This window comes from Micromesistius poutassou (assembly GCF_964030765.1).
Source record: "Micromesistius poutassou genome assembly, contig: SCAFFOLD_2282, whole genome shotgun sequence".
NCBI lineage: Eukaryota > Metazoa > Chordata > Actinopteri > Gadiformes > Gadidae > Micromesistius > Micromesistius poutassou.
The window spans coordinates 1-60000 of NW_028179485.1; the positions used below are offsets into that span (position 1 = coordinate 1).

At 46.9% G+C, this 60000-nt stretch overlaps 1 protein-coding gene and 2 long non-coding RNA genes across 4 annotated transcripts; 1 reads left to right on the forward strand and 2 right to left on the reverse strand.

The window, feature by feature from the left end:
* Positions 1-4096: 4096 nt before the first annotated feature.
* Positions 4097-5780, reverse strand: LOC311372800. The gene is made up of 3 exons (XR_014642073.1): positions 5664-5780; positions 5309-5373; positions 4097-4154 (listed from the first exon to the last, which is right to left on the reverse strand). It is a non-coding gene; the product is annotated as an uncharacterized lncRNA (long non-coding RNA).
* A 19263-nt stretch (positions 5781-25043) lies between these two features.
* LOC311372796 (uncharacterized protein) lies at positions 25044-40131 on the forward strand. Of its 2 annotated transcripts, none has more exons than XM_084489752.1 (6): positions 25044-25087; positions 32565-32702; positions 35441-35512; positions 36174-36476; positions 37991-38281; positions 39561-40131. In XM_084489752.1, exons 1-6 carry the CDS (start codon positions 25072-25074, stop codon positions 40115-40117), a joined length of 1377 nt encoding a protein of 458 aa, XP_084345878.1. In that variant the 5' UTR covers positions 25044-25071; the 3' UTR covers positions 40118-40131. The 2 variants fall into 2 exon arrangements, with proteins under 2 accessions (XP_084345878.1, XP_084345877.1); XM_084489751.1 differs by lacking the exon at positions 25044-25087 and adding an exon at positions 26658-26704.
* Positions 40132-52898: 12767 nt separating this feature from the next.
* On the reverse strand, positions 52899-54737 carry LOC311372798. The gene is made up of 4 exons (XR_014642071.1): positions 54410-54737; positions 54121-54225; positions 53766-53830; positions 52899-53148 (listed from the first exon to the last, which is right to left on the reverse strand). It is a non-coding gene; the product is annotated as an uncharacterized lncRNA (long non-coding RNA).
* Positions 54738-60000: the final 5263 nt, after the last annotated feature.

Below are 60000 nucleotides of genomic sequence, written 5' to 3' on the forward strand. Positions count from 1 at the left end.
GGGGGGAGGATGGAGGTGAGGGTATAGGGGAGGGGGAGGATAGGGGAGGGGGAGGTGAGGGTATAGGGGAGGGGGGAGGTTAGGGTATAGGGGAGGGGGAGGTTAGGGGAGGGGGGAGGTGAGGGTATAGAGGAGGGGGGAGGTTACCTTACCTTATTAGGGTAACAGGCGTGTGTATAATAAAAATGACCACACAAGCCACACAGCCAGGTCGTTTTAAATGATTTTATATCATAAAACATCAGTATACATTTCAACAACTGCGCACAGAGAAACAATTCTGGGATGTGAATCAAAAAAAACAACGGTTCATCGTGAGACCATCTGACCCTAACTCTGTCCCTAACACTGAACCATGAGGAACCCTTGAGAAACAAGGAACCCTTGACAACCCGTGACTTAAGTCACGTCCTGCGAGGTGGAGCAGTCCCATCGTAGTCCTCGTCTCGCTCCTGGTGGGTCGTCAGCTTCATCTGTTCACAACACAAACACACATTAAAAGAGTGATGTTACGTCACCAGGTGTGAGTGTGACCAGCTGTTACGTTTTAGTTGTGTTTTAGTGTCCACCTTGATGTACGCTGGATAAACTACAGTAGTAGCAGCTGATGTGACCGTAATTACCTCAAATCACAGCTTTGGCTAAAATTCACAGAATGAAAAATCTGAAGGAAAAACTAATTAACACGCTCTACGATCGTTAATTTAAAAAGATTGAATAATTAAAAAGAACCTCCAGGTGTCAAGTGTTTGGTGATGGTTACCCTCCGGTCCCCAGCCTCCGGTCCAGCCTGGTGCCCCATTCCTGGTCCAGGGGGATCTGGATACCCACCGGTCCCCAGCCTCCGGTCCAGCCTGGTACCCCATTCCTGGTCCAGGGGATCTAGTTAGCTGCTGGTCCCCAGCCTCTAGTAGTCTACCCTGGTGCCCCAGGCCTGGTCTAGGGGATCTAGTTACCCTACAGTCTAATTAAGTGCTTTGAGTGTGAGAAAAGCTCTATACAAATCCAATGTAGTATTATTATTATTATTATACATCACCCTGGTGCCCCACACCTGGTCCAGCGGGATCTGGTCTCCAGCCTCTGGTCTCCTATGCCTGGTCTTGGGGATCTGGTCACCTGCTGGTCCTCTGCCTCTGGTCCAGGAGATCCTGTGAAGTCAGACAGCAGCTTTATAGACACGTGCACATAGCGGTCTTGAATCTAACTACCAACCCCCCCCCCACAGAAGCCCCTTACCTTGAGCTGGAACGACGATGGAGATCTTGGGGTGCTTTGGTCGTCTCGTTGCAAAATACAGCCAACAGACTTACCTTGAGCAGATCTAGTAGTTTACATGTGATACTTTGAAACATCAGAATTTGTTCTTTATTATTTTTGTAACTCAATGCGTGTGTGTGTGTGTGTGTGTAATGTAAAATGGGAACAGACTGAATAATATATGTTTTATATGAACACTGTCTAATAAAGGTGTAATGTAAAATGGGAACAGACTGAATAATATATGTTTTATATGAACACTGTCTAATATAGGTGTAATGTAAAATGGGAACAGACTGAATAATATATGTTTTATATGAACACTGTCTAATATAGGTGTAATGTAAAATGGGAACAGACTGAACAGCGACATCTAGTGGCGAGGAACGGGACCGCACGCAAAGCGCGATTAAAACGGGGAATTTAAAACGCACACACGTTCTGTTTGTACGAATAAAACGCATGATCATACTATATGTTGTAATAATCTGAGGTGTATTGATCAACAGAAGACACAGGTGGAGTTAAAGGTGTTGATTTAATGGCTTGTCTTACCACCCCGGTAACACAGGGCGTCCGTCCCCCAAAAGAGTCCCCGACTTTAGTTCCGCAGTCGAGCAGCAAAACTGTACCTGTTGTAACTAACAATCAACTAATGTCTGTCTGTCTGTCTAATTATATACTAATTATAAAGAGTATTTACTATAACTTTATAAGACTAATTATAAAGAGTATTTACTATAACTTCATAAGACTAATTATAAAGAGTATTTACTATAACTTTATAAGACTAATTATGAAGAGTATTTACTATAACTTTATAAGACTAATTATAAAGGGTATTTACTATAACTTTATAAGACTAATTATAAAGAGTATTTACTACAACTTTATAAGACTAATTATAAAGAGTATTTACTATAACTTTATAAGACTAATTATAAAGAGTATTCACTATAACTTTATAAGACTAATTATAAAGAGTATTTACTGTAACTTTATAAGACTAATTATAAAGAGTAATGAAGCTTTAATAGAAGAGTTCTCAACAGCTTTATTATTTGTTCCTATAACTATATCAGCCTCATTATAACGGGAAATTATGTTACGATGTTACGATGCCTAGCAATTATGTTATGTTAATTACACGTTAGTAGAACCACACACACACACACACACACACACACACACACACACACACACACACACACACACACACACACACACACACACACACACACACACACACACACACACACACACACACACACACACACACACACACACACACACACACCGTGTCCGTGGGGGCGGGGCCAGGAGAGGACGCGTTGTTGAGGAAACTAACGACAGGGTTTTACGACAGTACTCGCGTACTCGCGTACTTGGAATTGGAACAGTGCTTGGGCTACCACTGATGACGTTTATCGAGAACGCAAGTACACGAGAACGGGAATTGAGAAACGGCTTCTCTCTCCCCACGCTCCAAATGAGAAACTGGGAGTTAGAGGAAGACATTTTCTCCTCTTCCGTCTGAGGAGGAGCAGAAGGAGGAGGAGGAGGAGAGGGGTACATTAGATCCACTCTGAGGAGGAGGAGGAGGAGGAGAGGGGTACATTAGATCCACTCTGAGGAGGAGGAGGAGGAGGAGAGGGGTACATTAGATACACTCTGAGGAGGAGGAGGAGGAGGAGAGGGGTACATTAGATACACTCTGAGGAGGAGGAGGAGGAGGAGAGGGGTACATTAGATACACTCTGAGGATGGGCAGCAGGCTCACCCCCCCCCCCCCCCCCCCCCCGGCCAGCTCTGCTCCTCTCTGAGGACCTAGGAGAGCACCACGACAGCGGGAAACGTTGATTGATTCATCCGTTAGTGTAGCTGACTGGAGATCAGTGAGATTCATGTTTATCTTTCTGTCACACTCCAACAGTTCAATAAAGACGTCGTGACGTGGTCTCAACACGTGGGCGGGGCCTAAAGGAGAGAGCGCTTTATGCGTTGACTGCTTCCAGTGTCGTGTTGCTCAGACTACAGACTGATGTGCTTCTTGTTTAGTGGACAACACAGAACATGAGGAGCTTTAAAAAAGAAAAAGTCCACGTACTAAACCACCGGTCTTAACAGCGCTCTGAATAATCCTGAGTGGATTATTCCCCTGAGTGGTCGGCCCGTTAACAGAGCGGACTCAGCGCCCACATCTTCCTCAGCTGTTCCATGACGTCGTCTGTCCCGGGAAACGCTGGCAGCCCCCCCTGGAGCATCTCCGTGGACACGCCCCCCGCCCCCCTGGGGGAGACAGGGTCAGAGGTCAGAGGTCAGAGGTTAGGGTCAGAGTCAGGGTTAGGGTCAGGGGAAGGGGGAGGATAGGGGAAGGGGGAGGTTAGGGTATAGGGGAGGTTAGGGAGGAGGTGAGGGTAGAGGGGGGAGGTAAGGGGGGAGGATGGAGGTGAGGGTAGAGGGGAGGGGGAGGATAGGGGAGGGGGGAGGTGAGGGTATAGAGGAGGGGGGAGGTTACCTTACCTTATTAGGGTAACAGGCGTGTGTATAATAAAAATGACCACACAAGCCACACAGCCAGGTCGTTTTAAATGATTTTATATCATAAAACAACATCAGTAGACATTTCAACAACTGTGCGCACAGTGAAACAATTCTGGGATGTGAATCAAAAAGAACAACGGTTCATCGTGAGACCATCTGACCCTAACTCTGTCCCTAACACTGAACCATGAGGAACCCATGAAGGAACCAAGGAACCCTCCAAGGAACCAAGGAACCCTTGAGGAACAAGGAACCCTTGACAACCCGTGACTTAAGTCACGTCCTGCGAGGTAGACGTTGAATCCGAAGTCTCCACCGTCCAGCTCTGATGAGGCGCCGTCGGTGGGTCACTGAAATGTTGAAGAGGAAAAACACTAATCGTTAGCCTCGTAGCATGAGCTATGTTGTTAGCCATAGGCCAACGATGTCCATTACGCTACGAGGCTACCGATGTCCATTACGCTATGAAGCTAACGATATCAATCATGCTAGGAGGCTAACGATGTCCAGCTAGGAGGCTAACGATGTCCAGCTAGGAGGCTAACGATGTCCAGCTAGGAGGCTAACGATGTCCAGCTAGGAGGCTACCGATGTCATGCTAGGAGGCTAACGATGTCATGCTAGGAGGCTACCGATGTCATGCTAGGAGGCTACCGATGTCCAGCTAGGAGGCTAACGATGTCCAGCTAGGAGGCTAACGATGTCCAGCTAGGAGGCTAACGATGTCCAGCTAGGAGGCTAACGATGTCCAGCTAGGAGGCTACCGATGTCATGCTAGGAGGCTAACGATGTCATGCTAGGAGGCTACCGATGTCATGCTAGGAGGCTACCGATGTCCAGCTAGGAGGCTAACGATGTCCAGCTAGGAGGCTAACGATGTCCAGCTAGGAGGCTAACGATGTCCAGCTAGGAGGCTAACGATGTCATGCTAGGAGGCTAACGATGTCATGCTAGGAGGCTAACGATGTCCAGCTAGGAGGCTACCGATGTCCAGCTAGGAGGCTAACGATGTCCAGCTAGGAGGCTAATGATGTCCAGCTAGGAGGCTAATGATGTCCAGCTAGGAGGCTAACGATGTCCAGCTAGGAGGCTAACGATGTCCAGCTAGGAGGCTAACCAGATTCCGGGTCTCCCTCCAGATAGGTGGCTCCTCCATCAGCTCTCCTCAGCCAAGGGTTCCTCATCATTTTGTCCATGATTTTTTTAGTTAATACCATGTGTGTTGAAATTGTAAATAATTAGACTTGAAGAAAATACTTTTGTTTGGAGAATTCTAAACTGTTAGTAGTTTATTATTCTTTGGACACCTCGTTTAAATAATTCTGAATCAAAGCGCTGTCTTGAATGTAGAATATAGACATAGAAGATAAATTTCATGTTTTAAACTTCAACATGAAACATGCACACTTGGGAATTTGTAATTCAGGACTATAGTAAAACATTGTGTGAATTTAACAGCATAGCTCTGGTGGTGAAACGATGTAAAAAAAATGTTGGTATTAACCTTCCAAAGACTTGAGCAGTCCCATCGTAGTCCTCGTCTCGCTCCTGGTGGGTCGTCAGCTTCATCTGTTCACAATACAAACACACATTAAAAGGGTGATGTTACGTCACCAGGTGTGAGTGTGACCAGCTGTTACGTTTTAGTTGTGTTTTAGTGTCCACCTTGATGTACGCTGGATAAACTACAGTAGTAGCAGCTGATGTGACCGTAATTACCTCAAATCACAGCTTCGGCTAAAATTCACAGAATGAAAAATCTGAAGGAAAAACTAATTAACACGCTCTACGATCGTTAATTTAAAAAGATTGAATAATTAAAAAGAACCTCCAGGTGTCAAGTGTTTGGTGATGGTTACCCTCCGGTCCCCAGTCTCCGGTCCAGCCTGGTGCCCCATTCCTGGTCCAGGGGGATCTGGATACCCTCTGGTCCACAGCCTCCGGTCCAGCCTGGTGCCCCATTCCTGGTCCAGGGAGATCTAGTTAGCTGCTGGTCCCCAGCCTCTAGTAGTCTACCCTGGTGCCCCAGGCCTGGTCTAGGGGATCTAGTTACCCTACAGTCTAATTAAGTGCTTAGAGTGTGAGAAAAGCGCTATACAAATCCAATGTAGTATTATTATTATTATACATCACCCTGGTGCCCCATACCTGGTCCAGCGGGATCTGGTCTCCAGCCTCTGGTCTCCTATGCCTGGTCTTGGGGATCTGGTCACCTGCTGGTCCCCTGCCTCTGGTCCAGGAGATCCTGTGAAGTGAGACAGCATCTTTATAGACACGTGCACATAGCGGTCTTGAATCTAACTACCAACCCCCCCCCCCCCCCCCCCCCCCACAGAAGCCCCTTACCTTGAGCTGGAACGACGATGGAGATCTTGGGGTGCTTTGGTCGTCTCGTTGCAAAATACAGCCAACAGACTTACCTTGAGCAGATCTAGTAGTTTGTTGCTGTTGGTTCATGTACAAATAATTGACTATACATTTCATATTCCCCCCATTAAGCAAATAAATCCCACCCATAAACAAGGCTGACAACCGTACAAAAATAAACTGTTCTCATGCCTTTTGTCTACTTCCTTACTACTCTCTAAAACATTGCATGCACATCGCATGAGCGTCGCCTTACTGATCAGGGTGTGAACCGAGTGACCAGAGATGCATGCTGGGATACTGTGCCATCTGACGCCTGCAGTTCTGTAGACGTTCCCCCTCAGGAGAAACCCAAGTTTTCAAAAGGCTGTCGTGACATCAGTTACATGACCTGGAACGTCCGTCAAGACCGTGACAGGGACTCCCCGAGGAGAAACGCCAAAGGGTAGGCTGTGAGGCTCCCCCTCTCGGCGACTAGAATACAACCCAGCTCTTACAGGAGAGAATCATGGAGCACATTTCAACGTTCCTCTTCATAGACCTTGAAGCCCCAGTGAGGCTTTCTTCACCTCCTCTTCTGATGAAGAGCACAACTGCAGCTCGACAGGGACGCGAGTTGGGATGTTTCCAAGATGGTTTCTGATTCAAGGGGGACCCGTCTCCCAGGTCCAACTAGCCTCGTCGTTACAATTCAGCCCGAGAAAGACTTGGATCTCAGGGCAGGAGTACAGGAGAACCAGAGGGCTAGCAGTCCATCATGTTGAGGTTAGGTAGGGAAGCCACGTCGCAGACTGGTTCATCTTCCATCTTCAGTCAGTTGGTTGGTTTCTCATCCGATTCTGTCCATTCGGAATGCCGTTAGTCCATCATCCATTGTACCAAGTAGCCATTGTCGCTTCCCATTGTTTGCATGATTCAGTCACACTGCAGTCCAAGCTGCATGACACTCAAGTCATCCTGTCCAGTGTGTAGAAGGGTCGAATTGAGATCCAGATGCTAGATCGCTCCAGGCTCTTGCTGTATTGAACACCCACTTTGTTATCCTCTTTGATTTAGGCCACAGACTTGAGTCATCCAGAAACGTCCGACCAAAAGACACTCAAGGGTGTTGCAGGAAGAGTAGCGTCCTCCTATAGCTGAAAATTAAAATGTTCAGGTAATACAAGCCAAGTAGAAGTAGATTTCCCCTCACACATGTAGTGCCCAGTACCAGGTTAAAGATTGCCCCTCTCACACTTAGTGCCCCATGCCAGGGCAACGATTGCCCCTCTCACACTTAGTGCCTCATGCCAGGGCAACGATTGCCCCTCTCACACTTAGTGCCCCATGCAACGTTAAAGATTGCCCCTCTCATATTTAGTGCCCCATGCCAGGGCAAGGATTGCCCCTCTCACACATAGTGCCCCTCTCACACTTAGTGCCCCATGCCAGGTTAAAAATTGCCCCTCACATGACGTAGTGCCCCATGCCATGCAAAGATTGCCCTTCACACACTTAGTACCCCATGACATTGGGGTAAAAAAGATTGGACAGTACCAGGTTAAAGATCACACCTCTTTATTTTCAGTTATTAGATTGTGTATATACACAAACAATGACAATACTCAAAGGAATACAAAGCCAAACGAGAGAGGAGAGACCAGTGGAGGGTTTGTAGGTCTTTGAGAGAGGAGAGACCAGCGGAGGTTTTGACGGAGAGACCAGTGGAGGTTTTGTAGGTCTTTGAGAGAGGAGAGACCAGTGGTGGGTTTGTAGGTCTTTGAGAGGAGAGACCAGTGGTGGGTTTGTAGGTCTTTGAGAGAGGAGAGACCAGTGGAGGTTTTGTAGGTCTTTGAGAGAGGAGAGACCAGTGGTGGGTTTGTAGGTCTTTGAGAGGAGAGACCAGTGGTGGGTTTGTAGGTCTTTGAGAGGAGAGACCAGTGGTGGGTTTGTAGGTCTTTGAGAGAGGAGAGACCAGTGGAGGTTTTGTAGGTCTTTGAGAGAGGAGAGACCAGTGGGGGGTTTGTAGGTCTAGAGAGAGGAGAGACCAGCGGTGGTTTTGTAGGTCTTTGATAGAGGAGAGACCAGCGGTGGGTCAGACCAGTGGTGGGGGGGCTGGTGGGTCAGACCAGTGGTGGGGGGGCTGGTGGGTCAGACCAGTGGTGGGGGGGCTGGGGCTTGGGCTTCAAGGCGTACGGAGGGAAACGTTGGAACGTGCTCCGTGGTTCTCAGGTGCAGGAACCAGGTTGGGTTCTAGTTGCTGAGAGGGACAGCCCTCACATCTCGCCCCCCGGTGTGTCTCCTTGAGGAGTCCCTGTCTCCATCCTGAAGGACGTTCCAGTTCATGTAACTGACGTGACGACGGCCTCTTAAACACTCGGGTTCCCCTGAGGGGGAAGTGGACGGAAAAAGTATCTTCTAGGGGCGAATGAGAGGCATGAGAACGGGGGGTGGGAAGAGAGAGAGAGAGAGAGAGAGAGAGAGAGAGAGAGAGAGAGAGAGACTACGAGGGGCGGGGCAGGGCCTACGAGGGGTGGGGCCTACGAGGGGCGGGGCCTACGAGGGGCGGGGCCTGAGAACCGGTTCAAACTAAACGCTGTCAGCATTAAAGCATTAAAAGAAAATGTGACTTACAGTTGGCAGTTTCTTCTTCTTCATGGTTCGATCGTTATACTCACAGAATCAGTTTCTTCTTCTTGAGCTGTGAAGGAGGGCAACGAGATTAGTTTTACAGCTTGCTGTGTGTGTGTGTGTGTGTGTGTGTGTGTGTGTCTTCTGATTGCCAATTGCATTGTTTTTAGCTCGTACACAACTGCTATCCAGACCGTTTTAAACAACACATCAAACCTGGTTTCACTGAACCCACCGTAACACATCATCTTAAACGTGTCCTCTAACAATCAAACAGACTCACGGCGTTGCCTCTCTGGTGCTTCCCGGTGGACGCTGACTGAGTGCATTCAGACGGCGCACGTGTCCGCCATTCCTCCTCCACAGGTGAGTCTGACAGGAAGTGACGTCACCGGAAGTGGCTCCACCGGAAGTGACATCATCGCAAAACCTTAAACGGACTAAGTAACGAATTGGTACATTGGCTAATTTAAACTGTCAAACTAATTATCCACATCCCCGTTTTACCTGTAATTATGTAACTAACTTATTACTTACTAGCTTAATTATTCCACGGCTCTTGGAATAATGTGTGTGTGTGTGTGTGTGTGCCAACAAGACAGTTTATATTACCACAAACACTCCAGTATATATATATATATATATATATATCTTTTTTTTTATTCTCTTTTTTTATTCTCATTTTCATTTAAATAAATAAATACAAAATCGGCGCTGTGTAACTGTACAATCAGGAGTTGACTTACACACTACACACAAAATATATTTATATTTTAACAATAAACGGTATAAGTAAGTACGTAACTATTTTTACCAACAAGTCCCCCCCCCCGTGTGTGTTTAATTCTAGATAATGAGTTTGTGTGTAGTTAGTGCGTGTAGCTCGGGTTGTGTTTGTAAGTGTCATTGTGGTATGAATCTTTGCTCTTCCAGAAATGCGGTTCATAACCCCTGACAGATCACAAGACCCACGCAGAACCGGGGGTTTACTCACAGTCGGGGACAAGGGGAACTTCAGGGAGGAGATTGCGACGGTAGCCATCGCACTGAGAGTGTGAACCTCCTCAAAAATCTCTCACGGGGCGCAAGTGTGTGGTCGTGTAGCATAACCGCGTGAAGTTCCTCTAGTGGCCGCCAGATGGCGCCAGGGTACCGCTGGTACAGCCACAATAACTTAAAATAATAATAATAATACATTCGGTTTATATATTATATATTTGATGTAGTGCTCTTCCATGTACTCAAAGACGCTTTACGGAGTGAACAAAAAAAATAATGATTAAATATAATCTAAATAATAAATAATACTAATTTAATAAGAACGTATATTAGTAGATAAGAAGTGATAAGAAGTTCCTCTAGTCGCCGCCAGATGGCGCCAGGGTACCGCTGGGTAGAAAACAGCCACAATAACTTAAAACTAATAATGATAATACATTCGGTTTATATATGATATATTTTATGTTGCGTATGTAGCGTTTTTCCATGTACTCAAAGACGCTTTACAGAGTGAACACAAATAATAATAATAATAATAATAATAATAATAATCATAATAAATAAATAATAATTGAATAAGAACGTAGTTAGAAGTTAAGAAGTGACGTGCCATATCTCGTTCACACTTCAACCGTCTCATGGGGTGAGCCTTATTCATACATTCAACTAAATGTATATATATATATATATATATATATATATATATATATAGGCTATAGGGGAGACTCCGGACTTCTTTACGCGCAACTTTGGAATCAATGCCAGCGGCGGAATGTCAAAATCTGTGCGTCAGAACCGCTACTCAATCGCTGCCTTTTTTTGAGGCAGAGAGAGAGAGAGGGAGGGAGGGAGGGAGAGAGAGAGAGAGAGAGAGGGAGGGAGGGAGGGAGAGAGAGAGAGAGGGAGGGAGGGAGGGAGGGAGAACGAGAGAGAGAGGGAGAGACAGAGAGAGAACGAGAGAGAGAGAGATTTTTTAATTTTTTATTTTAGACACACACAGACAGACAGAGAGAGAGATATAGACACACAGACAGACAGGGAGAGATAGGGAGAGAGAGAGTGAGAGAGCGACACACAGACAGACAGAGAGAGAGAGGGAGAGATATAGACACACAGACAGACAGGGAGAGAGAGGGAGAGAGAGAGTGAGAGAGCGACACACAGACAGACAGAGCGAGAGAGTCATACAGACAGAGAGAGAGACAACGAGACAAACAGAGAGACTGACAGACAGAGAGAGAGTGAGAGAGAGAGAGAGAGACACACACAGACAGAGAGAAAGAGAGACACATCGACAAACATAGAGAGAGAGAGACACACACACACAGACAGACAGAGATAGAGAGAGGGAGAGATAGAGGGACAACAAGACCGACAGACAGACAGAGAGAGAGAGACAACGAGACAGACAGACAGAGAGCAAGAGAGAGACATACAAAGATAGAGAGAAACGAGAGAGAGAGAGAAAGAGAGAGACACAGACAGACAGAGAGAGAGACAGACAGAGAGAGAGTGAGAGAGAGACACACACACACAGACAGACAGAGAGAGAAAGAGAGACACATAGACAAATATAGAGAGAGACAACAAGAGAGAGAGAGAGAGTAATATTGTGCAAAGTATTTTTCAGGAAGTGAAAGCCAAGTCACAAGCCCAAACCAAAGTCACACGACGTGGAGTCACTTCTCTCTCTCTGGAGACAGAGAGCAACACCTTTTAAACCGAGAGGTCTGGGAGAAACATTAGACGGTGAGTACAGAGAATAGAACAAATAATGTGATTATGTTTGAACTTGTTTTCTGGGAATGGCCTCTGCTAACAATGTGTGTGGGGGGGGGGGGGGGGTCTCCAACTGACTGTGTTTGGGTGGGGTCTCAGAGTGACTGTACGTTTGGGTGAGGTCTCCAACTGACTGTGTTTGGGTGGGGTCTCAGAGTGACTGTACGTTTGGGTGAGGTCTCCAACTGACTGTGTTTGGGTGGGGTCTCAGAGTGACTGTACGTTTGGGTGAGGTCTCCAACTGACTGTGTTTGGGTGGGGTCTCAGAGTGACTGTACGTTTGGGTGAGGTCTCCAACTGACTGTGTTTCAGCTCTAATCTAAACATGAGACGAGGACCTCCTTTCAGAGGGCTATCAGGAGGTGTAATGAGTGACACATGGGTTTCTCTCAGAATGTGGTCCTTCGTTGACTCTGCTTTCTTCCCGTACTGATTTCAGTCATGTAGTTAAGATAATGCTTATACCGTTTAAACTCCAGTAAATGTATCCCAGACCACCTAGGTGGCGTGTAGCATGGACCTTTGCTCCATAAAGTAGACTGATATGGACCAATCAATAACACGTGTAAAGATAAAAGTAGGTTATATGAATCCGAATCGACGTGCTATCATTCTATGAACTGGTTTGTGTGTGTTCATAATGTGTGTTAGAATGAATCAAAGTAAAACAACATGACATATCTGTGTAGTCTTTATATATGTCACCCTGAGCAGCTGTCTATGATGACGTTAGCAGAACAGACAGTCACCAATGGTCCACTGTCTCTGTCTCTCTCCGGACCCTGGACTAGAATGACAGGGTGTGTTTCCCCTTTATGTTCGCTGCTCGGCTCCACTGTGTTTGGGGAAGATTATTAGACTTCCCAAAACTTACTTCTCTCTTTCTGGAGACAAAGATCAACACCTTTTAAACTAAACGGCCAGACAATAAGAAAATGTTACCTGTAAACCTTCCAAGGCGCGGGCTTCAACCAGTAGAAACAGAGTGTGAAGTGTGTGTGTATGTATGTGTGTGTGTGTGTGTGTGTGTGTGTGTGTGTGTGTGTGTGTGTGTGTGTGTGTGTGTGTGTGTGTGTGTGTGTGTGTGTGTGTGTGTGTGTGTGACAGACAGAGAGAGAGACAACGAGACAGACAGACAGACACACACACACACACACACAAACAAAGATATAGCGTCAACGAGAGAGAGAGAGAGAGAGAGAGACACACACACACACACAGACAAAGATAGAGAGAGACACCGAGAGAGAGAGGGAGAGACATCGAGAGAGAGAGAGAGAGACACACACACACACACAGACACACACACACAGAGAGAGAGAGAGAGAGAGAGAGAGAGAGAGAGAGAGAGAGAGAGAGAGAGAGAGGGACAACGAGACAGACAGACAGACAGAGAGAGAGAGAGAGAGACAGACAAAGTTAGAGAGAAATGAAAGAGAGAGACACACAGACAGACAGAGAGAGAAAGAGAGACACATAGACAAAGATAGAGAGAGACAACAAGAGAGAGTAATATTGTGCAATGTGTCTGTGTAACGCTTATCAATCTTACTATAGAGAAAACAACGTTAATGTTTCAATATATTGTTCTTTTCTGAGCCGTGTGGTGAATTCAACTTTACGTTTACCATTCAGGTGATTAATTTGTGTCAATGTGATCTAAAGTGAAGAGAAGGACGAGACAGAAGTCCTTTGACTGATCTTATATTTAAATCACAAGTTAAAAAACCTAATGTGTTAAATGAGTCACTTCCAAGGCGGGGACACACACAGACAGACAGAGAGAGAGATAACGAGACAGACAGACAGACAGCCAGAGAGAGAGAGAGACACACACACACACACACACACACAGACAAAGATAGAGAGAGACACAGAGAGAGAGAGAGGGAGAGACATCGAGAGAGAGAGACACACACACACAGCCTCACGAACGCATCACTCTGAGTGAGAGAGAGAGTGTGAGTGAGAGGGGGAGAGAGGGGGAGGGAAGGAAGGAAGGAAGGAAGGGAGGGAGGAAGGAAGGAAGGAGAGACGGGGGAGGGAGAAAGGGAGGGAGGGGGGAGGGAGCAAAGGAGAGAGTGAGGGGGGCGAGAGGGAGGGAAAGAGGGAGGGAGGGGGAGAGAGCGATAAAATGGGGGAGAGAAAGTGAGAAAAGGGGGGAGAAAATGGAGAAAGGGGAGAGAAAAAGGGAGGGAAAATGGAGAGAAAGTGGGAGAGAGAGAGGGAGACAAAATGAAAATGGAGAGAAAGGGGGAGAGAGAGAGAGACTCTCTCACCTGTCCCTGAGTCAGTCTGATTGGACGCTGGGGCTGGGGGAGGCGGCACACCTGCTGCTCGTTAACCAATCAGTGGTCAGCAGGTTAACGGACGCTCACTCTGAGCCACAGTGTCGTCCAAAATCACAGGGAGAGGGTCGGGCTCACAGAGGGAACGTTGCGTCGGGAATCGAACCCGGAACCTCTGAGACACCACAGACACTACAATGTCCCGCCCCCACTTATGACCGGAGACTACACTCTCTCTCCTTCTCTCCCTCTCTCCTGAGGGAGGGAGGGAGAGGGAGAGAGAGAGAGAGAGGGGGAGGGGGGGGGGGGAGAGAGAGAGGGAGGGGGGGGTCTTAAGTGTGCTCTGTCTTAAGCCTCGCCGCCGCGCGTTGGGGTTAGCCTCGCCGCGCGGTGGCTAGCGGCCGTGTTTGGGTTAGCCTCGCGGCGCGGTGGCTAGCGGCCGTGTTTGGGTTAGCCTCGCGGCGCGGTGGCTAGCGGCCGTGTTTGGGTTAGCCTCGTGGTGGCTGGCGGCCATGTTTGGGTTAGCCTCGTGGTGGCTAGCGGCCGTGTTTGGGTTAGCCTCACGGTGGCTAGCGGCCATGTTTGGGTTAGCCTCACGGTAGCTAGCGGCCGTGTTTGGGTTAGCCTCACGGTGGCTAGCGGCCGTGTTTGGGTTAGCCTCGCGGCGCGGTGGCAAGCGGCCGTGTTTGGGTTAGCCTCGCGGCGCAGTGGCTAGCGGCCGTGTTTGGGTTAGCCTCGTGGCGCAGTGGCTAGCGGCCGTGTTAGGGTTAGCCTCGCGGCGCGGTGACTAGCAGCCGTGTTTGGGTTAGCCTCGCGGCGCGGTGGCTAGTGGCCGTATTTGGGTTAGCCTCGCGGCGTGGTGGCTAGCAGCCGTGTTTGGGTTAGCCTCGCGGCGCGGTGACTAGCAGCCGTGTTTGGGTTAGCCTCGCGGCGCGGTGACTAGTGGCCGTGTTTGGGTTAGCCTCGCGGCGCGGTGGCTAGCGGCCGTGTTTGGGTTAGCCTCGCCGCGCGGTGGCTAGCGGCCGTGTTTGGGTTAGCTTTGCGATGCGGTGGCTAACAGCCGTGTTTGGGTTAGCTTCGCTGCGCGGTGGCTAGCAGCCGTGTCTGCTAGCCAGCCTCGCGGCGTGGTGGCTAGCAGCCGTATTTGGGTTAGCCTCGCGGCGCGGTGACTAGCAGCCGTGTTGGGGTTAGCCTCGCCGCACGGTGGCTAGCGGCCGTGTTTGGGTTAGCCTCGCGGCGCGGTGACTAGTGGCCGTGTTTGGGTTAGCCTCGCGGCGCGGTGGCTAGCGGCCGTGTTTGGGTTAGCCTCGCCGCGCGGTGGTTAGCGGCCGTGTTTGGGTTAGCTTTGCGATGCGGTGGCTAACAGCCGTGTTTGGGTTAGCTTCGCTGCGCGGTGGCTAGCAAACGTGTCTGGGTTAGCCTTGCGGTGGCTAGCGGCTGTATTTGGGTTAGCCTTGCAACACGGTGGCTAGCAGCCGTGTTCAAGTTAGCCTCAGGGCGCGGTGGCTAGCGGCCGTGTTTGGGTTAGCCTTGCGGCGTGGTGGCTAGCGGCCGTGTTTGGGTTAGCCTCGTGGTGGCTAGTGGCCGTGTTTGGGTTAGCCTCACGGTGGCTAGTGGCCATGTTTGGGTTAGCCTCGCGGCGCGGTGGCAAGCGGCCGTGTTTGGGTTAGCCTCACGGTGGCTAGTGGCCGTGTTTGGGTTAGCCTCACGGTAGCTAGCGGCCGTGTTTGGGTTAGCCTCACGGTGGCTAGCGGCCGTGTTTGGGTTAGCCTCGCGGCGCGGTGGCAAGCGGCCGCGTTTGGGTTAGCCTCGCGGCGCAGTGGCTAGCGGCCGTGTTTGGGTTAGCCTCACGGTGGCTAGTGGCCGTGTTTGGGTTAGCCTCACGGTAGCTAGCGGCCGTGTTTGGGTTAGCCTCACGGTGGCTAGCGGCCGTGTTTGGGTTAGCCTCGCGGCGCGGTGGCAAGCGGCCGTGTTTGGGTTAGCCTCGCGGCGCAGTGGCTAGCGGCCGTGTTTGGGTTAGCCTCGTGGCGCAGTGGCTAGCGGCCGTGTTAGGGTTAGCCTCGCGGCGCGGTGACTAGCAGCCGTGTTTGGGTTAGCCTCGCGGCGCGGTGGCTAGTGGCCGTATTTGGGTTAGCCTCGCGGCGTGGTGGCTAGCAGCCGTATTTGGGTTAGCCTCGCGGCGCGGTGACTAGCAGCCGTGTTGGGGTTAGCCTCGCCGCACGGTGGCTAGCGGCCGTGTTTGGGTTAGCCTCGCGGCGCGGTGACTAGTGGCCGTGTTTGGGTTAGCCTCGCGGCGCGGTGGCTAGCGGCCGTGTTTGGGTTAGCCTCGCCGCGCGGTGGCTAGCGGCCGTGTTTGGGTTAGCTTTGCGATGCGGTGGCTAACAGCCGTGTTTGGGTTAGCTTCGCTGCGCGGTGGCTAGCAGCCGTGTCTGCTAGCCAGCCTCGCGGCGTGGTGGCTAGCAGCCGTATTTGGGTTAGCCTCGCCGCGCGGTGACTAGCAGCCGTGTTGGGGTTAGCCTCGCCGCGCGGTGGTTAGCGGCCGTGTTTGGGTTAGCTTTGCGATGCGGTGGCTAACAGCCGTGTTTGGGTTAGCTTCGCTGCGCGGTGGCTAGCAAACGTGTCTGGGTTAGCCTTGCGGTGGCTAGCGGCTGTTTTTGGGTTAGCCTTGCAACACGGTGGCTAGCAGCCGTGTTCAAGTTAGCCTCAGGGCGCGGTGGCTAGCGGCCGTGTTTGGGTTAGCCTTGCGGCGTGGTGGCTAGCGGCCGTGTTTGGGTTAGCCTCGTGGTGGCTAGTGGCCGTGTTTGGGTTAGCCTCACGGTGGCTAGTGGCCATGTTTGGGTTAGCCTCGCGGCGCGGTGGCAAGCGGCGTGTTTGGGTTAGCCTCACGGTGGCTAGTGGCCGTGTTTGGGTTAGCCTCGCGGCGCAGTGGCTAGCGGCCGTGTTTGGGTTAGCCTCGTGGCGCAGTGGCTAGCGGCCGTGTTAGGGTTAGCCTCGCGGCGCGGTGACTAGCAGCCGTGTTTGGGTTAGCCTCGCGGCGCGGTGGCTAGTGGCCGTATTTGGGTTAGCCTCGCCGCGCGGTGGTTAGCGGCCGTGTTTGGGTTAGCTTTGCGATGCGGTGGCTAACAGCCGTGTTTGGGTTAGCTTCGCTGCGCGGTGGCTAGCAAACGTGTCTGGGTTAGCCTTGCGGTGGCTAGCGGCTGTTTTTGGGTTAGCCTTGCAACACGGTGGCTAGCAGCCGTGTTCAAGTTAGCCTCAGGGCGCGGTGGCTAGCGGCCGTGTTTGGGTTAGCCTTGCGGCGTGGTGGCTAGCGGCCGTGTTTGGGTTAGCCTCGCGGCGCGGTGACTAGCAGCCGTGTTTGGGTTAGCCTCGCGGCGCGGTGGCTAGTGGCCGTATTTGGGTTAGCCTCGCGGCGCGGTGGCTAGCGGCCGTGTTTGGGTTAGCTTTGCGATGCGGTGGCTAACAGCCGTGTTTGGGTTAGCTTCGCTGCGCGGTGGCTAGCAGCCGTGTCTGGGTTAGCCTTGCGGTGGCTAGCGGCTGTTTTTGGGTTAGCCTTGCAACACGGTGGCTAGCAGCCGTGTTCAAGTTAGCCTCACGGCGCGGTGGCTAGCGGCCGTGTTTGGGTTAGCCTCGTGGTGGCTAGTGGCCGTGTTTGGGTTAGCCTCGCGGCGCGGTGGCTAGTGGCCTTGTTTGGGTTAGCCTCGCGGCGCGGTGGTTAGCGGCCGTGTTTGGGTTAGCTTTGCGATGCGGTGGCTAACAGCCGTGTTTGGGTTAGCTTCGCTGCGCGGTGGCTAGCAGCCGTGTCTGGGTTAGCATTGCGGTGGCTAGTGGCTGTTTTTGGGTTAGCCTTGCAACACGGTGGCTAGCAGCCGTGTTCAAGTTAGCCTCACGGCGCGGTGGCTAGCGGCCGTGTTTGGGTTAGCCTCACGGCACGGTGGATAGCGGCCGTGGTTGGGTTAGCCTCGCGGCGCGGTGGTTAGCGGCCGTGTTTGGGTTAGCTTTGCGATGCGGTGGCTAACAGCCGTGTTTGGGTTAGCCTCGTGGTGGCTAATGGCCATGTTTGGGTTAGCCTCACGGCACGGTGGCTAGCGGCCGTGTTTGGGTTAGCCTCACGGTGGCTAGTGGCCATGTTTGGGTTAGCCTCGCGGCGCGGTGGCAAGCGGCCGTGTTTGGGTTAGCCTCACGGCGCGGTGGATAGCGGCCGTGTTTGGGTTAGCCTCACAGTGCGGTGGCTAGCGGCCGTGTTTTGGTTAGCCTCGCGGCGCAGTGACAAGCGGCCGTGTTTGGGTTAGCCTCACGGCGCGAAGGCAAGCGGCCGTGTTTGGGTTAGCCTCGCGGTGGCTAGCGGACGTGTTTGGGTTAGCCTCATTGGCGCGGTGGCTAGCGGACGTGTTTGGGTTAGCCTCGCAGCGCGGTGGCTAGCGGCCGTGTTTGGGTTAGCCTCGCGGCGCAGTGACAAGCGGCCGTGTTTGGGTTAGCCTCACGGCGCGAAGGCAAGCGGCCGTGTTTGGGTTAGCCTCGCGGTGGCTAGCGGACGTGTTTGGGTTAGCCTCATTGGCGCGGTGGCTAGCGGACGTGTTTGGGTTAGCCTCGCAGCGCGGTGGCTAGCGGCCGTGTTTGGGTTAGCTTTGCGATGCGGTGGCTAACAGCCGTGTTTGGGTTAGCCTCGCGGTGCGGTGGCTAGCGGCCGTGTTTGGGTTAGCCTTGCAACACGGTGGCTAGCGGCCGTGTTTGGGTTAGCCTCGCGGCGTGGTGGCTGGCGGCCGTGTTTGGGTTAGCCTCACTGTGTTTGTGTTAGCCTCACGGCGCGGTGGCTAGTGACCGTGTTTGGGTTAGCCTCACGGCGCGGTAGCTAGTGGCCGTGTTTGGGTTAGCCTCGCGGCGCGGTGGCAAGCGGCCGTGTTTGGGTTAGCCTCGCGGTGCGGTGGCTAGCGACCGTGTTTGGGTTAGCCTCGCGGTGCGGTGGCTAGCGGCCGTGTTTGGGTTAGCCTCGCGGTGCGGTGGCTAGCGGCCGTGTTTGTGTTAGCCTCGCGGTGCGGTGGCTAGCGGCCGTGTTTGGGTTAGCCTTGCAACACGGTGGCTAGCGGCCGTGTTTGGGTTAGCCTCGCGGTGCGGTGGCTAGCGGCCGTGTTTGTGTTAGCCTCACGGCGCGGTGGCTAGCGACCGTGTTTGGGTTAGCCTCGCGGTGCGGTGGCTAGCGGCTGTGTTTGGGTTAGCCTTGCAACACGGTGGCTAGCGGCCGTGTTTGGGTTAGCCTCGCGGCGTGGTGGCTGGCGGCCGTGTTTGGGTTAGCCTCGCGGCGTGGTGGCTAGCGGCCGTGTTTGGGTTAGCTTTGTGGTAGCTAGCGGACGTGTTTGGGTTAGCCTCATTGGCGCGGTGGCTAGCGGACGTGTTTGGGTTAGCCTCATTGGCGCGGTGGCTAGCGGACGTGTTTGGGTTAGCCTCGCGGCGCAGTGGCAAGCGGCCGTGTTTGGGTTAGCCTCGCGGAGCGGTGGCTAGCGGCCGTGTTTGGGTTAGCTTCGCTGCGCGGTGGCTAGCGGCCGTGTTTGTGTTAGCCTCACGGCGCGGTGGCTAGCGACCGTGTTTGGGTTAGCCTCGCGGTGCGGTGGCTAGCGGCTGTGTTTGGGTTAGCCTTGCAACACGGTGGCTAGCGGCCGTGTTTAGGTTAGCCTCGCGGCGTGGTGGCTGGCGGCCGTGTTTGGGTTAGCCTCGCGGCGTGGTGGCTAGAGGCTGTGTTCGGGTTAGCCTCGCGGCGTGGTGGCTAGCGGCCGTGTTTGGGTTAGCTTTGTGGTAGCTAGCGGACGTGTTTGGGTTAGCCTCATTGGCGCGGTGGCTAGCGGACGTGTTTGGGTTAGCCTCGCGGCGCGGTGGCAAGCGGCCGTGTTTGGGTTAGCCTCGCGGTGCGGTGGCTAGCGACCGTGTTTGGGTTAGCCTCGCGGCGCAGTGGCAAGCGGCCGTGTTTGGGTTAGCCTCGCGGAGCGGTGGCTAGCGGCCGTGTTTGGGTTAGCTTCGCTGCGCGGTGGCTAGCGGCCGTGTTTGTGTTAGCCTCACGGCGCGGTCGCTAGCGACCGTGTTTGGGTTAGCCTCGCGGTGCGGTGGCAAGCGGCCGTGTTTGGGTTAGCCTCGCGGTGCGGTGGCTAGCGGCCGTGTTTGGGTTAGCCTCGCGGTGCGGTGGCTAGCGGCCGTGTTTGGGTTAGCCTCACTGTGTTTGTGTTAGCCTCACGGCGCGGTGGCTAGTGACCGTGTTTGGGTTAGCCTCACGGCGTGGTAGCTAGTGGCCGTGTTTGGGTTAGCCTCGCGGCGTGGTGGCAAGCGGCCGTGTTTGGGTTAGCCTCGCGGTGCGGTGGCTAGCGACCGTGTTTGGGTTAGCCTTGCGGTGCGGTGGCTAGCGGCCGTGTTTGGGTTAGCCTTGCAACACGGTGGCTAGCGGCCGTGTTTGGGTTAGCCTCGCGGTGTGGTGGCTGGCGGCCCTGTTTGGGTTAGCCTCACTGTGTTTGTGTTAGCCTCACGGCGCGTTGGCTAGTGACCGTGTTTGGGTTAGCCTCACGGTGCGGTAGCTAGTGGCCGTGTTTGGGTTAGCCTCACGGCGCGGTAGCTAGTGGCCTTGTTTGGGTTAGCCTCGCGGCGCGGTGGCAAGCGGCCGTGTTTGGGTTAGCCTCGCGGTGCGGTGGCTAGCGACCGTGTTTGGGTTAGCCTCGCGGTGCGGTGGCTAGCGGCCGTGTTTGGGTTAGCCTTGCAACACGGTGGCTAGCGGCCGTGTTTGGGTTAGCCTCGCGGCGTGGTGGCTGGCGGCCGTGTTTGGGTTAGCCTCACTGTGTTTGTGTTAGCCTCACGGCGCGGTGGCTAGTGACCGTGTTTGGGTTAGCCTCACGGCGCGGTAGCTAGTGGCCGTGTTTGGGTTAGCCTCGCGGCGCGGTGGCTAGCAGCCGTGTTTGGGTTAGCATCACGGTGGCTAGCAGCCGTGTTTGGGTTAGCATCACAGTGGCTAACCCAAAGTGTGGAACCGTGTTTGTGACACAATATGTCTATCACAATGTGTGATAGACATGACTAGAATAGACATAGATAGAATGTATGTCTATCTAAATGTCTATCACAATACGATCATTTATTGTATTGCCCAGGCCTACTACAGACACAGAAACGGCACGTTTGTGGAGAGCTCATTGTGGGACTGGCTCTCAGTGGCTGTAATTCTGCACCAAGGCTGAATTTCGGGAATGAGTCTTCAAATACTGCATTAGGGGCCACTAACACCGATATAAAAGCACCCATAAAGTAGCATGAGACCTTTAGTGCCCCACTTGTGCTTCACTCAAAAAGAGTAGAACAGTGTAATATGACTACATGATTAATATGACTACATGATTAATATGACTACTTGATTAATATGACTGCATGATTAATATGACTACATGTTAATATGACTACATGATTAATATGACTACATGTTTAATATGACATGATTAATATGACTACATGATTAATATGACTACATGTTTAATATGACATGATTAATATGACTACATGATTAATATGACTACATGTCTAATATGACTACATGATTAATATGACAACATGTTTAATATGACTACATGTCTAATATGACTACATGATTAATATGACTACATGATTAATGACTACATGATTAATATGACTACATGTTTAATATGACTACATGATTAATATGACTACATGATTAATATGACTACATGTTTAATATGACTACATGATTAATATGACTACATGTTAATATGACTACATGATTAATATGACTACATGATTAATATGACTATATGATTAATACGACTACATGATTAATGACTACATGATTAATATGACTACATGATTAATATGACTACATGTCTAATATGACTACATGATTAATATGACTACATGTCTAATATGACTACATGATTAATATGACTACATGTCTAATATGACTACATGATTAATATGACTACATGTCTAATATGACTACATGATTAATATGACTACATGTCTAATATGACTACATGTTTAATATGACTACATGTCTAATATGACTACATGATTAATATGACTACATGATTAATATGACTACATGTTTAATATGACTACATGATTAATATGACTACATGTTTAATATGACTACATGTTAATATGACTACATGATTAATATGACTACATGTTAATATGACTACATGATTAATATGACTACATGTTAATATGACTACATGATTAATATGACTACATGTTAATATGACTACATGATTAATATGACTACATGTTAATATGACTACATGATTAATATGACTACATGTTTAATATGACATGATTAATATGACTAAATGTTTAATATGACTACATGATTAATATGACATGATTAATATGACTACATGTCTAATATGACTACATGTTAATATGACTACATGTTAATATGACTACATGTTAATATGTGTGATGTCAAGAGAAAGCGCATTTTGGTTACAAAAAGCTGAGCTGAAAGAAGGGAAGATGCAGCGAACGGACGCGTTGTGTGTCCGTGTGTCTCTGCCCATCTACAACAGTGATACGGTACGAGTTTGTCCTCAAACGACGGACTGAACAGTATTTGTACAACTGCACTTCAACAAAACAGGCCGTGGATTATGAAATCATTTGTAACAGCCCGACAGCTCGAACCACGTCCGCCCGTCTGTGTGAACAAAGGGTCGCCGGTGATGTGTCGAGCTCTACCTTCACACGGGGCTCGTTTGAACCGCGAACCAGGCGGGAGAAAGTGAACCTAGTCGTGAAGGGGACGCTACAAAGTACAGAGTAGTGCGACGGGAGTCGGCGAGAGAAACACACATTCCCTTCAACTGCTCTCTAGTCTGAACCCAACATGGATTAAACAAACCCGACACGACCAGCGGGGGACGTTAGGGGGAACCAAACACATAACCGACACGGAGCGTTCAGAGCGGAGGGCGGACTGGTTCAGACCGCGGTGGGAACCAGCAGAGGTCCGCTGGGAGCTCACCCCCGACTCGCTCGTCCGTCCTCACTGGGTCGCGGCGTCGGCCGCCTGTAATGCACGGACTCGATTGGCTGAGGGGCATCACGTGGGAGGGCTTAACGCGCATGCCGATTGGTCGGTGCGTTTCCCGACCGTCACCGTAAAGACGGGAGAAGCTGCGGGCGGTGCAGAGAGACGCGCCCCGGCAGGGTTCACATCATAACCCGCTGTAGGTCCGGGTCCGTACGGGGTCACACCGCGGGGAGAGAGGCGCGGAGGTTGTGTTGTTTTACTCACCTTGTTGCTGTCGGTCAGACTGTGTGTGTCCCAAAACGTGTTGTGTTGTTCTCCTGAGGGAGAGAACTGCTTCCTCCTCGTCGGGTTTCTGTGATCCTTAAGTTTCGTTTTCCTGAACAACAACACGTCCTCTCCTGGCCCCGCCCCCACGGACACACACGTGTGTGTGTGTGTGTGTGTGTGTGTGTGTGTGTGTGTGTGTGTGTGTGTGTGTGTGTGTGTGTGTGTGTGTGTGTGAGAGAGAGATGCAGACAAAGATAGAGAGAGACAACAAGAGAGAGACAGAGAGAGAGACCAGAGACACACACACACACACACACACACACACACACACACACACACACACACACACACACACACACACACACACACACACACACACACACAAAGAGAGGGTTAGAGGTTAGAGAGAGGGAGAGAGAGACTAAATGAGACAGACAGAGAGAGGGAGAGAGAGACAGATAAACAGACAGACAGAAAGAGTGGGGGAGAGAGAGAGAGACAAAGATAGTGAGAGAGAGAGAGACATGCACACAGACAGACAGAGAAAGAGAGAGAGACACACAGATAAGAGAGAGAGAGACACACAGACAGAGAGAGACTGACAGATAAACAGACAGACAGAGGGAGAGAGAGAGAGAGACAGAGGGGGGGGGGGGGGGGGCTACGAAACCTTTGCTTTCCCTGAAAACACGTGACACACGTTGGCTAACAGAGGGGGCGGTTCCTGTGAGGTATCCGAGGCTGTGATTGGCTGTCTGGCCCGCCCGTCCTGCTGCTGTACTGTAACTTCCTCATTTTAAAGTCTTCTTCCTCATTTGACCTCCTGTCTTCTCAGTGAGCAGCCGTTAACTCAATCTCTCTCTAAATCCACTCTGAATCCCTTTTCCTTGATATACTTCTTTTAGGAACACTTTATCCTCCCTTTCTTCTCTTTCATTTATACTTTTATAACTTTATACTGTATGGGGCAGAACACATCACAGAAAAGATAAGGTAGGTTTATTATTAATATGATGTGATATTGTGCAATGTGTCTGTGTAACGCTTATCAATCTTACTATAGAGAAAACAACGTTAATGTTTCAATATGTTGTTCTTTTCTGAGCCGTGTGGTAAATTCAACTTTACGTTTAACATTCAGATGATTAATTTGTGTCAATGTGATCTAAAGTGAAGAGAAGGACGAGACAGAAGTACCTTGACTGTCCTTATATTTAAATCACAAGTTAAAAAACCTAATGTGTTAAATGAGTCACTTCCAAGGCGCGGGCTTCAACCAGTAGAAACTCTTTATTTAAACCACTTTTGTCAGTAGCACTCTTTGTGTGTGTGTGTGTATGTGTATGTGTATGTGTATGTGTGTGTGTGTGTGTGTGTGCGCGTGTGTGTGGCCGTCCGTCTGAAACAACCCAAATATATTAAATGCATCTTAGACCAATCCTTCAGATTTGATGATAGGCTACTATAATATAAAGCTAAATAGGCAATAGAAGTCTGAGTATAGTTGTGTCATTGACTCAAGACAAGCGAGTCATCAGTTAAAGACACCTTGTGCGCACAAGGGGCCCTATCTTGCGCCCGGCGCAATTGACTTTCTACACCGACACGTTGCTAGTTTGCACCCGGCGTAAAGCTGACTTTCCCCCGCAGCAACCAGGCGCCACTACACTTGCACCTGGAGAGGCGTGTTGGCCAAAAGCAGGGGCGTGTTCCGGCGCAAATGATACTTGGTGCTATTTTAGTGATCTAAACAAAGATAGTAATAAAGTGTATAACTATATCAGACAGGAGAAGGATAGGACGTCTTCACTGCAGAAATGTCACGTTCGCTACTCAAATATAATCCACAGAAAGAATATGGAGTTGTGTTTGTGTCCAGGTCTCCAGTCTGCTATGGATGAGGAGAGAGAGGAGGTGGGTCCTACCTCTAAGACCACTCCGGGTAACATGGCCGCCACAAGAGGTAAGAAGAGGATCTCTCTGTCTGTGACTGTTCTCAGAGCTCAGCGGTGATATATCATGACTCCATCATTAGTCTGAGTAAAACTTCTCAAGGTCGTGGCTAAAGCACGTTGACAAACTAAGAGAGGTCGAGAAAACCAAAGTTTGAAAGATAAAGACTGTATTATAACTTGTAACACCTGAGTTTGTTTGGAATCAGGCTTCATGTTATGTTTCCATTATGTGTGGATTCCTCCTTAAGGCTTTGGGGGGGGGGGGGGGGGGGTAGAGAGTCTTTGGTTGCGGTCGGGGGATGGGGTCAGAGCGACAGGATGTCTCATAGGACGTTGCGGTCAGCTGATTTTGCGCAGTTCTCCAGTGTGCGCGTGCAAAATTTTTTTTTTACATATTTTGTAGCAAACTCTTCACGGACCCCCTGGCAATGCGCCGTGTACCCCACTTTGAGAACCACTGGCCTACACAATCACCACCAACGGAGTCGTTCATTTGGATCTTTGTATTTATGCCTGCTATTTGATTTTAAAACAGGCCGAAGACAAATTGATATTGACTACAACATCGTAAATGTAATATTGCCTTTTGCATTCAGTTTCAGAGCTAAAAAGGATCCGTAGAGGATTTGTGCAGAATGTCGAAATAGCAACTTTGAAAGGTCTGCTGGATGACCTTTTGGCGGAGGAAGTGTTGAGTACCGACGACAAGGACACTGTGTTGGAGGGCCAGACGACCAGAGCCGACCGGGCTCGGTGTCTGATCGACATGCTGATCAGGAAAGGGGAGAGTGCAAGTCAGGTGATGATTGATCATATGTTGGAGAGGGACAAGCTACTATGCATCAACCTGGGTCTGATCCTCCCTCCCAGCCCTGCTGATTGTGTGGGTGAGTTGTAACTAGGAATGGGTTTTCTCAATAAGCCCTGCCCACTTTATTCTGACAAGGGCCTAACACGAACCAGAGCAACGCTTCTTTATCCTTTCATCTCCTGGGATCCAACCATTAATTATTGTCGTTTCAGGACATTTGTTTAGACTGCATATCCAAAGCCATTCTCCCTACTTTGTTGAAAAGTGTTAAATAATTATAATTTAAATACCCGAACAGCACAGCAGCAGTCAAATTTGATTTGATGCCTTTGATGTTACAGTAATGTTGCAATGAATTGACTGTTTCAGAATTGACTGCTGAATTGAATATATCTGCACCTCAAACTGATCTGACCTGAGGAGAATAAATGGTGGCTTCAGTCTTGAGGAATGAAGAAAGATTTTTTAAACACTAAAGTCACAACATTGTATTCACTGCATTGGTTTTATTTCAAACTTTGACACATCGCGTGACCCCCACCCCAGTTCCCAATTAAATGAACATAGATAGTGAAAGAGTGTGTATGTGATCTAGACATATCAAGTGTTTATGTGATCTGAACAAAGTATATCAGACAGGAGAAGGATAGGACGTCTTCACTATAGAAATGTCACGTTCACTACTCAAATACAATCCACAGAAACAATATGGAGTTGTGTTTGTGTCCAGGTCTCCAGTCTGCTATGGATGAGGAGAGAGATGAGGGGGGTCCTACCTCTAAGACCACTCTGGGTAACATGGCCGCCACAAGAGGTAAGAAGAGGATCTCTCTGTCTGTGACTGTTCTCAGAGCTCAGCGGTGATATATCATGACTCCATCATTAGTCTGAGTAAAACTTCTCAAGGTCGTGGATAAAGCACGTTGACAAACTAAGAGAGGTCGAGAAAACCAAAGTTTGAAAGATAAAGACATTATTATAACTTGTAACACCTGAGTTTGTTTGAAATCAGGCTTCATGTTATGTTTCCATTATGTGTGGATTCCTCCTAAATGCACTGGCCAATCAAAACACCCTATGCATCGGGCGTAGAACTTTGACACCTCGCGTGTCCCCCACCCCAGTTCCCCATTAAGTCTGGCTTTACACGACAACCATCTGAACACAAACCGCAAAAGTGGTGTTGTGTTCCCACTTTTCATTCCGCGGTTAGACGAGAGTCTTTGGGTCGAAATCTGCGTGCATACTGTCGAGTGTTACAACCTATAATGGGTTCTTATAGTATGAGGGCTGTAGGAGAAGGGTAGGGTATAGGGTATACTATATATATAAGTATAGGGTACCCCCTATAGGGGGTACCCTATACTGGTTTCCCTTCGGCCCCGGGGCTTAACCCGTGCTGGCCGTCCTGGTACATGTTAGAGATCCTCTGCTAAGCTCGGTGGAGGAAGACTCTGGTCTAGGTGTCCAACACAGGTCACTCGTTTAAGCCCCTACGAGGTTAAGCTAAATTTAGGCTATACGCGTTTCGATCGAACTCTGGGGTGTCTCTTACCACCTCAGTCCCTGTGGGCCACGAAGCGGGGAACAAGTCTGAACCTCTTTATATTGCCTCACTCTCCGGACCAGTCGCCATCAACCCTGTTTGTGTCATGCACCACTCAGCTATCGTGCGGAGGCTGGGAGAGCTACGGGCTGTCCGTCGGGCCCCTACCGGGGAGCCGGATCAATCACCAAGGAACTGATTTAATTGCCTACTACAAAACGTAGTGAGGTAGTTTTATTTAGATTTTAAAAACTTGTTTACACAATGACAGAAAATAATTGTCAAGAGTAAGGGGGCTTAAATGTTAACGGAGTCTAATATATAATACCGTTTTACACTCTGTTACAGAAAATTACTATTTCATTAAAAGAGTCTAAATACTCCATCACCATTAGGGGTTTTCTTAAGAGGTCTACACGCTCTTTCCTCCGCATGTCTATTAGAGTCAACAATTGAGTCTGTTTAGACTGCGTGGGCAGTGTTTCAATAAACCATGCAAGTAGAAAACTAGATATAAGAGAAGTATTTCCCGCCTTGGCAGCTTGGTACTGCGTGGGGACTATCTCAGTAACCCAAAAGAGAAAAGAGAAGTATTTCCCACCTTTGCAGCTTGGTACTGCGTGGGGGCTATCTCAGTAAACCAGACACCAGATAAAATAAGAGGGGGGATCCTTGTAGCTCAAGTTCTCCGTAGAGGCTGCTTCGATAAGCTAGCAGGGGGAGAAAAAGCAGGAGAGGAAGAAGCAGTCCTCGGGGTCCGATAGAGTCAACGAGTGACTCCATCAGACCCTTGATATTTGCTTGACGAAATTGCTAGACAATTTTCATCATACATTCCCTATTCACACAATCCCTTGCTTCAGTTTAACATAATTCCCACATTTCCTTGTTCAAGTTTAATATCGTTTTGGTAGTTGGCCATCACTTTGATTCAGGGAGCCTGAGGTCTGAACTTCAAGTCCTGTATTCAAATCAGGATTTGCAGGGTGACAGGGGAAAGCTGTGTGATTTCTTGGTGTTCCTTAAATACATGGAGTCGGACAGTGCAATGCCTCAGCTTTACAAACTGTTTTCATTAGTGGCAACAATTAGAGCTACATAGCTTCCTTCTGCAGGTGTAGAAGGAAGCTTCTCCTGTTTAAAGCGGATCAAGTCCTACACCAGTAACACAATGGGCCAAGGCCATTTAAGCAGCCTAGCTCTACTGGCCATTGAGAGGACACTGGTCAAGTCAGTGGAAAAGACAGTTGGTATGACAGAGCATTTCCTTGAAAAGGAACAGAGATACATTACATACATTAAATACTCTATATATATATATAGAGTATTTAATGTATGCACACAAGAGTCTCCTCTGTATCAGAGTGAGCAGTGATCATAGCGTCAGTCTTTTAACAGTTTCATGCCCTGGCAGGAACGCTACGTCATTCTACAGAGAGCAGATGTACTCGTTAGTGAGAGAGTAAAGGAAGTGAGATGATGAGGCATTGAACCAGACGTCAGTGTGATCTTAGGACCAGTCGATGCTGGGAAGGGCCAAAAGAAATGGATGAAGTAAAGCTACATAGGAATGTTTCATTACACTCCCCACTTTGATTATTTATAATCACAAAATATTAACTGATTATAAAATATATAAAGGCCTTATCACCAAAAGTACAAATGACAAAAAGTCGGATTGCACATTTTCCCACAAGCAGTAAGTCCATCAATCAGAAATGAACTGTCGTAACAATTGTTCATGTATTCAGAGTATATTGAGTATATAGTGTGTATATAGAGGAAAAGTGTATATTGAGAAAAAAAGAAAAAACTCAAATGGTCCATATAGAAGAATGATGCTATTTCAAACAAGGTGCAAGTCAGACATGATACAGGTTGTATTATGATTTTATTATCGTGTCATCAGGAATCCCTAAGAAATTTTAAATTGCCCCTTGGGGACAAATAAAGTGCTTTGAAGCTGAAGAAATAGGGCTCCATTCCCTCCTCTTCCTCACTAACCTCGGAGTGTGAGTGAGTGAGTGAGTGAGTGAGTGAGTGAGTGAGTGAGTGAGTGTGTTAAATCCTGTTAGACACTGGGGACAATGTTGGTTTCCTCTTGACAATTTAAGACCACAGACAGCATGTGTGTGTGTGTGTGTGTGTGTGTGGTTGGGGGAGAACAGGAAGTATTTTTCAGGAAATGAAAGCCAAGTTTAAAGCCCAAACCAAAGTCACACGACTTCTCTCTCTCTGGAGACAGAGAGCAACACCTTTTAAACCGAGAGGTCTGGGAGAAACATTAGAAGGTGAGCACAGAGAATAGAAAAGATTATGTGATTATGTTTGAACTTGTTTTCTGGGAATTCCTTCTGCTAACAATGTGGGGGGGGGGGGGGGGTCTCCAACTGACTGTGTTTGGGTGGGGTCTCAGAGTGACTGTACGTTTGGGTGAGGTCTCCAACTGACTGTGTTTGGGTGGGGTCTCAGAGTGACTGTACGTTTGGGTGAGGTCTCCAACTGACTGTGTTTGGGTGGGGTCTCAGAGTGACTGTACGTTTGGGTGAGGTCTCCAACTGACTGTGTTTGGGTGGGGTCTCAGAGTGACTGTACGTTTGGGTGAGGTCTCCTACTGACTTTGTTTTAGCTCTTAAAAAACATGACATATCCTTGTAGTCTTTATATATGTAACCCTGAGCAGCTGTCTATGATGACGTTAGCAGAACAGACAGTCACCAATGGTCCACTGTCTCTGTCTCTCTCCGGACCCTGGACTAGAATGACAGGGTGTGTTTCCCCTTTATGTTCGCTGCTCGGCTCCACTGTGGAGGGGGAAGATTATTAGACTTCCCAAAACTGTGTGTGTGTGTGTGTGTGTGTGTGTGTGTGTGTGTGTGTGTGTGTGTGTGTGTGTGTGTGTGTGTGTGTGTGTGTGTGTGTGTGTGTGTGTGTGTGTGTGTGTGTGTGTGTGTGTGTACCTTGTTTATTAGAGCTCTGTCTATATCAGACAGCATTAGTATTTTGTTGGTTTTCTTGGTTGTTTTGGGCATTGGAACTAAGGCTCATTGGGCTTCATGAGCCTTAGTTCTGTTAACAGCGCTGATAAGAAACAGGGACATTTCTAGTTGGAGGGGGGGGCGTATGTAACAGATTTCATGTTAACCCTAGTATGTTGGATGTTTCCCAAGTCCACAAGAACACAAGTACAGACCAGACCGCTGATTGAGGAAGGGCTTGTTTCTAAAGCTGGGAGCCTCATGGCTGTTATGAAACATCCGTGGTTAGGGAGGGATGTTTTTTCAGGAAACGAGAGTTCCACACAACGTGGAGTTACTTCTCCCTTTTTGGAGACAAAGATCAACACCTAAACACCTAAAACTAAACAGACAATAACAATGAGAAAATTGTGCTTAATTTATTAGTAGTTAGTACAGCATTTATTTGTTCATCTATTTCACAGCTGTTAGCTGGCAGCTAGAGTTGCCATGTTGGATGAAGGGAGGACGTCTGTCAGACCCTGTACTGTATAAAGTTATATTGAGGTTTGAGTACAGGCTTGATTAGTTGATAGTCGTTTCTTCGTCCCTTTTCAGTCTGAGTTTAAATAAGACCTTTTAGTTTTGTAAATATTGGCTAGGGTGAGAAGTATCACTGAATGAGGTTTTGATATCCGGTCAGAACGAGGGGCGTGTTTAAAGCTCTATCACTGTAAGGACCTTAATGAGGGGCGTGTTTAGCTAGAGCTTCAAACACGCCCCTCATTAAGGTTCTTACAGTGATAGAGCTTTAAACACGCCCCTCATTAAGGTCCTTACAGTGATAGAGCTTTAAACACGCCCCTCATTAAGGTCCTTACAGTGATAGAGCTTTAAACACGCCCCTCATTAAGGTCCTTACAGTGATAGAACTTTAAACACGCCCCTCATTAAGGTCCTTACAGTGATAGAGCTTTAAACACGCCCCTCATTAAGGTTCTTACAGTGATAGAGCTTTAAACACGCCCCTCATTAAGGTTCTTACAGTGATAGAGCTTTAAACACGCCCCTCATTAAGGTTCTGACTGAAAATTAAAACCTAATCCAGTGATATTTCTCAACCTAATCAATATTTTGCCAGAGTTACCAGATAACTGCTGTGAAATAGAATTGGTGAGTTGCTTTTATTCATTAAGCCCAAAGTCCATGCAAGATAATCTCCTGACATTCAGCTTGTGTGTGTGTGTGTGTGTGTGTGTGTGTGTGTGTGTGTGTGTGTGTGTGTGTGTGTGTGTGTGTGTGTGTGTGTGTGTGTCTTTCAAAAAATAAACTAACTTTTGAGAATGATGATGGAGTTTGTGAAAGAGAAGGACCATCACGTGTCCACTAGACTACCTTCTAGTGTACAGCTTGACTACTCCTAGACATGTCCACTACCTTCTAGTGTACAGCTTGACCACTCCTAGACATGTCCACTACCTTCTAGTGTACAGCTTGACCACTCCTAGACATGTCCACTACCTTCTAGTGTACAGCTTGACCACTGCTAGACATGTCCACTACCTTCTAGTGTACAGCTTGACCACTCCTAGACATGTCCACTACCTTCTAGTGTACAGCTTGACCACTGCTAGACATGTCCACTACCTTCTAGTGTACAGCTTGACCACTCCTAGACATGTCCACTACCTTCTAGTGTACAGCTTGACCACTCCTAGACATGTCCACTACCTTCTAGTGTACAGCTTGACCACTCCTAGACATGTCCACTACCTTCTAGTGTACAGCTTGACTGAGCTTCCCTGATATGTCTATTATGCTACCTGCTGTATTCTCCCTCTGTATGTTTTATCTTTGTGATATACGTTATATATTTACACTTTATGTTTTATCTTTATGTGATATATTGTATGTTTGCATTATATATGTTGTATCTTTGAATTGTATTGTGTGTGTGTGTGTGTGTGTGTGTGTGTGTGTGTGTGTGTGTGTGTGTGTGTGTGTGTGTGTGTGTGTGTGTGTGTGTGTGTGTGTGTGTGTGTGTGTGTAAAATGAAGGCATCTGATAAGAGTAAGAGAAATAAGAGAAATATCAAAACCTTACCTGATACTGATGGTATTAGATGCAAGCTGATTGGTCAGAATTAAAACATGTGACATTGTTTTTTCCAGCTGATGAAGCAGAGCTGATGCTTGAGGGAAGAAGTGGTGGAAGCTGTCAGAGAGAAACCATGGAAACCATCTCTGGACTCACTATGGACCCTGAGGACACGTCTTTGGACCTGAAAGAGACCAGGAAGAGAAGATGTGGTAGGTGCCCTTTTTAAAGAATTAAAAATAAATAAACCAGTATGTCACACCCTGCCTCGGGTGAAGGTAATGTACCCTTAATAAACCAGTGTCAGATAAGTGCATACAGCGGAGGTCAAAAGCCAAACATCTGAAAATAGTAAAATAAAACATTCAAAACCAATTCCACAATCAAATAATTAAATCAATTCAAATAATCAATAATCAAATATTCTCTATAATAAATCAAGCATATTCTAAATCAAAAACCGGTACTTCAAATAATCGATGTCAATAAATCAAATAATCCATTAGCAAAATAAATGCAAATTAAACTCAATTACTGAATGCATTCAACCATAATTTACAACATAATAGAATAATCACCTCAGTTGATATTTAGCATCTCGTGCAGAGCTGAGCACCCTGCACAACCCAGACAACCTCTTCTGGCAACAGCATACAGCAGACTGTCAGAAGGACAGCCGCTCACCCCTTTTATACCCCATGGCCCCTCCCACTAGACAGGCCCAATTAACAGGGGGATTATAATACTGTGGCATTTTGCTAATCAACCATAAATAAACTCATCGAAATACAGCATGCATGTTAAAGTTCATTTCATCTTTTAGATCAGTGATTTTCACTAGTGCATTTAGGCTTGTCGCTCCTTAATGTCCAATGTCAATGTCCAGTGTCCTCCTTTGACACAAGGGAAAATGGTTTGGCCCAAATCGGGCCAATCAGTGGCAGCAGGTGTTTCCTGACACCATATTTAAAGCCCTCAGCCCCACCCTGACTCTTTTAGTCTGCAGTACAGAACCATGGTGAGAGGACAGACAGGGACAGTGGTCAAACTGTCACACAGTAAAACAAATATTTCTATCTACATCTCAAGATTTAAATTTAGCAAACGTTTGTAGCCTAAAAGACCAACCTGATGAACGCATAGACAGATTTATTGCAGGAAGCTGAGAGGATCAGACTGTCCTGATGATCTCTCTCACTACCTTCACCTCCGTTGTGTCAACAGCCAAATCTGCCTTCTTCCAACCAAAATAAACTCCTCCGCCTCCAACCACAGGAAACTGTTTTCCATCTTCCCTTCCCTCCTCACCCCTCCCCCCCTTCCTTCCTCCATCAAAGCTGATGACTTTCTAACCGTCTTTACCCAAAAGGTGAAGGACATCAGCTCCTCTTTTACCCCTGCCGCCATTCTCCCTCCCCCTATCCCCACCTCTGTTTTTACCCACTTTATCCCTCTCTCCTCTGGTGATGTCAACAGAATAGTTACGTCTAACCACAACGCCACATGCCCCCTTGACTCTATCCCCCCCCTCACTCCTCCAGGTCGTCTCGAGTGACGTCCTGCCATTCCTCACCACCTTCATCAACTCCTCCCTCACTTCAGGCCTTATTCCAGCCTTTCCCTGAAAACAGCCTTTCCCTGTATGCCTTTTAAGAAAAGACGTGACAGCATGGAAACAGAGAATTACAGAGTTTAGTTTGGACTAGTTAGGGAAAGGAGCTATAACAGATAATACAATAGACTGTGAGGATAACACACACCCAGGAATTATAATCATCTCTTCAGACATTTCCTGAAGGTTAATGCGCCAAAAAAATAAACAAAAATATGATTGTTCACAAGTCCCAAATCTCGAGTTTTGGGACTTGTCTTTTGAGGACGATTTAGAACACACTTAAGCAGAACAAGTACTGTCTTTTGCATACTTGTTATTAGACGAGTCTCAAGGCGAGTCTCAAGTCACTGTGTGGGCAAATTAACTGCGACTTGACTCCAAGTCTCTAACTCAAGTCCCCATCTCTGGTAAACGCTTGTGTATGAACTGTATCTATGTTCATGTATGTATCTGTCTTTATGTATGTATGTATTTATGTTTATGTGTATATCTATGTTCATGTGTGTGTGTGTGTGTGTGTGTGTGTGTGTGTGTATGTTTATGTCTGCATGTATAGTATGTATGTGTGTATTCTTATGTATGTAAGTATTTATGTTTGTATGTATGTATATAAGTATGTTACTGTGTGTGTTTGTGTGTGTATATATGTTTCTGCATGTATCTAAGTATGTATGTGTGTATTTGTGTGTGTATGTTTTACTGCAGGGGTCCCCAACATTTGTAATGTCCTGCCAATAATAAAAAAAAACATTGTGTGCCAATCGTTTTTTAAATGCATATATGTAAAGGCTGCTCATTTAACTGAAGTGATATCAAGGGCTTATGGAATTTAAAAAAATACATTAAGTTTATAATTACTATGAACATATCTAAAATGATCCCAGAATACATATCCTCATATTTTCTGCGCGAGCCGTTGTTAATGACCCTGGTGACACGCAGGCCACATGTTGCCCCCCCCCCCCCTCTGTATGATTACCTTTGTATTACTGTATGTATTACTTTATGACTGTATGTGTTACTGTATTACTGTATGTATTACTGTAGGTGTGTCTATATTTTAATAATGAGGGAATAATAACATGTATGCTAGAGACCAGTACTTGTTGTGCTTAAGTGTGTTCTAAACTCAACATCAGAGCCACAGTACCAGTCATCACTTACTGAGGTGTTCTCAGTAGAGGTCTTGAGGTGTTTCTTCAAGACGAGGAGGGATTCTGCAGACCGTAGAGAGACTGTCTGGACTGTGAATGATAGCCATGCAGTATGAATATATCTCTGTGTACATTAATCTGTGTGTGTGTGTGTGTGTGTGTGTGTCCTACTCTTTAACAGCTCTAAAGTCGTGCAGCATTGTCATTCTGATCTTCGGACTGCTGAGTATTCTCCTAATCTCCCTGCGCTTCAGTGAGTTTAAATCATATCTTCCTGAATATGATGGACAAGAGATCAGAATACTGTTCTACAAATACTTTGTAGGACAGGCTATAACGGCATTAAAGGTTATGTAATACCAAACTTGACAAAATGATTAGGATGGCATACAAGAAATAGCAAGAATTGCAAGAAATTTTGAAGCTGATTTTAACTAACCCTCATATATTAAACCAGCATATATTAAATATATTAAACCTGCATATATAAAAAAAAAAAAAAGCTGATCCACATGCCTAGTCCTGGGGTTATGCACGGGGTGTCACGTGGGCCCATTACTCATGTCTTACTCTGTATGCGCACTACTAGCATCTACATAGCGTCTTTTTCTGTGTTTGCTTTCATTAGTTTCAATTGGAGCTGGTTAGCGGTTTTGCATCCTCCTCCACAAGCACCACCCCCGACTCGTTAATCTCTGAGCGGGAGTGTCTTCCCAAACCTGGGAAATCTTTGTAGATACTGCTGTGTTATTCAATCATTTAGGAAAAGGCAGGTGAGAAAACTGGGTCAGAATCTTCTGGGTCGCCCTCTAGTGGACAGGTATTAGGAGAGAGTGAAGGGAGTGTCTGATGGTGCATCTCTGGATACGTGTTGGAAACGTTCACTCCTCTCCTCCTGGTTTCTTCTGGTTCAGTGATGCCCACGGAGGAGGAGGTGGCCCCCAGCATCATAGATTTACACTCCTCTACCCTGCGATTGCCCGTGGGCCAAGTGGCCCGCTTCACCTGCGATGCCAGCGGCACGCCGGAGCCCACCGTCGAGTGGCTCCACAACGGCAGGCCCCTGGAGAGGAACGGCACAGATGACCAATCAGAGGCCTGGGTGGAGAGGGGGTTCCTCTTCGTCAGAGGGGTGAGGTATGGCGTGAACATGGTCTGCTGCAGGGCGAGCAACAGCGCTGGCACGGCCAATCACACCGCTGAGCTGCTTGTCTTTGGTAAGATCTGGATCCAAGAAGAGATGTTTGTTGTTGATGTATTCATAACGTTGTTGTTGAGGTGTGTATATATATATATATTCATAAATGTATGCGTATATATGTGTATATATACACATATGCAAATTATATATATATATATATATAAATATATACATGTGTGTGTGTCTGTGTGTGTGTCTATATGAGGAGCTCTTTTCCAAAACGCGATGAACGCAAATCACTATATTTCCTTGTCAAAAATGTACAGCAAGATGCAGTTGGTTTCCAAACCGCAACAAGCGCCAAACCTATTTTTTGCCTTCACCTTGTGGGACCTTGGGGAGCAGAGAGTGGTCCCGAGTGTGGAGGTCTTGTGGCCCCCCCAGGGCAGTGGGACGACCTCGTGTGTGAGGCCGAAAGGGTTCACCTTGTCGGACTAGGGGGAGCAGAGAGTGGCCCCGAGTGTGGAGGTCTTTATTCCATGCATTTGGATTTATTTGATTTATATTCATTTATAGAATGAGATGAGTCCCTGATATCGTATATTGCATGTTCTCTTGTTTAAAAAAAATAATACATAAACCATCAATGGATTAACAGCGTTTTGAATTTTCTTTTATGGATTAATAGCGTTTTGAAAAAAATAACAACTTTGAATTTATAATCAACAATATTGTTTGATTTAAAAGTCATTGTTCAACATATTCAGACTGAGTGAACAAACAATTTTAACAGGATGAATTGAATATTAACAAAATATGTGGGTCTAGGTAAAAAATGTCATTTTCCTGAAAGATATTCAAATGGATTCATAGCGTTTTGGAAAAGAGCTCATGTATATATGAGTACTTTTCTTTATAGTCACTTGTGTCATCCCCTGCTTTACCCAAAACGTAGTGGAACCAAAACCGTGATATGAACCGAACTGTGAATTCTGTGAACCGTTTCCCTTGTTTTGTTGATGTCATGACGTGGAAGAGGTGTTTTTAAGTCCATTGATGTTAAGCTTCTAGCGGAAGCAGACAACCAGCCATGTATGTTGTCCAATTGAACCTAGCCTCAAACCACAGACCCATTCTCAATAACGAAACAAACTATAACTCAGACGTGCAAACTTAATGGACAAGTGGAAGGATCGTGAAATAGGACAGGAATCTGAACTACAAATCCTACAATTACTGAATAAATTGTACTTGCACTGCCATTAGACACTTATGTAAGTATATTAGTATGTTTGTTTACGTATGTGTACGTATGTTTTTGTATGTGTACATATTTATACGTATGTTTACTTATGTGTACGTATGTTTATGTATGTGTACATATTTATACGTATGTTTACTTATGTGTACGCATGTTTATGTATCTTTACATATTATACTTATTTTTAAGTATAAAATCTGGGTCTGAATCTTATTGGTCGCCCTCTGGTGGACAGGTATTAGGAGAGAGTGAAGGGAGTGTCTGATGGTGCATCTCTAGATACGTGTTGTAAACGTTCACTCCTCTCCTCCTGGTTTCTTCTGGTTCAGTGATGCCAGTGATGACCAGCATCATAGATGTACACTCCTCTACCCTGCGATTGCCCGTGGGCCAAACGGCCCGCTTCACCTGCGATGCCGGCGGCACGCCGGAGCCCACCGTCGAGTGGCTCCACAACGGCAGGCCCCTGGAGAGGGACGGCACAGACGACCAATCAGAGGCCTGGGTGGAGAGGGGGTTCCTCTTCGTCAGAGGGGTGAGGTATGGCGTGAACACGGTCTGCTGCATGGCAAGCAACAGCGCTGGCACGGCCAATCACACCGCTGAGCTGCTTGTCTTTGGTAAGATCTGGATCCAAGGAGAGATGTTTGTTGTTGATGTATTTATAACGTTGTTGTTGAGGTGTGTATATATTTAAGCAATAGATCACGACAGGCTGTGTCGTTCATTATACCACAGTGAAGGGGGTCGCCGTCCCTCCGCTGCGTGTCGGGACAGACAACGCCCCTTAACTGTGGTATAATGACCGTATACCACTGACTGAAGTGATCTATTGCTTTTATAAAACGGTTACGCAAGTATGGCGAAATGAAAGTCATAGACACCCTCAATTTTGAAAAAGCTAGAAAGTCGGAAAAGCATTTTTTTTAACGAATACAAAAAAGTAGTCCCTCCTGGCTGCCGGCAAAGTGTACGGCGGTTGCTATGCAACACACTGTAGCGTCCTTCAGAGAGAAGGCTAGAGACGGTAGCTCGGTTCGCCGGCAATTTAGCCTACTGTCGAGTTCACTCACCGTGTGCCTATTGCTTTACAACATTTCCACCCTCTCCAGCAATCAACATGTTTTTTAGGCTTCAGTGAACTATGCTATTGCTTTTATATATAAATAAACAACAGTTCAAGTTAGGCGCGGAGTGATACTGAACTCTGTAAACTGAACGGGCGTCATAGCTGTGTGTATACGCTCAATATACAACAGTTGGGAACCAATCAGATCGCTTGATTTAAGCCACCCGTTTTATAAATATATATATATTGTGGCATCCCGCCACTTACACCTCGGCCCAGGCGGGTCCAAGGTGTAGTGGTGGACGGCGTATACCGCCGCCACCCACTGGTCGGCAGCAGAGAGCAGAGCGTCTCTCTCTCCAATCAGCGCGATTGGAGACACCTGGTGAGGGAGAGACAAGTACCTGGGGCCCATCTTAAAAGGGAGCCCAGGAACAGACAGCGGGAGGCCAGAGGGACTAGAGGCTCACGGAGACCCTAGAAGTACTGCATTGTGTTGTATTGGCGGTTGGGAACCAATCAGATCGCTTGATTTAAGCCACCCATTTTATAAATATATATATATATATATATATATATATATATATTCATAAATGTATGTGTATATATATACACGTATACAAAATTATATATATATGTGTATGTATATATATATATATATATATATATATTGAGCAATATATATATTGAGCCCCCGTCGGGTCGCGGGGGCTCAAGCATGAATCAGCATTTTTTAAATTTTCCAATGAAAATGAATGGGGGGATTTTGGGCGAATAACCAGGAATATCTCGGGAATTATGAATAATATCATGTCTTGTTCTCCCGTCAGATGCCTGTGAACTCACACTGGACCCAAACACAGCCCACAGACTCCTCTCTCTGTCTGAGGACAACAGAAAGGTGACGTGGGTCAGAGAGGACCAGTCGTATCCGGATCACTCAGAGAGATTTGACCACTGGTACCAGGTGTTGTGTAGAGAGGCTCTGACTGGCCGCTGTTACTGGGAGGTAGAGTGGAAAGGAGTTGTTCGTATAGGAGTGACATACAGAGGAATCACAAGGAGAGGAGTGGGTGATGACAGCAGGCTTGGAAGGAACAACAAGTCCTGGAGTCTTCGTTGTCATGATGATCGTTACTCTGCCCGGTACAACGGTAGTTACACAGCCATACGTCTCCCCCCCGCTGGCTCTACCAGAGTAGGAGTGTATCTGGACCGGCCTGCTGGCACTCTGTCCTTCTACAGAGTGTCCCGAGGTGTAGGAGGGTCCTCAGACACACTGACACACATCCACACCTTCAGGTCCACCTTCACCCAGGAGGACCTCCTCCCTGGGTTTAGGGTAGTGTGGGGGGAGGGTAACTCAGCGTCTCTGTGTCGGTTGTAGAAAAAAAAAGAAGAGCGGCGGGGCGGGCACACACACACACACACACACACACACACACAAAACAAGTTGTTGGGGGCGGGGGGGGGGGGGGTTACGGTCCACGTGAGGTCTGTGGGCTTAACGGAGGCGTTCCAGGCGCCTGTCACCTGGAGCGCGTCTATACGTTGACTTTGTACAGATCGGCGCCGCCCCGTCTCTTTTGGCGTGAGCGCGGCTTTAGGCTGATCACTGTCGCGTCCACGCAAATCTGATAGGTCAATGAACAGTGAGGATAGTTGAGATTGTCATCCCTCTCTTCGCCCCGTTCCCCAAACGTCACATACAAAATGTCCTGGAACCAAAGAGATATTTAGAAGATATAACAAAATAATAATTCTGAAGCTCCGCCACCAGGGGGTGCTGCTGCACCTGCCGCACCCCTCCTTCCCACGCCCCTGTCTCTCTGTCTCTGTCTCTTTTTCTCCCTCTCTATCCCTCGCTCTCTTTCTCTCTCGTCTATCCTCTCCCTCCGTCCCCCCGCCCCCCGTCTTCTTCTCCCCCTCCTCCCTCCCCCTCCTCCCCCCCGTCTCCCTCCCCCTAGTCTCCCTCTCCCCCTCCCCTCCCGCTCCCCCTCGTCTACCCCTCGTCTCCCTCTCCCCTCCTCCCCCCCCGTCTCCCCCTCCTTTTTATGGGGCTTCCTAAAAGTTGATGCTGGTAAACCATGAAAGGAAGAGACTTTTAAGATCTTCCATAGGGTTACCTGAGCAGGTTTTATTAAGATTTCATTTTTAATTTGAAATGTATATTAAATACCTATTGTTGGTGAATCACATGTTTTTTTTATGCTACAATATTTGTCCATTTTCAGACATTACCATATTTTATTCTCCAGGGCTCTGATCATCACTTTTGTCCTAATCCTAACAAGGATGATTTAGATGAGATTAGATTCATTAGGATCCCCTTAGCAACACACCAGAGAGAGAGCTAGTCTTCCTGGGTCCCAAACATCAAATATAGACAACAGACAATCACTTGTTTGACCTTATGTCAAACTCAAATAGAAATAGACTAACAAAAAAGTTTAAAAAAGATATGAAGGCTACAAAAATAAATGACAACATTAAAAATGTATATACATTATGGACCACATGATTTTTTTGCAGACTTTTTAAAGTTGTATTTGCTATTTTTGCTAGAACGTATGTTTTTTTGGTAGCTCATTCCATAATGAAATAGTTGTGTAAATGATGGTATTTTTCAGTAGATTGGACCTCGGTCTGGGTAAAGCTAGCTGTCCTTTACTTGCTCCTCTAGTGCTATGACCGTGTCTGTCAGACACACTGACTAGACCTTCAGCAAAGAAGGCGGGTCTTTTGCAGTTTAAGACTGACCTTAGGAACAACAAGAGGTTAAGAGAGATTGTTTGTTTTACTGTGAGCCATGAAAGGCTAGTATGCATTACTTCAGTGTTAGTGTGAATAGAGCAGCTGGGTGCCAAAGGAACCTGATTTAAAGCAGATTTTATATTTCATTCATAATAACCAGGAGGTCTGTGATGTAAATGACTTTAAACTGAGTATTGATTCCTGGTGTTCTGTTGGGAACCAAACGGCAGCAGAACATGTTCAGTTATTAAAGATACGTGCACACCTGTTTATGATTAGTAAAGTCTGCAGCTTCTATTGTTTCAGTCCTTGTGTTTATTGTGTACATGTAAGGGACTATTTTTCTGTTGCATTTGTTAATGAAGCATAATTTTAATAAACAACTCAGTGGATCCAACTGAATGTTCTCGTGTGTTCAGCCCATCATCATTCTCCTTTTATTACTAAATAATGTTACATAAGTGCCTTAAGAATAATAATTTGTTAATCAGAAATTATAAATAAAACAGCAAATGTTGTTCTGATATTATTCTGGACCTCCTCCCTGGGTTTTGGTTGGGGGGGGGGGGGGGGGCGGTGCCTCAGTGTCTCTGTGTCCGTTGTAGAAAGAAACCACAGACAGACGGCCGGACACACACACACACACATGGGATTGGGATCACTTCCGAGTGGTCGCAGTGATCCCAATCCCAGTGTGTGCAGTGTATCATGCGTTGCTATGGTGCATCAGGTGCATGCTGGGAGGTGTAGTTCTTCCTGTCTCTCAGGTGCATGCTGGGAGGTGTAGTTCTTAGTGTCTCAGGTGCATGCTGGGAGGTGTAGTTCTTCCTGTCTCTCAGGTGCATGCTGGGAGGTGTAGTTCTTACTGTCTCTCAGGTGCATGCTGTGAGGCGTAGTTCTTCCTGTCTCTCAGGTGCATGCTGGGAGGTGTAGTTCTTCCTGTCTCTCAGGTGCATGCTGGGAGGTGTAGTTCTTAGTGTCTCTCAGGTGCATGCTGGGAGGTGTAGTTCTTAGTGTCTCTCAGGTGCATGCTGGGAGGTGGCAGTGAGTTGAAGTAGGGGTGCTGTAGCCCCCCCAGGGCGGAGACCTGGTCGCGGGGGGGGGGGCGTCCTGCAACGACCATGCAGGACGAGGTAATAACGACCCCCACAACCAAACCAGGAGAGGATAAACCAGGAGAGGATAATGTTACAACCAAGGCAAATAAAATATTAACCGTAGACTCTGATATACCTACGACTACGAATCAGTCAATCCTTTCTGAAGTAATGAACAAAGGGGGGTGGAGCCAGGTGACCAAGTGTACCTGAGGGTGTTCAGGAGAAAGTGGAACCAGCCCAGGAGAGAAGGACCATACAAAGTCACCAAGGCAACGCCAACAGCCATCCAGGTGGAAGGGAGTTCCACCTGGTACCACCTCAACCACTGCACAAAGGCTGCACAGCCCAGGACGAGGGAAGAGCGTGGGGAGGGGTTGGACGCAGCCGCACCCAACATTGACCAACCACCCCAGGACCAGACCCAGCCCAGCCAGGATGATGATGATGCTGAAGCTGGCGAAACTGCTCCTGATCCTCTACAGCCTGTGGCAAATCCCACTGGCCCAAGGACGGGTCCAGAGGAGGGGTGAAACCACACCAACAGAGCAGACCGGGAACAGCCAGGAATCAGACGGTAACAACAGAGAAAGCATCAAAGTGTTGCAGGAAAGGCCAACCCCGAGGTATTCAGGAATAGTAAGCAGTGCAAGGAAGAAGAGGTCAGAGAAAGAAGCCTTATGTGTTAAGTTACCCTCGCAATCAGAACTTGACGATGTACTTATTACTAATTATCCTAACTGTTTTGGCAGGTGGAGAACGGCTATGTGCAGTAATTGTGCAACACAAACAGAACATTAGCCTGGGGACAAGATCTATGCAATATAGGTCTTTTAAAGACGCATGAACACTGGTGTTTTACGGTCAAACCTACAAATCAATGGAGGCATCCCATAGATTACCACCATGTAGCAATAGATAAAACGCAGCCTCCAAGTAAAAGAATAGGGACGATAAGATTTGATCAACTAAGGGAAGGAACTTGTATGATACAAAAGCAACATGTTACGGTCACTCAATCAATGCAAAATAGGCCAGAGGAAGACTGGTGACTGGTGACTAACCAGTCACCAGTAGGCCAGATAGTACCCTCGTCACTATTAAAGTAGAAAAATCATCAGTCGCTAATGAAATAGAAGAAACTTCAATTTCCAACAAACAAGACATAACACTAATCAGTATTAAGCTGGAAGAAGTTTCACCTACCACTAAACTACAGTGACAAGTAAACAAAAAGAGATTCTTAGCACTATTTGGGGAAAAATAAAGGTCACAAATGAGCCAGTAGATGCACTAACAACAAAAGGTAGTGTTAACAACGTAACAGTCACCATTGGGGATGAAGATGTAACGACCAAAGGAACCGAAGCCACCTTATGGAGTGAAATAAATCGTACAACGATTTATGTGCATGCTGGGAGGTGTAGTTCTTACTGTCTCAGGTGCATGATGGGAGGTGTACTTCTTACTGTCTCTCAGGTGCATGCTGGGAGGTGTAGTTCTTACTGTCTCTCAGGTGCATGCTGGGAGGCATAGTTCTTACTGTCTCTCAGGTGCATGCTGGGAGGTGTACTTCTTACTGTCTCTCAGGTGCATGCTGGGAGGTGTAGTTCTTAGTGTCTCTCAGGTGCATGCTGGGAGGTGTAGTTCTTCCTGTCTCTCAGGTGCATGCTGGGAGGTGTAGTTCTTACTGTCTCTCAGGTGCATGCTGGGAGGTGTAGTTCTTAGTGTATCAGGTGCATGATGGGAGGCGTAGTTCTTACTGTCTCTCAGGTGCATGCTGGGAGGTGTAGTTCTTAGTGTCTCAGGTGCATGATGGGAGGTGTAGTTCTTAGTGTCTCTCAGGTGCATGCTGGGAGGTGGCAGTGAGTTGAAGTAGGGGTGCTGTAGCCCCCCCAGGGCGGAGACCCGGTCGCGGGGGGGGGGGGGGGGGGGGGGGCGTCCTGCAACGACCATGCAGGACGAGGTAATAACGACCCCCACAACCAAACCAGGAGAGGATAATGTTACAACCAAGGCAAATAAAATATTAACCGTAGACTCTGATATACCTACGACTACAAATCAGTCAATCCTTTCTGAAGTAATGAACAAAATCAGAAACAGTAATTTCTCAACAATGAGAACACTCAGACAGATCAAACATGAGCCCATTAAAACAGTCGTTGTGCTAAAACCACAACTACTGCTGTAGCGGCCGTACAAGACGGCAAAGTCAAACAATTGGTCTGAACGGGTTGAACACAAACAGATCCCAGCAGAAGACTGTCAGACGTGTACTAGAAGTGGTCGGGACGCGTTCTAGGTAACAAACACTAGATAACGTTGGGATCTCTGTACTGAAGGAACAACGCAGCGGCTGCTGGAGCAGGAAGGAAGCCCAACGCCAGCAGCAAACTAAATGACTGTTGGGTTGTGGCGGCGTGTTTAAAGTTGAGTAAAGAACGCAGACTGGATGATTGAGTTTAGTGGGAATCAGGTGTGAATCCAGTTAGAATCTCGTGTGAATCCGGTGTTAATCCAGTGTGAATCCGGTGTGAATACAGTGTTAATCCGGTGTGAATCCGGTGTAAACGAACACAACAAAGGCTGGACCGTACATGCTACCACTGTATAAAAACGGTACACTAATGACCATTATTTATCGTCAGTGAATGCATTCATAAGCCTAAATGAACCAACAGTTGATGAAGTTAACTAACCGTTATCTAAGGCTCTTATTCACTAGTGGCGTTGGTGTTGACTCCTGGTGTGCATGCTAAGTGAGGTAGCCCCCATGCTAATGCTACATCACCATGCTTATCACCGGCTTACCTAACGGACGGTCAACGGACACTTACTGCAGTGTCACCCATGGGCTGGTTCCTTTATCCAAGCCCTTAAAGTCAGCACAGCAGAAGGGTGAGGGGGGGGCAAGGTGCACCTTCTGTGGCCTCTCTGTGGTGGTCACTTCCTATCGAGGGGGAGGAAAGCAGGTCGCTATCTCTCTCCATCACTTCCATTCACTGTTAATGTTTACACCGGCCTCTCTCTCTCTCTCATTCGCTCTCTCTCTCTTCCCATTTTCTGTCATCCCTCCTCCTCCTCCTCCTCCCTTGTTTGAGTTCTGAATGACTTGTACACAACCCAGGGGAGCAGCCCATAAATACAAGGCTAGGAACCAGGGAGCAGGAGGGGTTGAAGCTCTCTCCCCAATGATCGGGCTGGTGAAGAACGCAGACCGGATGAACTGCGTTTATTATAATCAACAGAGGTTCATTGATTACACGGACGACGCTTTATCTGCGCTAGGTGAGCAGCTGCGTGCCACAAGACAAATGACTTTGGCAAAACAGGCAAGCCCTGTGATTGGTTACTGGCGGAACAAGGAGGAGTCTGTGCTCTTATAGGAGAAATGTGCTGCACCTTATTAAATAATTAATTATATTATTATTTAATAAGTATAATAATATATAATAATTATATAATAATATTTATTTTATTATAATTATATTAATAAAGTTACAGATTAAAAACGTTCCCACACACGCTTTGATTCACAGCCAGTCAACGCCTGCCCTCTGGTGGACAAAACGAGAACTGCACGCAGCATATATTTTGTGGTCAGGAACGAGTTGAACTTCGCTTAATCTCTAAAAATAAAAATATATAACTACACATTACAGGCCACAATACAAGACGAACACCGCTGTTTTTAAAGTTTTGATTTTTTTCATACAATAAGTTATAAATTAAAAAATATTCCCACACACGCCAATATTCAGTCGGTCAACGCCTGCCCTCTGGTGGACAAAACGAGAACTGCACGCAGCATATATTTTGTGGTCAGGAACGAGTTGAACTTCGCTTAATCTCTAAAAATAAAAATATATAACTACACATTACAGGCCACAATACAAGACGAACACCGCTGTTTTTAAAGTTTTGATTTTTTTCATACAATAAGTTATAAATTAAAAAATATTCCCACACACGCCAATATTCAGTCGGTCAACGCCTGCCCTCTGGTGGACAAAACGAGAACTGCACGCAGTATATATTTTCTGTGGCCAGGAAGGCGAATTCATACGAGTTGAACTTCGGTTAAGCTCTAAAAACATGAAACTGTATTAAAACACGTCGTGTGTAGAAAACGGGAGTAGAGCAACGTTAGACTCGTCTGCAAATTAAAACATAAGCTCCAACTCAATACTTGCGTTTAAAGTTGCTGGTCGGACTGTAAACAATGACCCGCCCACGGAGGAGGAAGTCTAGATCCGGATATCCGGTATCGGCTCCACCGGTGGGCGGGATATATCGTCCCCATGGTTACCGTAGCTCCTTATCACGCCACAGGTTACCCAGATCGGTGTTCAAAGAAACGCAATTCATGTAATAAAATAAACCTAACAGCGTCACGCCTGTTGTTAAGATTGTGATTATATTTTAGATTTAATCTATCTATTTTAGATCTATTTTTAGATAACTATCGTCCAATTTCACTATTAAACAACGATTATAAATGACTAACCTACATTTACATTTACATTTATTTAATGTAAAACGGGAACAGACTGAATAATATATGTTTTATATGAACACTGTCTAATAAAGGTGTAATGTAAAATGGGAACAGACTGAATAATATATGTTTTATATGAACACTGTCTAATAAAGGTGTAATGTAAAACGGGAACAGACTGAATAATATGTTTTATATGAACACTGTCTAATAAAGGTGTAATGTAAAACGGGAACAGACTGAATAATATGTTTTATATGAACACTGTCTAATAAATGTGTAATGTAAAACGGGAACAGACTGAATAATATATGTTTTATATGAACACTGTCTAATAAAGGTGTAATGTAAAACGGGAACAGACTGAATAATATATGTTTTATATGAACACTGTCTAATAAAGGTGTAATGTAAAATGGGAACAGACTGAATAATATATGTTTTATATGAACACTGTCTAATAAAGGTGTAATGTAAAATGGGAACAGACTGAATAATATATGTTTTATATGAACACTGTCTAATAAAGGTGTAATGTAAAATGGGAACAGACTGAATAATATATGTTTTATATGAACACTGTCTAATAAAGGTGTAATGTAAAATGGGAACAGACTGAATAATATATGTTTTATATGAACACTGTCTAATAAAGGTGTAATGTAAAATGGGAACAGACTGAACAGCGACATCTAGTGGCGAGGAACGGGACCGCACGCAAAGCGGGATTAAAACGGGGAGTTTAAAACGCACACACGTTCTGTTTGTACGAATAAAACGCATGATCATACCCTATGTTGTAATAATCTGAGGTGTATTGATCAACGGAAGACACAGGTGGAGTTAAAGGTGTTGATTTAATGGCTTGTTTTACCACAGTGTAAAACACAGGGCGTCCGTCCCCCAAAAGAGTCCCCGACTTTAGTTCCGCAGTCGAGCAGCAAAACTGTACCTGTTGTAACTAACAATCAACTAATGTCTGTCTGTCTGTCTAATTATATACTAATTATAAAGAGTATTTACTATAACTTTATAAGACTAATTATAAAGAGTATTTACTATAACTTTATAAGACTAATTATAAAGAGTATTTACCATAACTTTATAAGACTAATTATAAAGAGTATTTACTATAACTTTATAAGACTACTTATAAAGAGTATTTACTATAACTTTATAAGACTAATTATAAAGAGTATTTACTATAACTTTATAAGACTAATGTACAAGTGTGTGGTGTACAAGACGAACACCGCTGTTTTTAAAGTTTTGATTTTTTTCATACAATAAGTTATAAATTAAAAAATATTCCCACACACGCCAATATTCAGTCGGTCAACGCCTGCCCTCTGGTGGACAAAACGAGAACTGCGCGCAGTATATATTTTCTGTGGCCAGGAAGGCGAATTCACACGAGTTGAACTTCGGTTAAGCTCTAAAAAACATGAAACTGTATTAAAACACGTCGTGTGTAGAAAACGGGAGTAGAGCAACGTTAGACTCGTCTGCAAATTAAAACATAAGCTCCAACTCAATACTTGCGTTTAAAGTTGCTGGTCGGACTGTAAACAATGACCCGCCCACGGAGGAGGAAGTCTAGATCCGGATATCCGTTATCGGCTCCACCGGTGGGCGGGATATATCGTCCCCATGGTTACCGTAGCTCCTTATCACGCCGCAGGTCACCCAGATCGGTGTTCAAAGAAACGCAATTCATGTAATAAAATAAACCTAACAGCATCACGCTTGTTGTTAAGATTTTGATTATATTTTAGATTTAATCTATCTATTTTAGATCTATTTTTAGATAACTATCGTCCAATTTCACTATTAAACAACGATTATAAATGACTAACCTACATTTACATTTACATTTATTTAATGTAAAATGGGAACAGACTGAATAATATATGTTTTATATGAACACTGTCTAATAAAGGTGTAATGTAAAACGGGAACAGACTGAATAATATGTTTTATATGAACACTGTCTAATAAAGTTGTAATGTAAAATGGGAACAGACTGAATAATATATGTTTTATATGAACACTGTCTAATAAAGGTGTAATGTAAAACGGGAACAGACTGAATAATATGTTTTATATGAACACTGTCTAATAAAGTTGTAATGTAAAATGGGAACAGACTGAATAATATATGTTTTATATGAACACTGTCTAATAAAGGTGTAATGTAAAACGGGAACAGACTGAATAATATATGTTTTATATGAACACTGTCTAATAAAGGTGTAATGTAAAATGGGAACAGACTGAATAATATATGTTTTATATGAACACTGTCTAATAAAGGTGTAATGTAAAACGGGAACAGACTGAATAATATATGTTTTATATGAACACTGTCTAATAAAGGTGTAATGTAAAATGGGAACAGACTGAATAATATATGTTTTATATGAACACTGTCTAATAAAGGTGTAATGTAAAATGGGAACAGACTGAATAATATATGTTTTATATGAACACTGTCTAATAAAGGTGTAATGTAAAATGGGAACAGACTGAACAGCGACATCTAGTGGCGAGGAACGGGACCGCACGCAAAGCGGGATTAAAACGGGGAGTTTAAAACGCACACACGTTCTGTTTGTACGAATAAAACGCATGATCATACCCTATGTTGTAATAATCTGAGGTGTATTGATCAACGGAAGACACAGGTGGAGTTAAAGGTGTTGATTTAATGGCTTGTTTTACCACAGTGTAAAACACAGGGCGTCCGTCCCCCAAAAGAGTCCCCGACTTTAGTCTAATTATATACTAATTATAAAGAGTATTTACTATAACTTTATAAGACTAATTATAAAGAGTATTTACTATAACTTTATAAGACTAATTATAAAGAGTATTTACTATAACTTTATAAGACTAATTATAAAGAGTATTTACTATAACTTTATAAGACTACTTATAAAGAGTATTTACTATAACTTTATAAGACTAATTATAAAGAGTATTTACTATAACTTTATAAGACTAATTATGTAGAGTATTTGCTATAACTTTATAAGACTAATTATAAAGAGTATTTACTATAACTTTATAAGACTAATTATAAAGAGTATTTGCTATAACTTTATAAGACTAATTATAAAGAGTAATGAAGCTTTAATAGAAGAGTTCTCAACAGCTTTATTATTTGTTCCTATAACTATATCAGCCTCATTATAACAGGAAATTATGTTACGATGCCTAGCAATTATGTTATGTTAATTACACGTTAGTAGAACCACACACACACACACACACACACACACACACACACACACACACACACACACACACACACACACACACACACACACACACACACACACACACACACACACACACACACACACACACACACACACACACACACGTGTCCGTGGGGCCAGGAGAGGACGCGTTGTTGAGGAAACTAAACTTAAGCCGTTTCTCAATACCAAGTACGCGGACTACGTTCTCGCGGACTTGGAAGTACGTACTTGGCAAGTCCGGACTTTCAAGTACAGACTTCCGAGAACGCGAGTACGCACCTGCAATTGGAACAGCAGCGGACTCGATGATGCATTCTGGGATATTTAACGGTCCCAAGTCCACACGAGTCACCTCCGATGCATCCTCGGTAGAACGGCCTCATCGAGAACGCATCGAGAACACACACGGGTTTTACGACAGTACTCGCGTTCTCGCGTACTTGGAATTGGAACAGTGCTTGGGCTACCACTGATGACGTTTATCGAGAACGCAAGTACACGAGAACACACGAGAACGCGAATTGAGAAACGGCTTCTCTCCCCCCACGCTCCAAATGAGAAACTGGGAGTTAGAGGAAGACATTTTCTCCTCTTCCGTCTGAGGAGGAGCAGAAGGAGGAGGAGGAGGAGGAGGAGAGGGGTACATTAGATCCACTCTGAGGAGGAGGAGAGGGGTACATTAGATCCACTCTGAGGAGGAGGAGAGGGGTACATTAGATCCACTCTGAGGAGGAGGAGAGGGGTACATTAGATCCACTCTGAGGAGGAGGAGAGGGGTACATTAGATCCACTCTGAGGAGGAGGAGAGGGGTACATTAGATCCACTCTGAGGAGGAGGAGAGGGGTACATTAGATCCACTCTGAGGAGGAGGAGAGGGGTACATTAGATCCACTCTGAGGAGGAGGAGGAGGAGAGGGGTACATTAGATCCACTCTGAGGAGGAGGAGGAGGAGAGGGGTACATTAGATCCACTCTGAGGAGGAGGAGGAGGAGAGGGGTACATTAGATCCACTCTGAGGAGGAGGAGGAGGAGGAGGAGAGGGGTACATTAGATACACTCTGAGGAGGAGGAGGAAGAGAGGGGTACATTAGATACACTCTGAGGAGGAGGAGGAAGAGAGGGGTACATTAGATACACTCTGAGGAGGAGGAGGAAGAGAGGGGTACATTAGATCCACTCTGAGGAGGAGGAGGAGAGGGGTACATTAGATCCACTCTGAGGAGGAGGAGGAGGAAGAGAGGGGTACATTAGATCCACTCTGAGGAGGAGGAGGAGGAAGAGAGGGGTACATTAGATACACTCTGAGGAGGAGGAGGAAGAGAGGGGTACATTAGATACACTCTGAGGAGGAGGAGGAAGAGAGGGGTACATTAGATACACTCTGAGGAGGAGGAGGAGAGGGGTACATTAGATACACTCTGAGGAGGAGGAGGAGGAAGAGAGGGGTACATTAGATCCACTCTGAGGAGGAGGAGGAGGAAGAGAGGGGTACATTAGATCCACTCTGAGGAGGAGGAGGAGGAAGAGAGGGGTACATTAGATACACTCTGAGGAGGAGGAGGAGGAGAGGGGTACATTAGATACACTCTGAGGAGGAGGAGGAGGAAGAGAGGGGTACATTAGATACACTCTGAGGAGGAGGAGGAGGAGGAGAGGGGTACATTAGATACACTCTGAGGAGGAGGAGGAGGAGGAGAGGGGTACATTAGATACTCTGAGGAGGAGGAGGAGGAGGAGAGGGGTACATTAGATACTCTGAGGAGGAGGAGGAGGAGGAGAGGGGTACATTAGATACTCTGAGGAGGAGGAGGAGGAGGAGGAGAGGGGTACATTAGATACTCTGAGGAGGAGGAGGAGGAGGAGGAGAGGGGTACATTAGATACTCTGAGGAGGAGGAGGAGGAGGAGAGGGGTACATTAGATACACTCTGAGGAGGAGGAGGAGGAGGAGGAGAGGGGTACATTAGATACACTCTGAGGAGGAGGAGGAGGAGAGGGGTACATTAGATACACTCTGAGGAGGAGGAGGAGGAGAGGGGTACATTAGATACACTCTGAGGAGGAGGAGGAGGAGGAGGAGAGGGGTACATTAGATACACTCTGAGGAGGAGGAGGAGGAGGAGGAGAGGGGTACATTAGATACACTCTGAGGAGGAGGAGGAGGAGGAGAGGGGTACATTAGATACACTCTGAGGAGGAGGAGGAGGAGGAGGAGAGGGGTACATTAGATACACTCTGAGGAGGAGGAGGAGGAGGAGGAGAGGGGTACATTAGATACACTCTGAGGAGGAGGAGGAGGAGGAGAGGGGTACATTAGATACACTCTGAGGAGGAGGAGGAGGAGGAGGAGGAGGAGAGGGGTACATTAGATACACTCTGAGGAGGAGGAGGGGGGAGGTGAGGGTATAGAGGAGGGGGGAGGTTACCTTACCTTATTAGGGTAACAGGCGTGTGTATAATAAAAATGACCACACAAGCCACACAGCCAGGTCGTTTTAAATGATTTTATATCATAAAACAACATCGGTATACATTTCAACAACTGTGCGCACAGAGAAACAATTCTGGGATGTGAATCAAAAAAAACAACGGTTCATCGTGAGACCATCTGACCCTAACTCTGTCCCTAACACTGAACCATGAGGAACCCATGAAGGAACCAAGGAACCCTCCAAGGAACCAAGGAACCCTTGAGAAACAAGGAACCCTTGACAACCCGTGACTTAAGTCACGTCCTGCGAGGTAGACGTTGAATCCGAAGTCTCCACCGTCCAGCTCTGATGAGGCGCCGTCGGTGGGTCACTGAAATGTTGAAGAGGAAAAACACTAATCGTTAGCCTCGTAGCATGAGCTATGTTGTTAGCCATAGGCCAACGATGTCCATTACGCTACGAGGCTACCGATGTCCATTACGCTAGGAGGCTAACGATGTCCAGCTAGGAGGCTAACGATGTCCAGCTAGGAGGCTAACGATGTCCAGCTAGGAGGCTAACGATGTCCAGCTAGGAGGCTAACGATGTCCAGCTAGGAGGCTAACGATGTCCAGCTAGGAGGCTACCGATGTCCAGCTAGGAGGCTAACCAGATTCCGGGTCTCCCTCCAGATAGGTGGCTCCTCCATCAGCTCTCCTCAGCCAAGGGTTCCTCATCATTTTGTCCATGATTTTTTTAGTTAATACCATGTGTGTTGAAATTGTAAATAATTAGACTTGAAGAAAATACTTTTGTTTGGAGAATTCTAAACTGTTAGTAGTTTATTATTCTTTGGACACCTTGTTTAAATAATTCTGAATCAAAGCGCTGTCTTGAATGTAGAATATAGACATAGAAGATAAATTTCATGTTTTAAACTTTTAAATTGTGTGAATTTAACAGCATAGCTCTGGTGGTGAAACGATGTAAAAAAAATTTGGTATTAACCTTCCAAAGACTTGAGCAGTCCCATCGTAGTCCTCGTCTCGCTCCTGGTGGGTCGTCAGCTTCATCTGTTCACAATACAAACACACATTAAAAGAGTGATGTTACGTCACCAGGTGTGAGTGTGACCAGCTGTTACGTTTTAGTTGTGTTTTAGTGTCCACCTTGATGTACGCTGGATAAACTACAGTAGTAGCAGCTGATGTGACCGTAATTACCTCAAATCACAGCTTTGGCTAAAATTCACAGAATGAAAAATCTGAAGGAAAAACTAATTAACACGCTCTACGATCGTTAATTTAAAAAGATTGAATAATTAAAAAGAACCTCCAGGTGTCAAGTGTTTGGTGATGGTTACCCTCCGGTCCCCAGTCTCCGGTCCAGCCTGGTGCCCCATTCCTGGTCCAGGGGGATCTGGATACCCTCTGGTCCACAGCCTCCGGTCCAGCCTGGTGCCCCATTCCTGGTCCAGGGAGATCTAGTTAGCTGCTGGTCCCCAGCCTCTAGTAGTCTACCCTGGTGCCCCAGGCCTGGTCTAGGGGATCTAGTTACCCTATAGTCTAATTAAGTGCTTTGAGTGTGAGAAAAGCGCTATAAAAATCCAATGTAGTATTATTATTATTATATATCACCCTGGTGCCCCATACCTGGTCCAGCGGGATCTGGTCTCCAGCCTCTGGTCTCCTATGCCTGGTCTTGGGGATCTGGTCACCTGCTGGTCCTCTGCCTCTGGTCCAGGAGATCCTGTGAAGTCAGACAGCATCTTTATAGACACGTGCACATAGCGGTCTTGAATCTAACTACCAACCCCCCCCCCCCCCGCAGAAGCCCCTTACCTTGAGCTGGAACGACGATGGAGATCTTGGGGTGCTTTGGTCGTCTCGTTGCAAAATACAGCCAACAGACTTACCTTGAGCAGATCTAGTAGTTTGTTGCTGTTGGTTCATGTACAAATAATTGACTATACATTTCATATCCCCCCCATTAAGCAAATAAATCCCACCCATAAACAAGGCTGACAACGGTACAAAATAACAAACTGTTCTCATGCCTTTTGTCTACTTCCTTACTACTCTCTAAAACATTGCATGCACATCGCATGAGCGTTGCCTTACTGATCAGGGTGTGATCTGAGTGACCAGAGATGCATGCTGGGATACTGTGCCATCTGACGCCTACAGTTCTGTAGACGTTCCCCCTCAGGAGAAACCCAAGTTTTCAAAAGGCTGTCGTGACATCAGTTACATGACCTGGAACGTCCGTCAAGACCGTGACAGGGACTCCCCGAGGAGAAACGCCAAAGGGTAGGCTGTGAGGCTCCCCCTCTCGGCGACTAGAATACAACCCAGCTCTTACAGGAGAGAATCATGGAGCACATTTCAACGTTCCTCTTCATAGACCTTGAAGCCCCAGTGAGGCTTTCTTCACCTCCTCTTCTGATGAAGAGCACAACTGCAGCTCGACAGGGACGCGAGTTGGGATGTTTCCAAGATGGTTTCCGATTCAAGGGGGACCCATCTCCCAGGTCCAACTAGCCTCGTCGTTACAATTCAGCCCGAGAAAGACTTGGATCTCAGGGCAGGAGTACAGGAGAACCAGAGGGCTAGCAGTCCATCATGTTGAGGTTAGGTAGGGAAGCCACATCGCAGACTGGTTCATCTTCCATCTTCAGTCAGTTGGTTGATTTCTCATCCGATTCTGTCCATTCGGAATGCCGTTAGTCCATCATCCATTGTACCAAGTAGCCATTGTCGCTTCCCATTGTTTGCATGATTCAGTCACACTGCAGTCCAAGCTGCATGACACTCAAGTCATCCTGTCCAGTGGGTAGAAGGGTCGAATTGAGATCCAGATGCTAGATCGCTCCAGGCTCTTGCTGTATTGAACACCCACTTTGTTATCCTCTTTGATTTAGGCCACAGACTTGAGTCATCCAGAAACGTCCGACCAAAAGACACTCCAGGGTGTTTCAGGAAGAGTAGCGTCCTCCTATAGCTGAAAATTAAAATGTTCAGGTAATACAAGCCAAGTAGAAGTAGATTTCCCCTCACACATGTAGTGCCCAGTACCAGGTTAAAGATTGCTCCTCTCACACTTAGTGCCCCATGCCAGGGCAACGATTGCCCCTCTCACACTTAGTGCCCCATGCCAGGGCAACGATTGCCCCTCTCACACTTAGTGCCCCATGCAACGTTAAAGATTGCCCCTCTCACATTTAGTGCCCCATGCCAGGGCAAGGATTGCCCCTCTCACACATAGTGCCCCATGCCAGGGCAACGATTGCCCCTCTCACACATAGTGCCCCATGCCAGGGCAACGATTGCCCCTCTCACACATAGTGCCCCTCTCACAATTAGTGCCCCATGCCAGGTTAAAAATTGCCCCTCACATGACGTAGTGCCCCATGCCATGCAAAGATTGCCCTTCACACACTTAGTACCCCATGACATTGGGGTAAAAAAGATTGGACAGTACCAGGTTAAAGATCACACCTCTTTATTTTCAGTTATTAGATTGTGTATATACACAAACGATGACAATACGCAAAGGAATACAAAGCCAAACGAGAGAGGAGAGACCAGTGGAGGGTTTGTAGGTCTTTGAGAGAGGAGAGACCAGTGGGGGGTTCGATGGAGAGACCAGTGCTGTGATGGGCAAAACAACCCAATGAGCACGACACATGATAGAAACACACCACACAAGGCACACACATCACACCTTTAACCCTTATCTGAACCAACACATGAGTAACCGACCATCCTCCAGATCAAGGCCCGAAGCAGAGGCAGGAGGACACGAGTGAGCACATACAACCCGATGAGCACGACACATGATAAGAAACACACCACATACAACATATACATCACGTCGTTAATCCTTGTTTAAACCAACACAGGAGTAACTGGCCATCCTCCAGATCCAGGCCCGAACCGGAGGCCAGTTAAAACTCAGACAATGCACCACACATTCGCAAACCCTGGAGCCAGTCTACTGATAACATAGCACCCATAACTCCCAAGATACTCCTTGGGAACCCCTCGCACCTGGTCAGAAGGGACAGAGAGCACTCATAAATTGTATCAGTGACCAGAGACTCAAGGTCAAGATGTGCACTCAGAGACACACACAAACACCTACCCTAAGCACACACACCTCGATAGGAGGAAAAACACAGCATAAGACCATACCACACAGATCATCTCACACTCTTCTGAAGCAGAACTTCCAAGGAGGCGAAGCTCCAGACGACCTCAGCGCTGATAGGGACTTATAAAATATTCGATCTCTCACGCTTTATGTACTTGTGTCACTTTTACCATTTTACTTAATAAATCCGAGGCCCTCGTGCTGACGGAATTTATTACCTCTCCGTCTCATTTTCTCTGGTCAAGTAACTAGACAGACTGATTTTCCCAACAGCTGGGTATATAGGCCTTTGTGAGAGGAGACCAGTGGGGGGTTTGTAGGTCTTTGAGATAGGAGAGACCAGTGGAGGGTTTGATGGAGAGACCAGCGCTGGGTTTGTAGGTCTTGGAGAGAGGAGAGACCAATGGTGGGTTTGTAGGTCTTTGAGAGAGGAGAGACCAGTGGAGGGTTTGATGGAGAGACCAGTGGAGGGTTTGATGGAGAGATCAGCGCTGGGTTTGTAGGTCTTGGAGAGAGGAGAGACCAGTGGAGGGTTTGTAGGTCTTTGAGAGAGGAGAGACCAGTGGAGGGTTTGATGGAGAGACCAGCGCTGGGTTTGTAGGTCTTGGAGAGAGGAGAGACCAGTGGAGGGTTTGTAGGTCTTTGAGAGAAGAGAAACCAGTGGTCTGTTTGACGGAGAGGCCAGCTGTGGGTTTGTAGGTCTTTGAGAGAGGAGAGACCAGTGGTGTGTTTGTAGGTCTTTGAGAGAGGAGAGACCAGTGGAGGGTTTGACGGAGAGACCAGCGCTGGGTTTGTAGGTCTTTTGGAGAGGAGAGACCAGTGGTGGGTATGTAGGTCTTTGAGAGGGGAGAGACCAGCGGTGGGAGAGCTGGTGGGTCAGACCAGTGGTGGGGGGGGGCTGGTGGGTCAGACCAGTGGTGGGGGGGCTGGTGGGTCAGACCAGTGGTGGGGGGGGCTGGTGGGTCAGACCAGTGGTGGGGGGCTGGTGGGTCAGACCAGTGGTGGGGGGGCTGGTGGGTCAGACCAGTGGTGGGGGGGCTGGGGCTTGGGCTTCAAGGCGTACGGAGGGAAACGTTGGAACGTGCTCCGTGGTTCTCAGGTGCAGGAACCAGGTTGGGTTCTAGTTGCTGAGAGGGACAGCCCTCACATCTCGCCCCCCGGTGTGTCTCCTTGAGGAGTCCCTGTCTCCATCCTGAAGGACGTTCCAGTTCATGTAACTGACGTGACGACGGCCTCTTAAACACTTGGGTTCCCCTGAGGGGGAACGTCTACAGAACTGAAGGCCTCAAACAGCGCAGAACCCTAGCATGCATCTCTGGTCAGTCAGACCACACCCTTATCAGTAGGACAACACACACGGGATGTGATGCAATGTTGAGGAATGTAGTAGGAAAGTGGACGGAAAAAGTATCTTCTAGGGGCGAATGAGAGGCATGAGAACGGGGGGTGGGGAGAGAGAGAGAGAGAGAGAGAGAGAGAGAGAGAACGAGGGGCGGGGCAGGACCTACGAGGGCGGGGCAGGGCCTACGAGGGGCGGGGCAGGGCCTACGAGGGGCGGGGCAGGGCCTACAAGGGGCGGGGCAGGGCCTACGAGGGGCAGGGCAGGGCCTACGAGGGGCGGGGCCTACGAGGGGCGGGGCCTACGAGGGGCGGGGCCTGAGAACCGGTTCAAACTAAACGCTGTCAGCATTAAAGCATTAAACGAAAATGTGACTTACAGTTGGCAGTTTCTTCTTCTTCATGGTTCGGTCGTTATACTCACAGAATCAGTTTCTTCTTCTTGAGCTGTGAAGGAGAGCAACAAGATTAGTTTTACAGCTAGCGCTCTGTGTGTGTGTGTTTCAATTAGTGATTAATCCAATCAAAATAAGTTATTAAAATAAGTAATTTTTTCCCATTCACTACGTTTACATGTGATACTTTGAAACATCTGAATTTGTTCTTTATTATTTGAAATTAATTCTGTGTGTGTGTGTGTGTGTGTGTGTGTGTCTGTGTGTGTGTGTATAAAGACGTCCCCTTCACTGATTAATATCATTATGTTGGTAGATACTGCAGTAATCAGTGTGGATTCAAAGGCGTCAGAAAAGAAAAACGTTTTTTTTTGTGTGTTTGATTGATTGATTGGTTAATTGGTTAATTGGTTAATTGATTGCTCTATGGGTTCGCAAACCCCGTTTTAACTAAGGGTACACTAAAAAATAAATAAATCATAAATCAAAATAAAAAGGTAAAAACAGTAAAAGTAAAAGAATACAAAAATATTGCGTGTCCATTTCTGACTAAACATCACGTTGTGCATAGTTGTCAATAACAATAGAAACTGTCTAATGCTGTGTGTGTGTGTGTGTGTGTGTGTGTGTGTGTGTGTGTACCTTCTGATTGCCAATTGCATTGTTTTCAGCTCGTACACAACTGCTATCCGGACCGTTTTAAACAACACATCAAACATGGTTTCACTGAACCCACAGTAACACATCATCTTAAACGTGTCCTCTAACAATCAAACAGACTCACGGCGTTGCCTCTCTGGTGCTTCCCGGTGGACGCTGACTGAGTGCATTCAGACGGCGCACGTGTCCGCCATCCACAGGTGAGTCTGACAGGAAGTGACGTCACCGGAAGTGGCTCAACCGGAAGTGACATCATCGCAAAACCAAAAAAGATTTTTCAGTCCGTTTTTCGGTTTCTGTTTCTTTTTTCGGCTTATTAAGATATCTACATATATAGATATCTTAATTTTTTTATTCTATTTTTTATTCTCATTTTCATTTTAAAAAATAAATACAAAATCGGCGCTGTGTAACTGTACAATCAGGAGTTGACTTACACACTACACACTCACACACTAAATATATTTATATTTTAACAATAAACGGTATAAGTAAGTACGTAACTATTTTTACCAACAAGTCCCCCCCCCCCCGTGTGTGTTTAATTCTAGATAACGAGTTTGTGTGTAGTTAGTGTGTGTAGCTCGGGTTGTGTTTGTAAGTGTCATTGTGGTATGAATCTTTGCTCTTCCAGAAATGCGGTTCATAACCCCTGACAGATCACAAGACCCACGCAGAACCGGGGGTTTACTCACAGT

Bases quoted from the DNA above. Each gene is read 5' to 3' on its own strand.
- LOC311372796 (XM_084489752.1), top strand. The intron at 32,703-35,440 runs GTAGGTGCCCTT...ACTCTTTAACAG, and splicing joins GACCAGGAAGAGAAGATGTG to CTCTAAAGTCGTGCAGCATT. The intron at 36,477-37,990 runs GTAAGATCTGGA...CTTCTGGTTCAG, and splicing joins CGCTGAGCTGCTTGTCTTTG to TGATGCCAGTGATGACCAGC.